Genomic DNA, 71,788 nt, shown 5'->3' with positions numbered 1-71,788 from the left:
CGCTCCGCGCCGCCCCGCACCCCGGCGCCCTCCGGGCCCAGGCCCCGTCCCCGTCCCCGCCCCGTCCCCGCCCCGCCGGGCGCAGCCCCCGCCCCCCGCCGCGGCCCTGCCCGGAGCCGCCGCGCCGATGCCACGTGGGAGGCGGCGGAGCCGCCGTCGGCGCCGGGCCGGAACCGCGGCCCCCCTGCCGCTGGGCACGGCGCTCGCCGGCCGCCGCGAGGAGGGGAGGTCGCGGAGCCCCCGGGACCGCGGCGGGGTGGCCGAGACCCGATGGGTGCTCGGCGCCGTGGCGCCCGGCTCGCGGCTCGGCCTCCCGGGCCTAGAGGCGCTGGCGGCGGCGGCGGGGCCTAGGGGCGGCTCCCCGCCCTGGGCGGCGCCCGCGCTGCTCCCGGTGCCGCCGGCGGCGCAGCCGGCCCCGCGGCGGGAGGGCAGCGACCTGCCCGCCTGCGCGCCCGCCGCCGCCCTGGCCCTGCTGCGCCTGCAGCCGGGCGCCGACGGCGCGGCGCGGGCGGCCGGGGCCGGGGCCGGGGCCGCGCCGCGGCTGCGGACCGTCTACGTGAACCCGCGCTGGCTGGAGCGGCAGGCGGCGCTCGGGGCGGCCGCGGCGGCCGCCAGCCCCTGCGCCGAGGCGGCGGCGAGCGGCGCGGCCGGGGGCCCGGCGGCGGCGGCGGCGGCGGCGGGGCAGGGCGAGGCGGCCCCGGCCCCGGCCCCGGCCGCGGCCCCGGCTCCGGCCCCGGCGGCGGAGGCGGCGGCCACCCCCTACGTGGGGCTGCGGCGGCCCCTGGGCTACCAGCTGGCCAAGGCCACCAAGGAGCGCATCTGGCGGGGGGAGTTCATTGACCTGTTTTCCTTGCTCCACACAGAGCTGGCCCCCGAGCACGGCCCGCGGCCGGGGGACACGCTGGACCAGTGGGTCTCCGCCTTTCTGGTGTACGCCAGCGTGGTGTGCGAGAAGCACCCGGCGCGCTGCGGGGCCATGTTCAAGTACCTGGACACCATCCGCAAGCTGCACGCCACCTACGGGGGCACCTCGTGGATGAGCTACGACGAGGACTTTCGGCGGCGGGCGGCCAAGGACCCCAACCTGCCGTGGGGCGACGTCGACCTGGACCTCTGGATGAAGTGGATGGCGCCCCTCAAGTCGCTCGTCAGCAGGCACCAGCGTGCCGAGAGCGAGCCGCAGGCCGCGCCGCCACCTCCACCGCCGCCACCATCCTCGTCGTCGGCCCAGAGCCCCAAGCAGGAGGAGAAAAGCCAGGTGTGACAGGCCGGCGGCTGCGGCGGTGCGATCCCCTGGCCCCAGTGGTGCCCCTGCGGAGGGGAAGGGGCGAGGAAAGTGGATGGTCAATTGGGATGTCTTCAGGCTCCCACATCACGGCTTTCATCCTGAGCTCGTGCCCACCGTAGGGCTGAGCATCGGTTTGCGAGGCTTGGGCCATACCTGCTTGGGCCGCACAAGGTGCCCGGCCAGCTGCTGTGGGAGGTGTGCTGGGGAATTGCCGGATTGCTGGGGAAAAAATGCTCCCTGAGCAAACAGTTGCTTGTGTAATGTTTATTGCCCCAACCATCAGGAGTTAGGAACCCAGGTAATTCCCTCCTGAGGATGCAATATATCCCTGAGGATATATTGTGTTTCCCTAAAGTCATCAGAAGAAGGGCATTTCTTTTACTTTGCGTTGTCTTTAAAAGAATTAACTTTCTCAGCAGTACCAGGCAGGACACAGAGTATGGAACCTGCTGTGGCTGTAGGAACATTGGATACTTGCAGGCTGTGCGGGAGGCCAGGAAGATTGACGTAAATAATGGCAAACTTCAATTCGAATGGCCGCGGCTTGCAAGCTTACTGTGATTTGGAGATTTCATTTATTTTGGGCCTCAGTAGATTTAATCCACGAGTTCTGGCCTGTTTGCAGGATGCATATGATTAGGGGAGGCAGGGGAGATTTTGTGTACATTAAGGATTTGCTTTTATTAAAGACATCAAGTGTCACTGAGTTGGCATAACCCCGAACATACACAGGCAAATCTACTATTTCCTCTGCTTGAGCTGTGACAGCAAGCTCCAGTGGTACAAAGAGAGCCGCCTGTCTGTATTTGGGGTTGTACTGTTTTTTTGTTTGTTTGTTTTTTGGTTTTTGTTTTGTTTTTAATACTGGTGGCTGTAATCTGTCAAATCCCCAGAGCAGAAAACGCTGGACACTAAATGTTGAGTTTCATGCCAGCTGAATGATGGTTAAAGGGTTCTGTTACATTGTCCGTGTTTATTTCTAAAAAAAAAAAAAAAAAAGTTGGTCCATAGGAAGAATTTTTCAGTTCCTGAAGGGGGTTTTGCTAGCTCATCAGACATTGCACTTCTCAGTTACCTTCAGCAGAGAGGAGTGGCTAAACTGTTGGACTCTTAGTCTGATCTGGAAAGGGAGGACCTTTTTCAGGGGATCTCCAAGTATTCAGTGCATCACGAAGCCCTGATTTCTCTATCAGAATCTCTGGGTCAACCTGCAGAAAAAGAATCGAAACAAAGACAGCGTAACAAGTACTGTAGTAGGTCCCAGTGCCAGCCGTGTGGCCTTGGTGCTTTCTGTGGTTGATGTTTTAGATTTACGTAACTTGTTCTGATATCTCTGTTTAGATTTCTCCATTCTTGAGAACAGCAGCTCAGTTTTTATTTTACTACAGATCTTATGTGAGCACCAGACGGAAAATATCTCATATATTTCATCTCATCCGAGACGGATCTTCGGCCTGTAACGTTAACCAGACTTGTAACTTTCATGATAACTGTTGTGTCAGTGCAGAGCTTTGGACTGCTGGCTGCTTAGACACCAAAGGTCTCGATCCCCTTTGATTGTGTGGAAATTTTCCAGCCGATTTTAATACTGACATTGACTTTTCCTCTCATCTGAAGAACCAATCAGAAGCTGCGGAAAGAAAAATTAAACGTGTTTATTTTAGCTAAATAGTTTATAAGATGCCCAAATTTAGCTTAATGATTTGTTTGAACATAAAAACTGCAGCGCTAATAACAGCGTGATGAGAAGTAAAAGCTGTGTAACCATTAAGCGTGGATTCAACTACCTGTCTATTATTAGAGCACTTCTTAATTAGTAGCACATACTAATTTATAACTGTTTAAAAAAGAAGAATATCCTTAACTGAAACGATCATCGGAGCAGCTGTTAAATGTAGATGAGGCTTAGGATAAAGCATGAGCTTATCATTGGCAAGGCAGCAGCAGGGAAATGTTGACCTGAGGGTTTCCCCCTCACCCCAGCTCAGCTCCTGACAAGCTCTACCTACCTTGTTTAAAACCGCTTCAGAGAAGTAAAAGGTTGTGGCTTTGCATTTGGGAAAAAGAGAATTCAAATGGGAGAGAATAGGCCTTGATAGACAACAGGCTTTGACCAGAACCTGAGTTTTTTCACCTTCATACTATTGCAAGGAAGAAGTTTTACAGAGACCTTTTCTCCCAGTTTGTTTGTCTGAGTTGATTTTTGTTTTCGTAATTTCAAAGGACAGCTTTGGGCAGCCTGACTTGATTTCATTTCCCCTTTCAGTAGAACGCGTCGTAAATTTCAGTTTGTTGCAGTGCCTGTATCTCACCAGTTCTGCACAGAAGGTTAAGGAGTAAAAACAAAGTCAAAGACAGCAAAGGGATGTGTTTGAAGCTGACCCTCCTTTCTGGGGAGACAGTAGAGAGGTATAAGCTTGCTTTAGCTTAAGGAAGTGAGAAACCCTAGCTTTAGTTAGAATGCAGTAATTGGCATAGCTGAGATTTCGTTCCTGCAAATTTATGTGAGTTAATCTTGGACAATTCTCAGTTTATTTATTTTTTTTTATTTCAGACTCCATGAAAACAGAAGGCCAGTTGGAATGGCAGTCAGACTAAGTGGGTGAGTTTATATATAAAACTGACTAACTTTGGATTTTAAATATTTACAGATTTGTTAAATACAGAATTTCTTATTGGTGCCAACAGCCTGACTCCGTTGGTGTTTAAGTGGAGCTCTGGTATTCTAGTGCATTCTTTTACCTCTGCTTCTGTTGCGTTGCAAGCTGTGCTAGAGAAGACGTAGGAAATTCATTTTACCCAATCAGCAATTGTAACAATGGACTACAAACCTGCAGAGCAAGCCAGTTTGCTGGAAAACAGGAATTCCTGCAGCGCAGCACTTGTCACAGACTATCCAAAGAGGGCAAAGATTCAGGAAGGTGAATAAATTGAACATTGGTTGAATGAGGTCAGGAACAGTCTCCCGGAGGAGAACCCTGCCCTAAAATACTACATTGAAAATATAAGCCAATTTAATGCGCAGATTAACCCTTCTCATTTGAGCAAACCTGTGTGCAATCCTGGATCTTTGCAGATCACAACTGGACACTTCAAAAAGAAAAAAAAAGTAAAATAATCTGTGTACTATATTTGCTTAAAAAATGAATCATAACTTGTCTTGTTACAGCTGTTAATTTTACCATTTCATTGAGAATATCTGCAACATAAATGTATATTTGACTTGAAACAGTATCCTACATTTGGTATAACTCAGGTTGTTGACAAAATAATTCTGTGAGGCTTGATATTGCCTCTTCATTCGTCTCTGAGAAATGGATTAACCGTTGCTGTCATTGCCAGAAGTAATTTATAGCCCAATTGTGCATTACAAAATTCTTGATCAGATAGAACAATTGACCTAAATTATTATTCTATTTTTATCCTCATAGAATGCTTAGGATCCTGAGCATCAGACTTCACTTTTGTGGTCTGGTGTTCATGAAAATCATATTCACTGGTTCATGGTTAAATTATTTTACATCTCAGTATTTTGTTTTCTTTTCCTTTCCCCTTGCATACTAGGGAGTATGATCAAGGTAATACTATGATCCAGTAAGGCGCATGATGGTAAGGGTATGCCTTTAGTTGTTTCAGGAAAAAAAAAACAAACTGCCATTATCTGCTCTCCTTTACCTTTCCTTGATAGTTTCAATAATATGCATAACATGAAGTGTTTGTAAATTGATTTAAAACAAATGTTTGTGACTTCACCTAAATAAATTTTTATATTTAAATACTGTTCTTAATCTTAGTCTTTTTTTCCCCCCTTGCTCTTATATCATCACTTCCCCTTTTTGTAATCACGGTTTCCATCACCTGACCTTTTACAGAATTTTTGGTTTTCCACTTAAGAAAGCACAACAGAATCTTAACTATTGACAAGAAACAAATTGGCCTTTGAAGTTGGCTTGCAATGTTTTCTTTTATGAAGACTTGATAATGTTCTAACTGTAGTTGTCATAGTTTATTTGCCAGTTGTTGAGGCAACGGTAGGAATCAGGCCTTAGTCTATCCGAAAACATGACAGCTGCTGTATTGAAATACCAGTATTTTAGTGGCCTCCAAAATGGGAATCTGGTCCACTGAACACTGAAATTAGTGTTCTATACAGTAGAATATAAAACAATCTTACAGATATAATTACAGTCTGTAAAACTCTTTAATTTTTGAGAAGGTGCTTTAGCTCAGTCACCAGATCACTTGCGTCATTTCACCCTTGTGCTGTTTTCCCAGGAAATCTGAGTTCTGTTACTCACTAGTCTGTGCTGCGTCTCTTCACCATTGTTGCTACACGCTAATTGCTGCAGGCATCTTCTCCTGAGGAAGCTCCGTAATAGTGGCAGGATCTGGAGGGGAAGTGGGGGCGGAAGGGCACTGGGTGGCAGGAGAAGCAAGGAAGGATGAGCAGACGTTGGTCCCTTCTGTCCCAGTGATGAGTTGCACAAGCGTGCGTCTTAACCTTCTGACTCAGAGCAGCAAAGCAGCGACAGTAGTGTTTTTCTTGTCCTGCTTGGGAGCAGCATACCCAGCTGGAGTCTGAAGCACTTCCTAGCGCTTGTTGCTGAGTCCTTCTGCCAAGAATTTGTTGGTTTTGTTTGTTACTCTCTCCAGTCTTCCTACAGTCTGGTGCCCTTCCTGGCACTCTGTCACCTCCCAGTTTCCTGGTTGCTACTGATGCTGGACCGGACCACCCTGTCTTCTGTGCGCTGGAGACAATTGCCAGGGCTCTGCCTAGCTCTCCAGTGTTAGTGGCTGCTTTAAAATTGCTGTCTGCTTTTAAGGATACTTGCCTTGCAAAGTATTAGCAGTGGTGTTTTTCAAACCTGTGGGATCTCCCTGCAACACCCCCCACTTTTAGTCCGTCATAAACTTGGCCTTCATCACCGTCTTTGAGCCCCCCAGTGATTTCACTGCATGTGATTGCTCTGGTGTTGATTTTTGCACATGTGCTACCTTGCTCATTGCTGTGCTGTAAGCTTCTGCATGAAAATTCCTTCTCCATTAGTTTCTCATTAGAAGTGTTTGGCTTCAACAGGTTTCTTCGGTTCCCAGCAACACATTACTGCATGGATGCGCGTATGGCATTGGCACTGGGTGAATCCTGCCCTTACAGCTCCTGAGGTTGTCGTGTCCTTGCTGAGTCAGCGTGCTGGCTGTGCTGAAAGGGTGGCGCAGGACCACGTATCTTCCGTTCATCATTGATTCATGAGTAGATTTCTTCTGGTGATAACAAGCGAAGCTTGCTGTCATTTGCGTGGTACGGCAGACAGCATGGAGATGCTGAAGTCTGCTGTCTGAAAGCAGATGTTGAAGATAACCATTTAACTGAGTGACGAGTGAAGATACAGCACGCAGCAGGTGAGAGGCTTGGAGGAGAAATGAATCATGATTTTATCACCCATACACTGTGATCTGCAGCAGAAATCACGAACACACATTTTTTGATGCTGTTTTTGTAAGTCCCGTTACTTAGATAGGATGGGAAGATGTTCTTTCTTCAGTGTTTCTGTATTTCTTACGCTTTGCTCAAAATAAATTATAAAATCACAGAATGGCTTGGGTTGGACCTTCAAGATCATCTAACTCCAACCCCCCTGTCATGGGCAAGGATGCTTCCCATGAGATCAGGTTGGCCAAGGCCCCATCCAGTCTAGTCTTGAACACCTCCAGGGACGGGGCATCCACAGCTTCTCTCAAGCACCTCAAGCATTTGTACAAAATTGCTGCAAAAATGGAAGACTGATGGAATTTCTGGGTGGGAATACTTCTAAAATGTGTGGGAACTGATTTGTTTGGGAGGACCAACATGTTATAAAAAAGTAGTTTTCTGTTAGTTGACTAGAATTCTGGCATGTACATCTGGGGGTAATTTCAGATAAGTTCATTTGTAAGATTTCCAGCAAGACAGGGATACATTTTTTCACAGGTGTGCTTTTTACAGGCTGGGTTGATACACGGTCTTGTTACAAAGGGCAAATTAAAAGCAATGCATAATGATTTGGCAGCCCCAGATGTGTTGCAACTTGGGAGGGGATGAGGCAACACTGCCTAAACCTGGGCAAAGTGACACAGCAGGGAAGAGTGAAGCTTCAGCAAAGCTAGAGTCAGATGAGTGGTGTTTCAAACTTCCACCTGTGTGCAGCAGTTAGGTTTGAGATACTTGGAGAAATGAGCCTGTTATTACTCTTCTGTCCATTGCTGGTGTAATGATGGATCTTAAAAGTGAGGTGATAGAACGTTTTGCTTGTGAGGTAGCCCATCGCATCTGCAGTTGAGCAAAATTATTACTTCTGAGCTCTGATGAGATCCTGACAGTTTTTCAATGTGACTTTCAATTTAAGCCTCAACTGTTGCTTTCCCATCTCGCTCTTTCTCCCATTATCCCATCAGCTGTGGTTTTCACCAGATTTTTTAAAGGAGAACACAGCAGAAGTGTTCTTATTAGCCTTAGGAGCAGGCAGTGTCTGCATGCACAGAGCCTTTCACACTCATGTACGTCATTTTGCCAAGTTACTGTGGTCTAGCATGGAGTTTTGTAATCATGTAAATTAGCTTGCATGTGTCTGGATGGAGTGCACGTGGGAGACTTGCAGGCTGCCTGCAAGGTTCATGTGTTTTTGAGAAGCCGGCGCAGCTGGCCACAGCTTTCTCTGTCAACTCTCACAGTAAAATCAAAACCAAAAGCCCAGAGACCAGTAACCAGTGAGAAGAGGGATGTGAGACTGTACTAACAGCCGGAGTGTTTGTGGAAGTGTTGCCTAGTGAAGTTATCAAACTTTCTTGGGGCCATCTGCTTGGTAGGGACTGCAACAATTGACCGTGTCTATGGGAGAGCTTTTGGCAGTTCTTCTTACAGACTGTCTCTGAAAACTTGCTGAGAAATTTTACAATGCTAGATCTTACTTTTTCCTCTCTCATTTTGGCCCTCAGGTTTGACTCTTATGCTGTTCCAAGGTTCAGTGTGCGTTAGTCCAGTCTGGTAGAGCACATAAATTTTTATGCATTTAATCTAGGTCAGGCACTCTTACTATTTGTTCACGTTTTTATAACTGGGAATTCTCGTCCAAACCAGTTGGCATCTTTGTATTATGACAGTTTACTGGGCAATCAGCTAAATGGCATATGAGATTTAAAAAGTAGAAATGCGTGCAATATCTTTATAATATTCATAAACTTGAAATATTTCCAGATTTTACCTTTTTTGGTGGTGGTTGTTCTTTCTTTACTTTAGAGAACATTTTCTTCTTCCCAGCGTCTCAGTGCAGTGTTTCTGTGTTAGTATTTCCAGGGCAGCAGGGAATGTTTACATCCAAACAAAATCATTTTTCTTTGATTTTTTTTTAATTGTGAACATTTGTAGCCAATAAAATCCGTTCCATTTAACTCTGTCAGTATTTAGATTAATTCTGTAGATTCTGTGCAGAGTCTAACACTCAGATTGCATTCAGCGTCAGTTTTCTGAATCTTGTAATGCTCATGTTGGACCTGCACCTTCATCAGTGGATGCCAGAAAAGTCACTCACCACTTAAAATGACAGTTTTAATGATCTAAAGTCAGGAATGGCTGCTTAAAAACAGAAATATGGTTTACATTTGCTTTAGGTACTACAAGCGCCTTCTGCATTAGTTATGTTGTTCATAGCGTCCATAAATAATGCAGTGTTTGGGATAGACTGATAAGTTTATTTGCATATGAAGGCTTAACCCGTTATTGTGTGTGGCTTGCTCTTCAAAGGTAATCACAGATAGTTAAAGGGCTGGTGTGCTGGTTGTAAGTGATGGGGCTGTCATCAGTAAGCTGCAAGACAACCTGTGTTTTCCTCTATAGATGGGGCAAGACAGCTCCTTGAAATGTGTAATGCAGACCAAGAGCTCTAACCTGCCCTGCCGAGACAGTCCGCCCTCTCCTTTGGTGTTCTGGCCTTTATTTCCGCTGTAGCTCCCCTTCTCCTCTGTGTTTTTTTTTTTTTTTTTTTTTTTTTCCCACTCCATGACAGTCCAATGTTACTCATGCTGATGCTTGGAAGGAAGGAATACCGCTAGTACATGCAGATGGTTCCCTACCACATACAGCTCTTCCACGCAGTGCTAAGCAAAAAGTTTTTCGCCCTTAAAGCTGGGGAATGAGGTTTGTACAACTACTTACCAGAGGTTCTGGGGTTAGAAATGTTTGCAGTCCTGAGTTATTGACAATGAAATAAAAATCAGTTCAAGGTTGGAAAATCTGTGGGGGTTTTGCTCAGGGAGTACGGGTGTGTATCTTGCTGCACTTGGTGTGCCTATGCAGATAATGAGAAAGAGATTTGAAGCAATGGGCTTCTCAAAGTGCTCTGGATTGAGAGAAACATTTCATTTTCTTCTTGTGTCATTTTTCTTGTCCTCTCTCCCTCACCAGCAGTCTCCCAGGCCAGATGAGTGGCTCTGTTATCAGCTACTGGTGGATACAGTCTATTAAATTGGATTGTTAAAAGGAATGAGGAACTTTTTACATCTCCAAGAACAGAGATTTTCCAGAAGAAGCGCAATGCATTTGGTGGTATTGAAGGGCAAAAATGTGACTTCAGGGGCCCAATCTGTTCTCTGCTTCCCCATTTAGGATAAGCAGATTCAGCCACACCACTTAATTATGTTATAGGCCAGTGGAAAAGCTGTGTGTAGAGTACCTCGAGGAGGTTCAGTACCAGAAGGTAAATATGCCTTGCAGGCCAATACATGAGCAGAAAAAGGAGCCCTGGCCTGCAAGTGGAGGTGAGCAGGCTGCTGGTGATGCCGACCCACGGAGCACGAGGGCACCTCAAGGAACTGGTTACGGAGCTCAAGCAGGGAGCTTGGAAGATCACTCTTTGTGTTGCCTCTTAGCATACATTGGAAAAAAAAGAGACACAGAAAGCGCTTGGCTTGTATGACTGGAATGTGCAACAAATAACAATAACATATAAGCTACGGTTCCAAATGGTTTTGGGAGAGGAGAGTGGGTGGGTAACTGGTATGTATCATTTCTGAAAACATGCATTTTTTATTTTAAACATTTTGATTGCATGCAAATGAATAGGAATTGAATTGAATCTTTAACTGTAAGCAAGGTAGAGAATGATACGTTTAGCAGTGCGTTAAACATACTTAAAATGTGGCTTTATTTTAAGTATGTGGCATACTTAAAATGTGGCTTTAACAAGCATTTAAAAACATGTATTCTTTTATCAGTGCTGAAAACATTGAAAACAAACTTTTAGCATGTTACAATACTGTTGCACTGTTGAGAGCAAGGCAAGTTGGTTGTGGCCCTGTATTGCACAGAAGTATATGCAATCTCAGTTGTTCTCCTTCAGAAGGGAGAGGATTGGATAAGAGCATCCTTTACCCACTTCTCATATGAGAGGCGTGCTAATATGGAGTTGTTCCCGAAGTTAAGAAGCTGTGAATGAGACCTTGGGCCACGTGGTGCCCCACTGGAGCCCCAGTGGAACTGTTGGGCTTAGAGATGCATGGTATCTTTTTGCTTCTCTTAATCTCTCCAGCCCATAGGAGTGAGCAAATTCCACAGAGCATGGAAACCAAGAAACTCATCTCTTCTGTTCCCCTCTCCCTTCCCCCCACCCCCACCTCAGTATTCCTGCAGCTCCAGTCTTGAGACCTTGTTCTGTGAAGCTGCTGGGAGAGGGACTCATTGGATCCAACCAAGAGTAAGGTGTGGAGTATTGGTAGAGATGTCTCCTCACTGTTGTAAGGGAAGTGCAGTGAATGCTACTAAGCTTACCCCAGGAAATGTTGCTTATAGTTTGGTTTCTATTTCACATCAATGGAGGCCCAGACAAGATAAACGTGTGTATTGCTATGGCTTGTGTTGCCTTGCAGTTTATGACAACACACCCTGTTTGTCAGCACAAACTGGAATGGGATGATGTGGCGGTGGTAGGAGGAGAAAACTATTTGACAAAATGTGTCCTGGTGAGATGTTTGACTCAGTGGCTTAACCTTGCAAACTACAGGGTAGTAAAAAGTATTTTACCTCTTCTTCAGAATGCAGAAGGAACTTTTTGAGTTCGGGGTGTTACCTTGAGCACATGTGCCTGTTCGATGTAGTGAGCCTTTTAAAAATAGTGTTGCAAATGCTGGGCCTGGTCAAGCAAGACCTTGAAAGCGCTAGAGTGTTAATTCTCAACATCTTCGACCATTAGTGTGTTCTGCTCAAAACTATTGGTAATGCAATGAACTTCTGTATTGCTATTTAAATGCCCGTGGAAATCCACCATGAGTTTCCAGCGTTTGCATTAATTTAATGAACCTATTTAAAGGACCTCTTTTTCTGTTTATTCTTTTCCTGTGTGAGAAATGCTGTTGTTAAAAGGAGAGTGATTTCAGATACCAACGTGAAGACTAGAGCTATATAGGGGATTTCATAGACTTCAGTTTACCTGATCCTCCCTTTGTAGCTGTACAGTGTGAAAATAGGCCGGACCAGAGTCAAAGACCCAGAAGTACCTGGTGGGCCAGTGAAGAAGGGCAAGCCATTTTAGACAGCTGGGGACAGGAGACCTGTCTTAATGTTTAGTTAGATGACCTTCACTGTGATGTAAGGATTCGGGGGAAGCAGAAAACAAGCATACCAATATATGCACACACCACGCACTAGTAGGCCACACAGCCCTGTAGAGAAGAGATGAGGTCTGGGGATGGCTGTAGATTTCCTGCTTTTCCTTCTTGGCACTTTGTAGTGCCTGCTGTTGAGGATTTCGGAGGAGGGAGGCATCTGTTCACCGCTCCCCGTGGGTGCCTGGGCAGAGCAGTTCAGTGTTGTGCTGGCACAGCTGTGGGCAGGCAACCATGGCTGGAGGCCGGCGGGACCATATGGGACCATGGCTGCAGGGAGCCCGCCTGAGCTGGCCGTGCTCCGGGAGCTGGTGGCAGAAGCAGGAATTTTGTTGATGTCTAGAAAAGTTCAGTTTTACAGATTATGACTGCAGAACGTCAGGTTGCCTGAGAAAACACAGTCAATGTTAAACTGCAGGAAATCGGCCTACTCTTTGCTCAGAAGCCTTTTTCAAACAGTGAGGACACGGCAGAGGCTGTCGGCCTTTGCTGCATGTTGTGCTGAAGGCGGTCAACACCGAGGCGCAGCTCAGAGATGATAAAGATGCTTTACACAGGGCAAATTGTCAAGTGTGCCATGTAAATAGCTCTTCACTGTATTTCCTGCTGCGGTTTCTACTCCAGTCTTTGTCCAGGAATTTCGTCTGTGGTTGGGTTGGGTTGGGATTGTTTTGGAGCAGAAGTTCCCAGGAGGCAGGCAGTGGCGGTGCTCTGAGTAGAAACTGTTTAGAGCCCTCTGAGACATACTCATGGTCTCCCTTCCGTGTGTGCTACTTCGCTTTTATTTATGCTTGATTTTATCTACTGTTGTTCTGTTATAATCTGCTGTTCATCTCGAAAACCCTTTGCTAGCTAGCGTGTATGAGAAGCTCAACCTCTGTATCCTCTAGCTTGTTTTGTTCCTGTTAGGTCTCTTGTCCTCCGAGACAGTGTGCTGTTCTTTACAGTATGAGCTTCTGCTTCTCATGTTCCTAAAACAAAGCTTAGCCACGTGACCTTGGCCTCAACATTCTGCCAAAAAATACGTCTAAACCCATTTTGTTTAAAGTGATGCTGCTCCTCCAGCGACTAGGTAATAATTATCCCAAGCTTTCTCAACAGATGGGCCCCGTATGTTCAGCATCACACCTGTGTATATTTATTTACTTTAAAAAGTATTTCCAGTGGAGTGTTTTCATTGTTGAAGATTTTAACAAACTTCAGTGTGAGAAAGGTTGTTTGGTTGCTTGGTTTTTGTTGTTGCTGTTTGTTTGAAAGCAGCAATTTCCATAGGACAGAAGGGTGCAGAAAACATATCTAAATTATTTTAAGATACTCCATTTAAATACGTGAAAGGAGAATAGATTAATCTAGAAATCTTGGAATTCGCACAGAAATTTTTCATTTTACTTCAAGGCCTTGGAAGTACATCATGACTGCCTTGCCATAATTACGTGCGGCCTTTTAATGTATAAAGGTGTGTGCGCTAACAAAAAATGAGTCTTGGCTTTTCCATTAACAGCGATAGCCTACAATGCAAGTGGGATGTTTCAGAACATTATTATGTCAGAAACTTTAAATTATTCCTCACTCCATTTACAAGATAGCCAAACTGATATGAACCAATCTGTAGCACCGTCTTTAGTTTCTATTTTGGTGGTCCGGCTTGGAGCCAGACCTTTTTTGTTAACTTGGAGTTTTTCTGGCACAATTTAAAAATGGCTCTTCTATTATTCCTAACATTTTGCAAAATCTCCCCTCCGAATAGGCTTTTCTAAATTAACCAGTGCTTGTGCAATTATTTTCTACTTCTTACAAAACCACAGCTGAAAGAAGCAATTTAAAAGCTTGATTGCCACTTTAAACTTGGAATTTCATCTGTCTTCAACATGAAGAAATTCTCATTTCAAGATTGTTTGCAGCCATTTCTCTGGCCAATATTAATGGGATCTTTTGGGTGTGCACAGACTGTAGGATCTAGTGCTTAGGGATTTAGAAATGAGGGGCTCTCATACAAGTGATTCCAGATGGTTGGATTCTTTTGTCGGACAATGTCCTGACTCTTCTCAGGATAGAAATTGCACCAAACGTCTCACAATTGTAACATGCTGCCTCTCAAGAGGCATTTGGAGTAGCTAGGCTGTATTGTGCCTTGGTAATGTTGCACTGAAATTATCCGATCCAGACTTGGAGAATAATCCTGAGCCTTCCCAATGCCAGTATGAAGAAAAAACACCTGAAAAAATCCCAGCAAGTGCAGCCAAGAAGCCAAGCAAAGAAAGCTGACCCCATGGCACATGCCAGACCATAGCACGGGGATGGAGAGCGCTGTGCAGCTTCACTCTCAGTACAGGGGAAGGGAGATGTGCAGTGCAGAGGCAGCAGAGCTAATCCTGGGATTAGGCACTGTAGAGCCCTGGCAGCATCCTGGCCATGTAGGTCTGGCAAGTCCAAGTCCTGTAGGACTTGCAGCATCAATTTGCTACAAACTGCCCCTAGCAAGACAGCAGCACGCAGCAGGAGAGCAGCTGCTTGTCTGTCCCTTTTGGACAAGGCAGATGTGCACCTCTAGCATGAGCTAGAGCCAGGACTTGACTCATACAGTAGCCTGCGCATGCAGTCACACCAGTCCTAATGGCAGCAGTAGTCAGACCTGCATGTGGCTAAGTTTAATGTGCTTGACTACCTTTATTCTTCTTTTCCCCCGATATATAAAGCTAATTTTATGTAAGTACATTTTAAAAATAAATAAATATAAAGCTAATTTCACTTTCAAACCTTAAATGTATGATAATGGTCTAAGCATAAATAAATGAATAAATGTCCATGTGTGTCTGTTTCATTCGAAACCACATTTGCAGCTATGCAGTCCAGAAATGTCTCCTGGAGTCCCCAGGCTTTTCCTGTTACTCAAGCAAAGAGGGAATCTGTCTGAAAGACGGCTGCCACACGTGCTGTGCTGCTGGTAGCTGCAGAGGTGCTGCACGGACAAACTGCAGCAGCAGCCCCAATCTGAACTTTGTGGGGGCAGCTGATATCTCGACAGCTTCAGCCCTGCAAACTCAAGACATCTCTTATTGGACCAACCTAGGTACATAGAGTGATGACAGAAAAATAGACCACAAGCAGTTTGTAAGAAATAGTGTTTTCCAATTGCTCTCTTGGAGCGCATCGTTCTGTATCCCAAGAATATTTCCCACTGTCAGAAAAATATATCATGTTTTTAAACAGAATGCATCTTCACATGCACAGAGTTGGTATCCACTAAGCTTCACTATAAACTTTTCTTTCCTAGGCAATAAAAGTTCTCATTATCCTCCTGAGGCACTAACAGTCTTTTCATTTATTGCTTTTAGATCTCCCAGCAGACTACAGAGCAGATAACAAATGAGTACTTCGATTTTTAGAAACTTTTAGTAGATGGTATGTTTTCATAACGCAGAAATTATTACACATCTTGTCCTTCTGGCTGGAGAAATGAGCACTAACATATTGCAGTTTTACGGGGGTGAATTCATTCCGAGAACAACCATGTGTCCTGGGAAAAAGATGGGAAGAGATAAACAAAATAAATAAACATTTGGAATGGAAATGGTGAGTTAGTAGCTGTCTGAAGTGGAAAGCAGAATCCAAGTGTATTTCTTTGCATGCATGTGTTGTAGTTTGATATCTTAAATCGAGAGAAAGAACACACAATCTGCCCATTCTTTCTAATAACTGCCTGCATGCCCAACTCCATTAAATATTGTTAGCAAGTCCTAGCCAACCAATGGATTGAAATGGTTAATTCTATATATTGTTAATTCTAATCCTTTTTATTCCCGTTAAATTTAGATACTGATTTTGCTCTTAAATTGAAACCTTACAAATGTGCCAGCTCTGCTGTTTGGTTTCAACCATATGCACCCATCAATAACTGGTAAGATACCAATTAATGCTGTAAAAATGAGGTGGAGGCGTTCTGCATTCAGAGCATTAGGGTTGGATCCATCCCCCTTTGCGATGCTCACAGGTCAGACGAGGATTTCACCGGTGAGGGAGGGTGCCTGGCTGACATGAGTTAGCAGAGCTGGCCCTACGCCTGGCCTCCTGCCATCGTCGAGAAGTGCCTGCTGAAGGCGAGAGCTCGCGGTTAGCACACCGCTGAAATATGCCTCTTGGCACCAGGGTCCCTACGGTGATCCAGCGTGACTTGGAGCAGCCTTTGGGCCAGCCTCGGAGCAGCACGTTGGCACGAAGCCGCTCTGTCGTTCTCTGGGATGTGCCGAGCAAATCCCTGGCTGAAAAGTGCAAATAAGGCCTGGGGCACACTCACAGGCTGTGACAGTCAGTAGCTGTGTGAGCGCCTGCTCTGCCCCATGCAAGGAGATGTGCCCTGGGGAAGGGTGGACGTTTGCAGCGTGCAGGGTAGCTGCTCGGGCTGAGTCTCAAACTGATTTTTCATCTCTTTGTAGCAAACCAAAAGTTGAAAAGAGAAAAACACTCTCGGTCTGTTTGAGCTGAATTTCTGTTCTTCTCATTTTTTTTTTCAGATTAAACAAAACATTATTAGGCAGAGTTGGAGGGGGTTAATAGACCCCGCACTGTTTCTATGTGTTAAGGGAGACACGACATTAGAGAAGGCACCTTTCCAGGACACCATATGCTCCTTGTCAATACAGGCCTACAGTACAGAATTGGTTGTTTAATCTGAAGCATTCATCTTCTGAAGTTTCTCGTGAGCTTTCTATCCTTTACATGTAGTTCCTACCCTGTTTGTTTCTTTCCTCCTCTGCTGTTTATTGTTGCTTTAGTTTTTAAAAATTCCTCTTGCTGTGAGTCAGCTCAGCTCAGTCTAAACACAACACCCCATGAATGTTTCTCCCTTGCCTTACGGCTGCAGCCCACAGCATGCACTCAGTGTCCTACAAGTGCTGCCTCGCCCCATGCACCAGAGCCTCTCTGCACCTGAGCTCCCCATTTCAGCATCCTCTGCTTCTCTCCCTGTGCCCAAGGCTCTGTACGTTCCCACTCTGGACTTTCTCTTTTCTCCCCGTACCTTTGAATGTTTGTGGGTTTGCCCTCTTTCTCTGTTGTCCCTCGTGCTCAGCCCCACTGTGCTGTGCTCCCCATGTCCCCATCCTGGACCCGACCCCACACTCCTCCCTCCCACCCACTTCTGCTCTACTCCAGCACCACTCTCCCAGCTCACCCTCAAACTAAGAGGCTCCTTCCTGCTGCTGCTGCTGCCGTTCTTCCTTTTTACTCACCGGCACGCCTAACTAAGCAGCTTGGGACCCAGTTAAAAACAGTTTGGATGGGTGGAGGTTTTTTTTTTTTTTTTCCTCATAAATAAATAAATAGGATCTGTCATGAATTCCATGGCCCGAGCCAGCAAAGAAAAGGTGGAAATACTCTTGGCCTACTGGAAATATCAAAGGTAAGATGATACACTGTGGGACTAAGGAGGGCAGATGAAGCAAATCCTGGCCTGCATCTAAAGAAGCATGGCCGGCAGGCCAACAGAGGTGATTGTTCCCATCTGCTCTGCTCTCGTGAGACCCCACTTGGAGTGCTGCATTCAGCTCTGGGGCCCCCAGCACAAGAAAGACATGGATCTGTTAGAGTGGGTCCAGGGGAGGGCCACAAGGATGATCAGGGGTCTGGAGCACCTCTCCTATGGGGACAGGCTGAGGGAGTTGGGGTTGTTCAGCCTGGAGAAGAGAAGGCTCCAGGGAGACCTTACAGTGACTTTCCAATACCTAAAGGGGGCCTACAGGAAAGCTGGGGAGGGACTCTTGGTCAGGGAAGGTAGTGATAGGACAAGTGATAATGGCTTTAAACTAAAAGAGGGGAGATTTAGATTAGATATTCAGAAGAAATTCTTCATTCAGAAGGTGGTGAGGCCCTGGCACAGGCTGCCCAGAGAAGCTGTGGATGCCCCATCCCTGGAGGTGTTCAAGGCCAGGCTGGATGGGGCCTTGGGCAACCTGGTCTGGTGGGAGGTGTCCCTGCCCATGGCAGGGGGGTTGGAACTGGATGGTCTTTAAGGCCCCTTCCAACCCAAACCATTCTGTGATTCTATGATTCTAAAAAATGACACTCAGTTTTGCAGACAGCTTTTGTTAATCAGCACTACCATCATTCAGTAATCTCCTTTTACAGTGAGTCCCATATGGCTGTAATACTACCTAATCTGGCTTAACTTTATCCTTCCACTTTCCAGCCCTCAGGCCTATGGCTTCATGGCCCCTGTGATCAAGAAACCAAACCGCAGCTGTCCCTTGAACCTGTTGCTTTTGCTCCGTGGTCATAACCTCTCTCGGGCAAGTTGTAATCCCCTTTTAGTTTCACATGCCTGGAAGTCAATTAGCTGCAGTGTCTTTCCGCAGGAGATGTGCGCTATTTTGCTGTTGCTCTCAAGTCCACTTCCAACCACTGCTGGCCCCCCTAAAAATGCATGTTCACCAAGCACAGTGTAATAAAACCACTGTCTAAGAGTGACTTGAAGAAATGCTGAACTCCAAGTAGCTCTGTGCTACTGTGGCATGGCCTATAAAGAGGAAAAATGAATGTTGGCATTGACCTGGCTGATCCAGCTAGTCCTCCTGTCACCTCAGTACTATGGTTCCTGCTTAGTTATTAATTTATGTTCTAGCCCGTAGGAATTCCCAGTGTGTACTGTGCCTCATTAAAGGAGCAGAGATAGGACTGAAAAAGCAAAAACCAGCTCGTTCCACCTCCACTCCCATTTACCATTTAGTGATGCGGAGCTCTGGGCCTGCATTGAGTCACAGAGAGGGAGCACCCATACACAGTGCTGCAGGCACCTGCTTGGTGCTTTCCCAACATCAACCATGCCCACAGCAACCTCCAACCTTTTTTGTGACTCCAACACATCTTGCGTTGCAGGTCTGCTGCCAGCAGCATGCGTGCAGGCAGGAGAGCGATTATCTGGAAAGGTGAGGCAATGCTGTTTCACCTGCGACACGAAACCTCCCAGCCTCCAGCGCCATCTTGATAAGGCAAGTGCCCACCTTCTGTAAGATAACTTAGAGAAATGTACCTCAAGAACCAAAGTAGGCTTCTGACAAAGTCTGAGACAGCTTCGTGAGAAGTCTTTGTCTTTCCCTTCAGTCGCATGCTTTATTGTGGAAACGAGTTTGGGAACAGGATCGTTGACAAGAGAATTACGTGTGCATTCAGGTTTGCTACCAGGAAGAAAAAACAGCAGCAGGCTGAGCTAAAATGTCACTGTAATCCAGCCAGGTGAAAAGCAAAACCAGATCAAAACACTCCTTTGTTTTGGGAGGCTGGGATCGTCTTCCAGCCAGAGGCTAATCTCGTACCAGGTACCACATCACACCACACCACACTGCACGTTCCTTCCCTGCTCTTCCCACAGTAATGCACAAACAAAAGAATAACCACTCATAAGAATTCTTGCTAAAAAATACCATAGATACATCAGTTTAAAACTTAGTTACAATATGGCATTGTTAAACACAAAATGATGATTTTTTTTCTTAAAAGCTAATGTACTGCACTTTACTTGTGGGAAAGTCACTTTTACAATGTTTTCCAGAACGAGATGAAGCTAAAGCAGTTTTCTTCAGAAATGAAGTTTTCTTTTAAAATCAGTTACGCTACCCCATCTCTTCCAACCTGGGGAAAGCAAAGCAAATGAGAGACAAAACTGGTCCAAAGCCCACTGGCTGCAGGGGGAGTTTTGCTGATTTTTAGATTAGGTACTCCTGTAAAAGCAATATTAGGCATGGTAATAAATACAGAGTCCATACTACTGGATCACCTGGAAGTACAGATCTGATGCTGCTAGATGTGAATACCTCTGCATTATGCTGACTCAGAGTGCTAAATATGTTGTGTATGTTGTTTTTATGCCAGCTGCAGGAGGATAAACAATACCTCAGCCAAAATAACGTGTTACGATGCTTTATATAATACCTTATCTATAGGTTATGTAATAACAATTCAGACAAACTATGCAAGTCTCTAGGAGAAGACATACCTCCCACTTACATATTTTGAACCAGTATCAACCAGCAGAGTGAGTTTCTCTAGCACTTTGTAATCTGTGCCTGTTAGACATGGTATGAGACACCCTAAATTGTCTTGTCAAACCACAGCCTAAGCATGTAATAAAACAAGCTATTTCGCACAAATTTTCAATCTTACAAGCACAGGCACATAGCATAAGTCTCTTCTGAAAACATACATGTGGCCAGGGGAACCCCTTGTGTACTCAGAATTAGTAATTAGCTGAGAAGTTGCACAAAAGGGGCATTAATCCGTTACTCACACATTTCTGTTTGTCCATAAACCTGGGAATGTTTAGCTAATATCCCAAAAATCATCCCAGGTCAGAAGGAAATCCTTCCACCCTCGGATGGAAATACAAAGCAAGATGGGCCTTTCTGTACGTTGAGATCCAAGCACTGGTGCTGTTACATGTTTGCATAATCTGGGTAGCACAGTTTCTCAAGAGGTTCATGCACCGAGAGGTCCAGAGGTTCTCAGCAGTACCAGAGTTGCACTTAGTACCTGAAAATATGAAAAGGGCACGTTCTGAAAGAGTGTTCTGTTGTTAAAATATGAAGTGCTATTCATCCCCTTGCTTGGCTCTTCAGTAGAAGTCAAGTACCAGGAAGAATATTTGCAAATGCCTCCATGAAAAGGGATCAAGGACGCCTTTGCAAATCATTTGCACCAGAAATCACCTAGTTGAAAAATGCTGTCCTCTTCTCAACAACATCATCTGTAAATGGTTCTGTAAAGGGTTCCTGGGAATATTATTGCATGCTTAAATGACACCTGAAGCTACACAGATCTGTGTTGGGCTGAGGCTGAATACTTTCAAAATATTTCTGGCTGTATTCAGCCCTGTTGATTGAGAGGGGTAATTAGTGTGTTACAAAAAGTTTGATTAACTTCCATACTTGTTTGATATCAGAACAAAAGGAAATCGGTGGCAGTGATTTAAGCCTCGCAGATAATCAGATATTTAAATGTTCTTGAACAGAAAAGAAATCCCGAGGAAGAGAATATGTCCCAAACCCAGACCCTCTTCAGCTTACTTCTGGGCAGGTGAATGGGCTTCAGAACTCCCTGGAAAGTTTGTTTCGCAGGAAATGGTTGATAAACTTTCCCGTAACCAATCATAGCCTCTTTTAAATTGCAAATAGCATGAATTTTATTCTTCTCTTGTTCACACTTAGATTCTTTCACTTAAATGTTATCACTGGAATGTGGGAGATGGGAGATATAATCAGATGAAGCATTTTTCTTACCTCCGACCATGTTTAGCATTAGAATGATGTGATGTGATTGTGAAGGAAGGATTAGATTTGTTTATACACTGAAATATCATTGGAGTCTGATAGTATTTCTGTTCATTTCTCAGCCTTTAAGTAACCCATATCTTTTCCCATCTGTTAGTTTTTCTGGGGCTTCATCAGTAAAATGTCCTTCAGTCTTCATTTTTAAGTTTATGCTTTATAAAAAAAACATAGTATTCTTATAAATCATGCCCTCTCTATGTTATGCTCTATAGGTGTAAGTCAGTTTTCTCATATCTCCTTTTCAAAAGGTATTTTAACAATTTCTCAGGACCTTTTTCTAGTCCTTGGTATTCTCAGATATGCACAAGATGTAAATTTATGCTGCTTTCAATAGCCAAGGCTATTCTGCTTAACAGCTTAGTATACATGATCAGAAGAAGTTTGGACTTTACACAAGTAGTCTGATATAAACATTTGGCTTCAATAAATAAATTAAGTAGAAATATGAAAACAGCAGTGTCATGTAAAGTGATTTAGTTTACACAGGAACCTAAGTGAAAAATGTCATCCTTTGGATGCCAAATACTGTATAAATATGGGATAGGAATGAGCCACTTACTCCAACTAGCATCTTTATAATCCCAGCATTCTGTCTGTCCAATGCTAGTATCGAAAAGACCAATCTTCGAGGCAATTGGAAACGATCCACTTCATAGGTTATTCAGCCTTTTCCAGCTCTCCTCCTATGTTCCTCACAATCTGAGAAGACCCCAAGATCCATCTCAGTCCCTATTGCCCACCAAAGAGATTCCAGCCAACTCTAGCTCTCCTGAATTTGCAGGTTTTGTCACCAACTGCCAGGGCAGCCTGTGTTCGATGCCTGATGAAGAAGAGTCCTGCAAGCCCCCCATGGCCTCTAGGTATTGACATGTCAGGCATCACAAGAACAGACTTGGACAAGGAGTCAGGACCTGTACTCCTCTGGGCACTAGAAGGCCTCTGGTTTGCCAGACACCTTTAGTCATTCTTGACTGACACGTCTGGAAAACAAGCACAGCATATCTTATACACTTGGCATTTGATGTCTCGTCTATTCCTCTTTTTGTCTTTCTAGCAAGCTGTCAAATTCAGTTACCATCAAAGATTTTCACATTTTTCCCAGTCCTGGGTACACTGTCTACAATGAGTTCCACCCTGGCCTTAGGTTCCCCACAGTGGCTACTGATCCACTATACTTCTCCTTTTCCCCCTTAGTAAAACATCTGTTAAACATAGCTTTATAGAAGGGACAAGCTCTTTGTGACTGGCTAAATTAAGACTTTAATTTGTCCCTTAATCCCTGGTAAAACTGCATCTTACCCAAGTCCAGGGGTAACTAAACCAGTGTATCTTAACACTGTTAGAGCACAGGGTACCCATGAGTACCTGAACTTCTGGACAGGCAAAAGTAACCTATGCAGGGCCATGGTAGATGCCAGGGACTGATACCTTGAATACCTTCAATTCAGTTTTATAAACACAGCACACTGTGTATGGATTAAAGAAGGACTGATAATTACTTGCCAGAGAGATCAAATGGGCCCTTTCCAGTTTAACTTGACTACAGCAAATTGTTTTTGGAACAATTAAGAAAACTAATACAGACTCGTACACCTAACCAATAAAAAATTACTGCTTATTCTGTGTCTGCATTTTTTGTTAAATTTCTGCCATGTGAGGTGGGTGATGAATTGCTGAAGGTGCCAGACACAGCCAGTGGGCAGTGGCCAATGGGGCAGGTGAGGAAGGTGTAGATTTGCCTGCCTGTGACCGGACTACACCAAAGTGGGATGGACTGAATCACACAGGCAGGCTGATGAGGCTGATGGGACAGCACAAGATGTGGCATGCAACACTAAATTTCCTCTTGGCAAAGCACCCAAGATCTAGCATCCACAAAACAAACAGACAAAATGAGCAAAAGACCTATCAAGCTGTTTTCTGTGCCTGTTAGTGTGGCTGTTTGTTCTGACCCCCAGGTGACTGCCTGTGCCTGAAGGCAGCAGAACACCAAGAACCTCCCACATCACCTTCACTGCCCCGTCCCCTACAGTCTGGCATCATCCCTGTTTCTGTTCTCCTGCCCTGAAAACCAGTGGGAGGCCCTGAGGCTCCCAGGAGGAACCATGAAGTATTCAGGGATGATGTTCATCTCTTGGTTTTGGATGTGATAAAGCAGGTGCCTACAGTGCTGTTACACTGGTGGCCCTACAGCTTCCATTATCTTCCTCAGTTTCTGTTTAGGTCTGCCGCAAGCCCCAAGCCCCCTTATTCCTACAGCAGCCATCGTGATGCAGCGTCAGACACACAAGCTGGGTGTTACAGCTTCAAGCACCCAGCCACAGTCCCTTTCACAAATGCTTCTTCCCAGAACCCATAATGGTCCTGTGCTTCTGCCCGAACTGAAGCAGATTGAGCCAAGAGGCCCAGGGTGGTGAAGAGGCCTGGGCCCACCTTGACCCAGGTGAGGAAGGTCCCACAGTGGACTGCCAAGCACTCCAGGCCCACAATGGCATTTTGGGCACTTAAGTTGGGCATTTAAGTATCTGCACCATTTTAAAGTCAAGTGGAAAAGCCTTGCCTACAGATAAAAGATATAATGTAAAGCACTGTTGCCTCAAAACTTCATGGGCCTGATAGTGGCAGCTTATGCTGACCCGTTCACTTCCCTGCAACAACAAGGGGCTCAAGATCAATATGAATTTAATGACTGTAAATCGCTTGTCTCTCTCAAGATCTAAATGTTATTAAAAACACAGGTAGTAACAATAGGCTTTACAGGAAAATCATTCAGTGCTTCCTCTTTCTCCATATGAGGTGAAAATCCATTTTCCCCCTCTGTATCTGTTTTGTCTTATAGCCAAGATTTTTATTCTTTCCCATGGTTGAAGCAGGATCCCCCGCTGCCTTTCGTTTAACTAGTTTAAATGGAACTGCATCAAAGTGTTCCTGTAAATCTAGATTAACCAGGGCATATGCATTTCCCAGATTGCCTCTAAATTCCCCTAAATTATGCACACAAATATAAGGACAAGAAGAACAGCTAAGAAGCTTTCTCTTTCTGAAAGATGAATTGGTCTTAATCTTAAAGATTTAGGCACAGTTTAAACCCGACATTTAAATAGATACTAATATTTCACCACATGTTAATATGCTTTGCTGAATAGGAACTGAGTTTAGTTTGTGCTTCATTTCCAACAAAATAGGGAATTTCATACATGGGCTTATGTGCTTTGCTGACTTTTTGGGCCTCCAGCAAAACAACCAAAGAACATAGATGAGCCCACCAGCAGGGAAGCTTTTCTGCTTTCTTGTTTTGAGGTGTATTACATCTGACAGCTGTATTTGCAAATGGTAAACAAATTGCACTGTGCATTCTTTAGATGAACCATTCTTCCCTGGGAAAGGCTGGTTAGTCAAGGGCATGCTAGTAACAAAAGGCAGAAGAGACAAGAAGGAACAAAGATACACTCATTTAGCACAAAATAAATATGCTGAGAAAGGAATAACTCAAGGCTTGACAGAATATGAAAAGACATTTTTAATTCACTATGTAATAATGATAGCAGCCTGAGTAATAGAAAAGATGAAATTGTTGGTGGTGGTTGTTTATTTGTAATTAAGTGTATACAGTCCCCTGATTTTTATTAACAAAGCATGGTGGGAACATTTATATTATTAAAATAATAACAAAGTTTAGACCTGGAATTGCACAAAATAAAAAGAAAACAAACAAAAAAATACAAATAATTGGGAAATTAATTTTTTGTTGTACTGAATTTAAATATTAAGTCGTTAGGCAGATTTGATTAGGAAAAACAAAACAAAACACAGAACTATCAGAGTAAGAGGTCTTACTCCTACTTCACTGAACAGCACTCCCTTAAGATGGGATAGTCTGGGGCTGTGGTATTTTCTCTACCTTAGAAATCTGAATTGACCTCTCTCCAAAGCTGAGAAAATGCTGCAGCCACCAGCTGCTAGACTTGGTTAGAATAAGGGTTTTTCCTCTTGACACTTTTCATTCCCCGTGAATAATTAAACAGTGACCAGGGCAGGTGTAGATCCAGGTCCTACCTCCTGAGAGAATGCCCCAGCCACCAGCCTGCAAAGTCACTCCTGATCACTTCAGTGTTTCCACGGTAGTATTATTATACACAGTCAAACAACATTCACAGAAGCCTGAAGGACGCCAGAAGCCTATAGCACTGGATGTGGGAAATGGGAGAAAGTCTCTGACAATGAGGGTGTGGGAAAAATAAAAGCTTTATTTTTTCACTCCTACTTTCAGATTGGTTTGCCTAGCCTTCCTTATAACTTAATTAGGATGGACTGAGTGGGCAGAAGGGATGGGGAACATGTGCACTCTGTTTCTGAACTGGTTTCCAAACCACTCACAGCTTGGAAGTAAAAGAAGGGCTGAAGGGTGGAGTTTCTCACTGCACAGAGATCTACATGGATCTGCAAATTCTTTCCCACACCATCTGTTGCTCACCACTTGTAGTCCTTGACTCATAAACTCACCTCTAACCTCTACCTCATGCCAAATATCCCGCATTTTGTAATCATAACCAGGGCTACAGATTGTCTGCCCACAGCAATTTGTCTCAGCTTAATCCACCAATTTGGGAAGAGCAGAATATAATGTGGGAAGACATATAACTGCTCCCAGAACTCCACCCCTTCCTACACTTATTTTTCCAAAACCCATTAGTCAGATCCTCACTCTGAGGACAGCAAAGGCCGTTCCTGGTTATTTCCCATGAAGCCAGGACTGCCACCCCAAACTACCAGGCTCCTTTGCAAATATGCATCATGTGGGAAACAGAGTGGAGGGCTTTATTGTTTGAGAGAGATTTTTTTTTTTTTGAACACTTGGAAAAATTACATTCTGTTCCAAAGTAACTACATGCCAAGTTTCAAACTAAAGTTATTTTGGGGTCATCCAAGCAAGCAGGAAAAGAAAACACACGTCCTCAAAATGCTTTGATTACAGAAATTTTTGTTCAGGGTTTAAATAACTCAGGAGATGCCTAGAAGACTTTTGTGAATAATAAGAGTCACTTAAAAGCATATGGGTCAAATAAAACATGAAAAATAACAAACTACGGGAAAAATTATTAACACATGGAAGTGTGAATTTAAAACATTAACACCAGTGTTACCTACGCTGTTATTTCTTTAATGAAAAGAATAGAAGTAGATTAAGTTAAGAAATAACATTTTCAGCATGGATTTTTCCATGTCAATTTCTTTAGAAATAATTCAAAAATACTCTTTTCATGTAAGATGAAAAACTTTTAAGAATGCTTCAGGGAATATATTCTCTATTAGTCTAGATATTTTAATTTGTGCTTTCCAAAGGTTACCTTGCTAGCTTTTTTTTTGCGTTGATATACCATAAATTGCATAGTCAAGATCTTGTTGCACTAGAGACAGCTAAACCGTTAAAGAATGCTGAATCATTTTCAGTGGCACTCTGTTTCTTGATATTTGGCACTTTGCTTTATCTGACTCATTCAATGTACGGGTACAGAAGCAAAGGAAGGAACAGAAGGTGTTGCCTGCATGACCTTACGGAATAAAAAGGCATGTTGTATCTTGTTATCTGAAGTATTTTTAAAAAAGATTTTTTGAAACTCACTCTCTCCCTTTCTACTTTGAAATCAGATAACCACGAAGAACAGAGCTTAGAAAAAGAATGGATTTATGAAAGGAAGGATTTTACTATATCAGCATATAAACTAGAGATACGTAGTTTGTTTGGCAGTGTAAGGACATGCCTGTCTTTGCAAAACAAAATTTCATAGTTCAAGAGGAAAAGTGCAGTTTGCCTAGCGTACTTCACTCTTTGAACAAGTGCACAGGGTCAAATTTTAGTATCGGACACTTTAATGAATTGCCAATTTATACTCTTACAGCTACATGAGGAAAAATCTTGACCCTGTGCATGGGCTCCCCCTTGCCCCTTTCTGAGTCATGCAAAAAATATCCAAAGAATATTTCCAAGAACTTGTGCTCCAAGAAAGGAAGCAGGAGGTGTGGGGAGCTGAAGTATAAGAGAGGAGGCTAGAAACTGTGTCATGGGCAGGGTGGAAGTATCTTACATCGAATTTGTGTTGTTGGAAGTCTTTCATGAGCACTACTAGAAAGCCTCAGAGCAATGCTCTCAAGCTTCTTATTTGGAAAGGATATCAGGCCACTTCTTTATAAAGCAAAATGTCATTTCATCTCTCCCTTCCCCACAAAACTGGGAGGTGAGTGGGAAAAAGACCTGAGGAAAAACAAATGATTGTGGGTGACAAAAAAAAATGCAATGGAATCGGGCAAAGTGTCAAAAATGTTAAATAGGAAATGGGGGAATAGGGAAAAGAAGGCTTGCTGGGGTTGCAGAAATCACAGGAAAGAGGAAAACAAGAGCCATTTGTGCATCCCAAGGTCCCCTCCAAAAGTCAAGGACTTCACCTTAGTCTCTGCAGCTGGTTGAACTCAAGACTTTTCTGCAGACCACATCAAGGGACTGCCTCTCTGCAAGCATCAATACCCACAGAGTGAATTAAAAAAAAAATCAAATGACAAACAATCATTCTTTTGTGTTGTTGGTGCTGGAGAATGGAAAAGGCTGAGTCCTAAGGCAGTTCCTTCACACCCCAGACAACCCACTCCAACAGCTTGGGATGCTCCCTGGTCCATGGCCCTGCTGAGCTCCATATATCCAGAAAGTACTGCTTTGGACTTCAGTTTCGGCAAGCTGCTCAACTCTGTTTGCTACAAAATGCTTATCCACCTAGCTCTCCTGCAGTGACCTGAGTTGTTCCCTTCCCACTCGAACTGCATGTGCCCTGTTACACACTGCTTTGCTCAGCACTTCTCTGGACACCGAGGCAACCATAGGAGCTGTATTTTCTTTTTCCGTTCCAAGCTCCTGACTTCAGGGCAGCAGCTTTCTGCATTATTTATGATGCCTCAGTGTGAAGGCCAGGAATAATGCAGGCTTACATTCCGAGAAAGCATCTTTTTCTCTCTCTTTCTCTCTCTTTTTTTTTTTTTTCCCATGCAAAACATGCACAATACTACTGCCCACAAAGATTGCATTTTATACTGCAGACAATTCATTTCCATGGTATGTGGTATGTATAAATACCTTATTTCTCTTTCTTCCCCTGTAATATTTGCTCTCCATAGCCATGCAAAATAATGACAGACCCCTACAGGAAAACAGCAAAATTTTGTATACATTCCATTTATTTATCCTATCTGGGCAGGGTTGCACAAGTGTAAAGCCTCAGTGAACAGCCATTTAGTTACTTCTGATTATGAATATTTCACACTTTTTTTTCTTCTTTTTTTTTTTTTTTTTTTCCCCAATTCCTTCTGTAGCCTCATTGACCCCACTCTGCTACTGTGGTCAAGCCTGTCCCAGAAAAAGTGTGCTCATAGTCTCCTAAGAGTCTTGGGCCATCAGAGTGCAAATCTGAAAACTGAAGGCCCAAGGACTGTACAGCCTGCTGCCTTGATGCCTGCAGGCTTCATGCCTCTATGCCTTCACCACTTCACACTCCACAAATGCTGCACTGCCTGTTTAAACCAAAAGGATGCTAAAGTGGCTGGAGTTGTGGATTGGTGTAAGGCAGGCAAATTGGTCTTGGGATAGTCTGCTCTTGCTTACAAAACCCCTGCACCTGACTGTAAGCTGCCCTAATTTTTCTCTGCTTAAGACTATACTTAAATAGTTCAAACATTTGCTTTGCTAGTGTCTTTATTTTCATAGAATCACAGAATCATTAAGGTTGGAAGAGACCTCCAAGGTCATCTGGTCCAACCATCCCCCTACCACCAATGTCACCCACTGAACCATGTCCCTAAGCACCAGGTGCAACCATTCCTTAAATACCCCCAGGGACCGTGACTCCACCATCTCCTGGGCAACCTGTTCCAGAGCCTGACTGCTCTTTCTGAGAAGAAATGTCTCCTCATTTCCAAACTGAACCTCCCCTGGCACAACTTGAGGCCATTCCCTCTAGTCCTATCACTAGTTATCTGTGAGAAGAGGCCGACCCCCAGCCCCCCACACCTTCCTTTCAGGGAGTTGTAGAGAGCAATAAGGTCTTCCCTGAGCCTCCTCTTCTCCAGACTAAACAACCCCAGTTCCCTCAGCCGCTCCTCACAGGACTTGTGTTCCAGGCCACTGGCAACACCAAACAACACCAGAATCTTGCCAGAGAGCCAGGTTTGTAATGCAGGAAGCTGACTGAAAAGCTTTGAGGTAGTGCGTTTGTTACAGTTGCTTTTCTGTGCTTTGTCAAATGTGCATCATTATTTGCATGTGTTTAGAACCTGTTCTGAACACAGTGATTTAGTTCCCTGCTGACTTTTAAGTATTATCACCATTTTACAAGACAGAAACCAAGGCAAAAGCATTGATGTCAAGTTAATTGGGATGTCCACCTGGAGTTATTTAAGTCTTGATTTTTTTACCGACTATTTGTTACTGTATGTTGTTTGTATTTCAGCATGGGCTCCTACTCAGTTTTGGTAAAGCTATAAGGTCTCAACACCTTCTTCAGATCAGCCTCCTTGTTGCACACACAGTTGTGCCAGGACAGCTGACAGAAGTAAGGGAAAAAAGAGCCAAAACCAGAAACTTCTTAAGCTGCTTTATGGAACCCTGGTCTGAGACCTTCTAAAATTCCTTCTAAAGTCTCCACTGATCCCATGTAGTATAATGTTTTTTACCCAAAGGTCTCTAAAGCCACGTCTACAACACTAGAAAAAGCATGGCCTGGAAAGGAGCTTAAGCACTGGGCTGCTAATTGCCCATTATGCTTAATTGTAAGCATGTGTTGTGGAAAGGTTTTGGCTCATGTCAGCTAGCGCTGTCCCAGACAGTATCCAGATCAGGAGATGGCATATGCCGTGGCCCAGTCCAGCAGGCAGTGTGAACCAGGGAAAAGCCACAGAAGCCTCCCTCCCCTCCCGCTCCCTTGCCCTATCTGATTTTGCCACCCCCACACTCCTAGGGCACATCATGAATATTCTCAGCTTCGTACTAAAAAAACATGACTCTGTTACGCATTTATTGCAAGAACTTAAAAGAAACCGCCAAGACAATAGCAAAAACAAAATAATAATTACTTCTTTGGACCACAGGAGGGAAATGGTTGCATTGTAACGTGGATGTGGCCTGGTTCTGGCACCTGGCCGGAGGACAGTCCTTGCCTGGCTTTATTCAGTGTTACAAACACAGCCCGTTTGGCTTCACAAGGATGGCAGAAGGCACATTTGTGATGCTAAGCCCACCATCCTGCTGAAATCCTTGCTCTAACATGAGGGCATCAGAACTGACAAAGACTGGTTTTGTTCAGTTTCCCTTCAGCAGAACAAATGTGAGCTCTGTCCCTAGAAGCAAGCAATAGTTTTGGCTGAAAACTCTCTTTGAAACAGATACCAAATGAGAACATTAGGAGGAATATCCTTCACAGGTAATGATAACCACCCCATCTGTAGCTTACAGAAGCAAAGCCCTTTGCCAGTGATGCCTGTAGCTTCACAGTAAATTAGGTGGGGTTTTTGTGTGTGTGCGTGTGTTTAAGGTCTCTCAATTTAATTACGTTGAAGCAGGAAGTACACTTCATTTAACTGATGTTAGGATTTCTCTCTAGAGCTGTTTCATGGGAAGAAACTTTCCTTCTTTTTCTCTATTTAGGCTGAAGGTTTATAAAGCCAACATAAACAGCTGAAATGAGACTAACTACCAGGGCTTAACTTCAGGAGATTTGAAAGGAACAGGGTTTGCCTTGATAAAATGAAGCACTTAGTTCACAGAGATCCTGAATACTTGTGTTCCCTTTATTAAACATTTACCACTGGAGCTTTTCTGAGGATTATATCAAAGAATCTGGGATAGCATTATGTTGGTGTTCAAGTTAATTTTTATTAACTTCAAGGAGAGCACAACTGGGCTATTATTTCATCAAGGTGCTGATAACATATCCTCTGTGCATCACAATCCTGAAAGATTTCTATGCAAAAATACTTTTGAAGGGTATAGGTTGGTCTGTTTCTTATGAACTGTGCTTTAATTCTAACTGACTCCTCTGCATATTCCATTGAATGCCCTGTAATATTAATGGGAAAACTTATATGATGCTAATACTAAAACCAGTGGCTATAATTACATGCGAAAGACTGAGTGGGCAAAAAGGAAGAATGTCACTCTGCCAAAAATAATGTATCCTCTTCCCTTGGTCAACCCCAAAACAAATAATTTTGCTTTCAAACAAACAAACTCTGCCGATGTCCACTGTTAAACGAAGGTATAGGAAAAATATTACACAATCTTAAGGGATTTCAGTCTAAGCAATGTGATGAGAGACTCACGTAGCCAAAACACTCTTAGAACACTTAAAAATTTCTGCTTGCAGTTTCCTGGCCTGAAAGAACAAAGGAGGAACTTTAAAGAAAAACTCATTGCAGGGCTAAAAATAATTCAGTGCTTAAGCGTAATGGGGCTGATGTTTCACCAGCATTTATAAGAAACATACTAACACTGTGGATGCTGGAGTTCATGCCAACACTGCTGGGTACACCACTCACCTCCACTGCCCTGAACTGCGTATGGGTCAAGTAGTGAACCAACTAGGTTGACCCAGGTAACTACGCACCTGCCAACCTAACATCAATCCCAGGCAAAATAATGAAGGTCAGGGAGGATTAAAACAATAGTAACTATTACAGCTATGTATATATATCATATCAAACTAATTGCATATGTCTTTAGAATATTACAAGATCAACAATAAAAAATATCCATACATGACAGACTTCTACTAAATGTCTTGCCTCGTCTTGATCCAAGCATTTACCCAATATATAGGAAAATGCAGTTTGCTCACATTAGGAGAAGCTGTTGATGAAACTGGTTCCCCTTGGAGGCAAAGCTGTTTGTTTATTACACACAACATCTCAAACACAGCAGAAGGCTGTGTTTTTGATCACTGCTTTAGGCATCCTTTTCAGCAAGAATTTTGCTGGAAAGGCTTCCCCTAGAGTTCTTCTTTCAAGATGTAATTGTATTCATAGGGCTTACTCATGTCTTCTGTAGTACTCTTTCCTCTAGACAAGAAGAAAACATTGATGAAATAGGTAGTGAATCACTGAGCCAATATGTATCTTGCAAATATGCGTATTTTGCTTGGTGGTCTGCTAGTGTTTGAGAGTCAGTCATATTGTTTCTTAGAGATACAGCTATATCCCACAGTTTAATGTGATTTAGACCAACCTACAATTACTGCATAATTTACTATTAACTATAAGCAAAGTGTGTGTGTCTCTACTGTTGCTTCTGGAAATTCATTTTTGCAGTTTGTGTTCTAAGTATACAAAACCCTCAGTATACTGTTTAAATAGTCAACTTGAACAGCAGGGTCTCTGAAAATTCTTTAGTGGAAACCCAAATGGGCTTGTTTGAATATTTTAATCTTTTAATACTGTCTGACCACAAATCAATCTCTGTGATTCTAAGGACACAAACATAGATAGGTATTTAAGATGTATTCTAAGACAGTTCTAAGACAGTCTTTTTTTTTTTTTTCTTCCCCACTGCAGATGTGGAAAACAAGCAGATATCAGTAAAACCAGATGACTAATAAGAGAAAACAATGAATAAAATAAGGTTGTACATACTGCCACGGTGAAAAGAAATTAGAAACGTATGATCATTAGTATAGCTAAAAAACAACAGCTGCCATCCTGTGCGTGATGATCGTTGATTTTAGTACGCAATGTAGGTGAGTTCATAAAGAAATGGGAAATGGTGTTTAAGATCCTTGTGTCCTGCAGGCCCCCTGAGGCACTGCCACCCTCTCTGGAAGCACCCAGCCCTGGAGCCAGTCAGCTCCACTCTGTCCCCTGGGCACTGCCCTCGACCCCCCTGCCTCCCCAAAGCGCTGTGCAGAAAGGGACAGGGTAGGAAAATCCCCCCAATACTGTTCCCAGCGAGACCCGGTCCCTTCTTTCCTGTGGGGCAAGAGATCGACCCCAGCCGGGGCAGCCACAGGTCTCCCCCCGTCCGGCCTACATCTCCCAGCATGCCGTGCGCCCGCCGCCATCTTGTGCGGTGGCGGCGCGGGTGGTAGCCCGCTGCCTGCTCGCGGAGTGAACAGCGGCGGTGGCGTTGTTGAAATAAAATCCGGGTGAGCGCGGGGCTGTCTGCGGCGTGCCTGCCGAGCCTGCAGTGAGCCAGGAGCCGAAATACTTCATCAACAAACCCTTCGTGATCTGCGGAGCGCTCTTTGGCAGGGGTGTCTAGAGGGAAGGCGAGGGTTTCCTCTCCCAGGCTGCGCTGTGTCTCAGGGGAGCTGTAAAGGCGTATTTCTTCCCTGCCGGAGATGCAGTGTCCTGGGAATCCACCAAAATATGCAGCGGGTCAGCTCATCCCGTGGCTCAGAGACCTTAAACAAGGACTGCTCCACTGGATGTTCCCAGCTCTCATCCAGCGTCCCTCTCCTTGGCATTTTGGACGTTGACCCCAAAGAGACTGAACCTGATAAAGCCACGCAGCCTTTGGCTTCTATTTTTCCTTTTTTTTTTTTTTTTTTTTTTTTTTCAGGGGACTTGCTGGCTACAAGCATGTCGTTCTATTTCAAGCTTTGCTAAATCTGATACATCTTTCATTAGGCTTTTGCTTATATGTTATACATGACAAACTCATCACAGATCTTGCACATGCAATATGTATATGCATGTGCACAAAGCCTATTTTCCAGGTTATTACCACGTTTTTTTTTTTTTTTTCACTGCTCACTCCACTGCTGTGGAGAACTTGGTACCTTTGAAAACTGACGTTTTGTTTGTATTTAATGTTCTGGTAGCTCTAGGCATTTCCTGCCTAACACCATCACAGAGCCAATATTAAATGTGCCTGCCTTTCTGCTCTCGGAGCTCCCTCTGGATGGATTTTTGTTAAGTGCACCCCATGTCCAGGTTTTTAAAAATCCTGCAGTAGTGCTGGTGAGAGATCTGGCAAAGTGGGAGATCTGCTGGCACGGGTGATGCACGGTCAGGTGGCTAAGGGAGATAAGGGCAGATGCCATCTATCTCTGAGGAAACCTTAATAAGAAGAAATGTGAGTCAAAAGGAAAAGTTGCCTGGGTGGAAGCCATGAAATTGGGCTAGGGCAAATAAGGAGAGGCTATGAGGAGATGAATGAGAAGCAGACTCTGGAAACAGAGATCAGTGGGGAGGCAGGGAAAGGGCTGAACCTAGGAGACAGCAAGGAAATGCATAAGGCTGTTTTGGCCAGAAATGATTGAAGGATTGATCCCCTTGTGTGAGTTCTGTCAACTGGCAGACCAGCTTGGAGGCCAGGACACAAGCAGAAGTTTGTTTTTCTTCTGCTGTTGTTGCTTCTTTTAAGCATGGTAGCCCCTTTAAAGCAGCTGTTCTACAGATACTCAGCACCATTTCCCTTTTTTTTTTTTTTAAAGGAAGTTTGATAACGCTTTCTGCAACTGACATTGCATCCACACATTTTCGGAGTCTGTTTCTTAACATGAGCAGCAGTGAACTCTGAACAATTTCAAGAATACTCCCTTAATTTCTTTGCACTCCTCTCACTCCACTCTGTCTATCTTAACCAACAAGTTCCTATTTTTTTCCCACTATGGAAAATATCTAAATTTTGAATCGTAAGAAATTTAGCACTGCTTCCATAAGGGAGCAGTAATCCTCACAGAATCTCATTCTCTGGATATCCTCTATCACCCTTTTCCTTTGGAAACTGCCTGGTAATACACTAACAGCTCCCTGTTGGCATTTCTGCCAGCCTCCAGCTTTGTTATCAGCCACAGGCACTGGAAGAAAAGAAGATTTAAACCTCTCTTGCACTAGCACCAGACAGTGAGTGGTTGGACTAGCACATGCTCAGTGGGACAGACCTTTCTCTGTTTAGAGTCATGCTCCTCCTGATCAGCTTTTACAGAAAAGGAGCTTCAGAAATGCTAAATGATCACAAATTAATCAGTCTTCCTACAAAGGCTGCCTTAGCTAGGTCTCCTGACTCTGCTATGGCCTCATGTAAATCAGAAATAAAGAATTAGCATCAAAACTGCAGCGGCCTGAGGGAGCATCTAGCAACATTGTGTGAGAAATTACAGTATTCTCGTGACTGAGCCCCAGACCATTCCAAGCATCAGCAGAAAGTCTGTGAGCTGGAAAAATGTGAATTGATTTTTTTTCCACTATTTGCATCCTGCTCAAGACTCCGAGAATGCGAAATTGAACATCGGAAAGATAAATCGAGTTCTGGCTAACCAAGTTCCTAGTCCCCGATCCTATTTGTTTTCTAGTTTGTTTTCTCGTAGGAAGGCTGAGGAACAGAGAGGAAAACGAGCCTCGTGGGAGGTTACGATGGATAAATTGCCATCTTGGGGGCACGGGACAGTTGTTTGCTTAAGGGCACCGGGTTCGGGGCTACGGCCACCACCTGAAGGGAAGGAGAAGAAGGGAGGGAAATGGAAGGGAGGAGAGGGGAAGGCAGAGGCGGGCCCGTCAGCGGCACCTCCCCGGCGGGCGGGGCGGGGCGCCTCTCCTTTACGCCATGATGAACAAATGACCTCGCGGGGAATGAAATTTAAGTTCCACCGGGGGGAGAGAGTTCTCTGCTTCGAGCCCGACCCCACCAAGGCCAAAGTGCTCTATGATGCCAAGGTGACCCGCCGCGCGGCGCCCTCCCTCCCTCCTGCCCCCGCCCCCGCCGCGGGGAGGCGGGGCCGTTGGCGGCCGTTAACGCTCCCCTGCCGCCGCGCTGCGCGCCCCCGTCGCCCGCCTTCCGGGTGCGCGCCCGCTCGGGGGCCGGGGGAGGAGCGGGAGGGAAGGGAAGGGAAGGGAGGGGGTTGACCAGGCGGCCCTGCCGCCACCGGCGCTGGGTGCGGGAGGGGAGCGGCTGCTGGCCGCGGGAAGGGAGGAGCGGAGCCCGGCCCGCTGGCACAGGGAGGCGCCACCCGGCCCCGCGGGCGGTGGGTGGGCGCTGCTGCCTTGGTCGCGGCCGGGCCGCAGGCGACGCTTTTCTGCGGCCGCTTCCTCCTCCCGCCTGCGCACTTGGGCCTACTGTGCCCAGTAACAATACTAGTTGTAGAGCTTGATGTAAGCGTTGTGTGGTTTCGGGGTACCGGTGGGACGCGAACTCGCTTTTACAAGCCGAAGTGATCTGTACGGAACCTGTAAACACAGTTCTGTTTGCTTGTTTGGTTTGGGTTTTCTCGCATCTGAGGGACAAAAACATAGATTTCAACTGTATTCCTGTCCAAATTCATACTTTTGCTTCATTTTTTTTTTAGTGGCATACATCAGGGTTTTTTTTTTGTTTGTTTGTTTTTTAAACATGTTTGATCAGGATCTCCACCTTCTTGTAATATTTTGATCAGCCCTTTTGTTTGCACATGTAGGCCTATGTTTTGGCTGTCCCTAGAGGTAACCTGTGTGCAAAAAAATCATTAGTGCCTCTTTACTTTTAAATGCACAGAGCTCCAGCCAAGCTGCCCTCGGCTCCATCTGGCTCAACGGTTCTTAAGTTACGGGCTTTCAGGTTAAACGTTCCCATGGCCCAACTGCTGGCTGTGCCTGAAGATATGGTACACCCACTGAGTGCTTTGTTTTTACTGGTCCTGATTGTCATTAATGATCCATTGTGAAATACCTTTTTCTTTTGAGGTGCAGGCTCTTTCAGACTGGCTGTTTCTGCATTTTTTTTTTAAAGTTGAATCTCTGCTCCCTGGGAAGAAGGAGAGGAAGAGTAGTGCATCTGTGTATCTTTCCACTGGGAAAAAGATAAAGAAAGAGCTCTTGCCCAAACTGTTGGTCAGAAAATGCCATTAGCAAGGATCGTGGTTTTTGATTCCACTTACCCTCATCATGATTTGGTCAAAATAAACTTCAATGTGCATGTGCTAAAGAGGACAATGTTACAGGGGTGAAAGAAGAAGAAACAAAGGCTCAGATGTTTACAAGACATTTTAATATTTGTTGGCCGGATCACATGTTCAAGAGAACAGTGTTTGAGATTTACATATAGCACTATGTTTTCTCCTGCTTTGAGGACCTGAAGAGAGAGCACTCAGCAGAAAATGTTATTTGCCCACATGTGATATATCTGCACGTTCCTATTGTGATACTGCATTGTTTTGCATCTGTGTTTTGAAAGTATTGGCTTTTGAGGACACGATAAAGATGGCAGTCCTTTGTTTGAGAAGCGCTCAAGAAAAAAGCTTCTTTTCTCACCTTGAGTATAATCCATATCTTCTGCTCATATAAATATGCAATGGCAAAAGTCTAGGTGTATTTTAATTTATGTTAATTAAATTTATGTTAATTAATGTTTCTTTTTTTCTTTTCTGTGTGCATAAATTCCCTAAATGCTAGAAAGTTCACTTTTTGTCAAGCCTTTTAATACATGCTATTCGCTGTTTGTTTCAGATTGTTGATATTATTGTCGGAAAAGATGAGAAAGGCAGAAAGATTCCAGAATATCTGATCCATTTTAATGGTTGGAATAGAAGGTAAGAACCTGTATGCACAATTTTAATTCTCCCATTTCTTCCATTTTATTTTGCAAAGAAAGATGTTACCCAGAATATCAAAGGACATTATGTATGTTTGGTTTGTGAATGCCTTTAATATGCTTTCTCATGTTTCATTGCCTTTTATATATAGATATCAATGGATCAGTTTGATGGTCTTGAGTTTAAATTTTACGGGATATCTGTCTTTGGCATATACCTGTGGCACCTAGGTTTTTCATTTAAAAAAAGATTTTGTGTATTGTTAGATCTAGGCCTAGACTGTTTGCTTATCAAGGTCAGTACATGAGTGCAGTGTCTGACTGTGATTTATAGAGTGTGTTGGTGCTACAAATGCTGTCGTGTTATGTCAAGGTTTGAGAGCTTTTAGATAGCAATGTGAGAGTTGAAGCTGTGTGAATACAGAAGCATGCAACTCAAAGTTGATCTGAATGTTATTGAAATACTACCTTTTAGGTTTAGTGTATAGTAATTCAGCAGTAATAATGAATGGAATATATTTTGAGCCATTGATGTTTTTCTTTTTACCAATCTTTAGCTGGGATAGATGGGCAGCTGAAGATCATGTTCTTCGTGATACAGACGAAAATCGCAGATTACAACGTAAATTGGCACGGAAGGCTGTGGCTCGCATGTAAGAAATCTTTTTGGTCTCAAGATAAATAAGAGATTCATATTCAAACAGCTACATTCAGGTGTCTACAAGTGATTTTGGTCTCTAAGTTCACACTGTCGGTGGTAAATATCTACTTAATACAGTCAGTACATTCATAATTAGGTAGTTACATGTTATTAGTAAACAACACTCTAAATGACTAACACATTTAGTAACTGTATGTTACTCTTAAGTGTTGCTGTGAAATGCCTGTGTACAGGCTTAATTTACATCTTCCAAAAGAAATGTACTTGAACAATAATTTAGGAAAGCCTGAGGTATTTTTCAGCCAAAGGCAATAATCTAATATTGGTTGGACATGGCTTGAGGATCTGCCTGGGGACACAAATATGAGGTAATGTACAGACATTAAGGTATCCACTCTAAAATAAGCATTATCCAAATTATTTCAATGTTAATTAATGAAAATAACCCAAACATACATTTCCTGTGCATTTATATGTAATGTCATTAGGTAGGATAAACAAATTAAATGAAATTAGCCAAGTTTAAGTGAACCATTTTATCCTCTATAGGAGAAGAAAAGGAAGAAAGAAGAGACGTTGCAGGTTGCCTGGTGTTGACTCTGTATTAAAAAGCCTTCCTGCTGAGGAAAATGACGAGAGTAGCGAAAACTGTGAGCTTGTTTTCGTTCTTTAGTAACTGGTGTGATGCCTTTAACTTTGTGCTATGGGTACAGTGAGTGCTGTAACTTGCTAGTAGGGTGACATGAGTGTCATGCCCTGATTGGAACTATACCAAAACAGTTGTGTGAAGAGTGAGCGTAATGTTTAATGTTAAGTTTCTCTTAATCCATCTCCTTTTTTTTTTTTTGTTTTCCAGAGGCTTTTCCTCATGTCACCTCAACAAAAGTATTCCAATTGGTGATATCAGAGTTCAGTGCTGCTTTGTTTATTGTAGTAGTACTAGGTGCAAGAAGCCCACAGTTTTCTTGTTTGGTGTTAGCAAACGAGATGCTTTCCTTTCTAATGTTTCTACATATTTGGGGGGGGGAGATTTTTTTCCCTCCCAGTCTGACTGACCTATTTCACTCTTAAACCACCTCTTTTGATTTCATGGCACTTCTCTGTGTAGCTTGAAAGCTAGCAGGGCCTTTTGCACTTAACAGATGTACATAGTGGTAACAGTTGCTGCACATACCCAAAGCTGCCAATTGAATAGTTAATGCATTAACCCCTTGTTCAGTACTAAAGTACAATAAAAATAGAAATTATCTGTGAGTGTACATCAATAGAAGGGATACAAGAATACTTCCTTTAAACCTACCATCTTCCATATTCAAAAAGTTGATGCTGTGCTGTAAATACTACTTGTGTGTTTAATAAGAATGAATAATTCTAGTCGAATTAAATATAACAAGTTGTTATTTTTTTTAATTTAGGCCTGAAATTGTTTGGCCTGAACCTCTGTGCAATGTGATAGCGTGAGATAAATATCTGAAATCTCTTTTACGCAGCTATAAGTAGTTCTTCTGATGACAGTGATGAAGGAACAGATGAAGAAATAAAAAGTGAAGACAGTGACATAGAAGATAGGACAGAAATGGTATATTCATGGCTTCCTTAAGTTAATAGAATTTAAAAATCAGTATATAAAACACTGGAAAAGTTTAAATAGATTAAATATAGGCCACAGTTGGTTATTTAGCCGGAATTAAAATGCATATTTTTCTCACTCCTAGTGCCTACTGTAGTTGAGTTTTTGAAAGTTAAAGAAAATACCAAAATTCTACAAGAATAAGACATTGATCAAACAATACACGTGTGCTTCTTTTCCTCTCTTTTGACGTGTAAGGCTTATGTGAAGAAAACTTAGCAAACTAGATTACCCATGTTTATAGGTGCTGTAAAATCTTACCTTACTCAGGTTGGACATAGCAGTAGGATCTTTCTGGTTTTTGTATTTTACTGTGAAATGGGCCTGTCAACTCTGGTCTTAAATGTAGAAGGCTGACTTCAAGAAAAAACATCTTTCTCTACTCTACATTAGCAAAAAGAAGTACAGGGTAAATAGTTGTTCTGAACGTCTGTAGAATCAAACTAGTACAATGGAGGTGATCTGAAGTAGCAAAACCTAACAAGTTCCTGTTTGTTCTTTTGTATTAAATGCTTAAATGAATGCTAAATTAAAAACAAATTTTAAAAACTGAATTTCTAGATGACATGAAAACTATATTGTTAAATTGCTTACAGTAAAACTAGCATACACTTAAAATAGTTACTGTACATACAAAAGTAATGTTTTTATATCGTACTGTACATACAAAAATAATATTTTAATAAAAATGCTTTTATTTTTGCATAACAAAACCTCATTTTTGTATTGTATCCTGGTTAATTAATATTAATAAGCACAAACAATATATCATTTCTTTCACTGGTCTGTTGTAGAAAGAAGAACAAGACACTCATACAAAAAGGGACATGGAAGAAAGAGCAATAAACATTGAAATTCCTGAAGTCTTGAAAAAGAAGCTTGAGGAAGACTGTTACTATATTAATAGAAGAAAACGGGTATGAAATAAAAGCTATGAAATGAATATGCATGGGGTGGGTCAAAAATACTTCTTGCATATAACAACCCCTCTTCTGAGCTTTATTGCAAAGGTTACTTTAGACGACATAAGGAAGAATAAAAAGTTTTGAGGAGCAGACTTCTCTATAGCTAAAACAGTGAGTTGTCATTGTATTTAAGGTTGTAACATTGCAATACCTAGTTGTGTTTTGGAGTGCGAGTTGCTCTTTAAAGCTGAAAATAAAGTAGAGTACGCTTGTTTACCTTGTTTTCTCCAAATATTTATAATGGATTGATCAAAAATGTAGTTTACAGGTTGAAAATGATAACTCCTGAAGTTTATGCAATAGAGTCTTACTAAACTCATTAGCTCCTGTTTTAGATTGTTGCACTTACTAATTATTTCTATAAGACATCAATTTGTTTCTTTTTCAGCTGGTGAAGCTTCCTTGCCAGACAAATATAATAACCATCCTGGAGTCATATGTGAAACATTTTGCTATTAATGCTGCTTTTTCAGCCAATGAAAGGTCTCGGCATCATCAGATGACTCCGCATGCTAATATGAATATTCATTATGTGCCACCAGAGAAGAAGTAAGTAATCTTTAGCCCAGTGCTGTTGTCACAAGAAGAACAAACTTGCATTCCATGGTCTGTCTGAAGGCTGTTCATTTTTGTAAGTTTATACTGTGATGTATGTCCCTTCATTGGGATTAAAATATTTGATGAATATCTAAAGGACAGTAGTGCTGACAATTTGTTTATCAGTGAAGGAGTCCTTACGCGAAAGCATCACTATCCCCTTTTGTCATGTAAGTTTTTGTAAATACGGTGACCTGTTTTGGAAGAATGTGTTGCTGTTGTCTGTTCTAAGAATTTTTTGAGCACTGGGAGAATATCTGATAGGAGAATTCCTGTTGAAATATAACTGAACAGGTTCAAATTTTATAAACATTTTACACAAACATTGATAGTAGAGAACTCCAAATGGAGGTGATTTATTTTGATGACATGTGATCTTGAATCCTAGAGTCAAAGTGCAAGGAAACAATATGTGTAGTAGTACCAATCCTGTTTATTAAAATTGATTACATCTTAGTATGTTTTCTCAGCTGAGCTGTATAGTCTCCTACCAAGCTACAAATGCAACGATAACCTTGCTTTTTTTTTTTCGTGCTAAAGGTTCTCAATGTTAGATGCTGCTGCTCTTTTATGCAAGTCTATACTGTATTTTTTGTATTTTTTTTATACAGGCTATACTATATTTTCCATTTTATTTAATTTCCAAAAATAGAACATAAGTCAAGATTTATTTCAGCGCTGCATAATTATGCTGTTCCTTGCAATATTTTAGCTGATGTGTTTCATTTTATTTGGTGTCATTCATTACTTAACAGATTATATTAGAAAGAAGGAAAGTGTAATTAATCTCCCCAATGAGAAGTGAGATGAGACATGAGAAACATGACCAAAAGGTTGTGTGTATGTTATGATTTTTAAAGGTGTATGTTTTTGCAACTTCCTCAAAGAAGATGCTTTAATAGGGAAAATGATTGTAATTTCAGTGATCCATTAAGTAGGAGAGATTGAGCTGACAACTTTATTGTGTTGCCCTTTCTGCATAGAAGGTAACTGACCTTTTAAAATGTGATGGAATTTCTGCACATGGTGCTGCCCTGACCCAATATAGTGTCCACTTTTGCCTTTAAAAACAAAAATCTTAAAGAGGGTGTAATGGGGGGTATAGACTTTATAATGTGGATTGCTTTGATAACATTATTTGATGCTGCCATACACATATATGTACTTGAGACCTGAGAAGTGATTGCCTTCATGGAGGTTAGAGGTGTTGCAGGTGGACTGCACCCATTTCTAGTTTCTTGTACCACTGTGTCTGCCCAGCACCTAACACCGTGAGTGTTTTACACAAGCCTAAAGCAGAAATTCCTAGTAGCCTCTAAATGTAATGCTTCAGTTACCATGAGCAGGCCACTGGAAGCTGATCTCCAATGTATATGTATCAATTTTGTTTACTCACTGCAGATGTCCTAAGCACAGCCTTAACTGCATCTTAGCTACTATAGGTCGAATTCTGTATATGGCTTTTGGTTAGTATTTAGTAGATTGAATGCCTGACTGTTTTTCTGACAGGTGACTCTTCTATTGGAGCACAGTAAACTTGGAAAAAAATACTGCTTATGTGGAAAACATCTGACTGACTTTACTGTAAAGTGGATTTTATTAATCCAGTAAATTGTAATAGAACAACTGTATAATTTTGAGTTCATTAAGCAGACTGTCTGAAGTTTGCACTTGTATGAATGAAGTTACAAACAGGAATCACTGTCTTTTCAAGTATGCTTTTAAAGGATTATTACATAGCGAAGAAATGAGCATATCACAGTTAAAATGTTAGTGATCTGTATTTAAGGGGAATTTCCTAAAAAACTACACTGAAAATTTTGGTGTGCAAATGAAATTGAAACTTGAAATTCATAATCTTTCTTTCCCTGTAGTGTTGAGCTGTGTAAAGAGATGGTTGATGGGCTGAGAATAACCTTTGACTTCACACTTCCATTAATTTTGCTCTATCCTTACGAGCAAGCTCAATTTAAGAAGGTGACTTCATCAAAATTCTTTCTTCCCATCAAAGAAAACTCAACAAATACTAACAGGTAGGTTGGGTATAAAGAGTCTAATACTGCTTATCAGAGGAAAATGCAATAATAAGTGGTTATACGTTTAGAATACTGTGGGTTCTCATATGCTTTGACTTAAAAAATTGTTTTGGTAAAACATTCGACTTCTGTGTGAATTGTTTGCCTGAATTCAGAATACGATTTCTGAATTTCAATCTGATTAACTCCAAAGAAGTATTTCTACTGACTGATGTGGAGCTATTCTGCAACTTTGTGAAATAAAATTGCATCAAAATGTAAGTTTATGCTCACTAACCTTTAAGTTTGCAAATGAATATTCTTTGGGAAAACAACGCTTGAAAGAAGGTTGCATTACTTTGCTTGTTCTTGGGGGAATACTAATTTGAATAAGTATTTAAGAGGATTTGTGAAACTTGCTGTTTTAATGAAAGAGCGTCTAACCTCCTCAGTTCTGAAAAGTTGCCTTTATTTCCTAGAAATCAGGAGGAGCTTTCCCCAAGTCCTCCTCTGCTGAACCCACCAACACCTCAGTCAACAGACAGCCAGCCTCCAGCAGGGGAGCCAGCCACACCAAAAAGGCGAAAAGCTGAACCTGAAATTCTGCAGTCCCTGAGACGTTCTACACGCCATACCTCTAACTGTGACAGGTTGTCAGAAAGTAGTGCTTCCCCACAGCCAAAGCGGCGGCATCTTGACACCCCAGCTTCTATGCCAAAGCTCTTCTTGCACCTGGAAAAAAGTAGGTTTTGCTTTTAAAGCTGTTACTCTAAACAAGATTTTAAGTCCTGTCCTTTTTCTTAACGTTGTGTGGACTGGGAACTGAATGATCGAAGTGGGAATTCATTACTTATTGTATCAATTATTTATCTCTGAAGTTGTATACCAGAGGGAGAAATACAATACTTTGCCGTATTTCCCAGCGGAATTCAAGGAGCTACTTGAGTCTACTCACGGGATATCTGTGAGCCTACTTTAGGATAGCATTTGCTGAATTACAGTGTTTTAAGACTTTAAATGTTTTATCAGCAGGCCTTAGTTGCCTTTTAATGTCTTATAGTTCCACAAAACAGATTATTTAATAAATTTATTTCTGTTTTTTTGCTTCCCTTTTGAAGAGACCCCTGTCCATAGTGGATCATCTTCACCTATAACTTTGACTCCTAGCAAAGAGGGGAGTGCGGTTTTTACTGGCTTTGAAGGTAGAAGAAACAATGAATTGAATGAGGTAAGAACTTCATGCTACTGTCCTTCTTTCAATGATTAAAGATATTGTGGCCCTCAGAGTAGGCCTACACGAGAAAAGGTGTTCAGGTTATTTATTTCACCTATTATTTTGAAATTCTGTATAGACTGAATTAATTATGATGCTATACTGATTTCATAACCAGTATTTTCATTTTTTTATGTTTAGGTTTTGTCCTGGAAACTGATGCCAGAGAATTATCCACCAAGTGATCAACCACCACCTCCATCATATATCTATGGATCTCAACATTTGCTACGGATGTTTGGTAAACTGCTCTGGAATCAAAATGGCTTATTTGTTTTCTGTGGCAGTATCTATGTGATTTTCTGTTCGCTTTATCACAGTTTTATTTTTGGAGAAATGTACATTTTAATCTCTTTAAAATTCTTAAAAGGCTGTTCATAAATTCAGTTATCTTTTACTTGATTTACAGAAACAAAACGTGTAAATAAGCATTGCTTCCATTACCTGTCAAACATTATTAAAGCAGACAGCATTCACTTTCTGAGCTTGTTTGTTACAGTGAAGTTTCCGGAAAATCACTGAGCATCTTTTAAAGAGTAGTGGAGGCTGCAGTGAAAAGATATTCTTGCTTTCTTCTTTTCTTTATAGTAGATAAAATGTGTAAACATTATTTTTCTTTTTTACAGTAAAGCTACCAGAAATACTGGGGAAGATGTGCTTTCCTGACAAAAACCTAAAGGCTTTAGTAAAACACTTCGAAATGTTTCTGAGGTAATGTGACACAATCTACCACAGTAGTGATTGCATTGTTACATAGATCTAAGTGTTCTGGAATAAGAGGGATTTTTAGAAGATGTTCTTGCGGTTACAGAAATGAATATGATAAAATTAAACTTTTACTTCTGGAATTCAAATTGAAGGGAATCCAAACTCTGCTTAAAGCTTTACTAAACTTTGGTAGAGAACTGAAGTATAAAAGCTTGTGTGATAGAAAGTATAGAGTGACAAGTCTGATTTTGCTGAGAATGCTAAGAAACACGTTTTAGGAAGAAACACAAACCCTGCATTGCTCTTGAGAGCATTATTTGAGAGTTTTGATGTTTCATCAGTGTTAGCAGGGAGGAAACCTTGTGTTTTAAAACCTGTTACACATGATGGTAGTGTGGTGGTGGTTGGTGGTTTCCCCCCCCCCCCCCCCAAAAAAGTCTGCCCTAGTCCAGCTTTTAAACCAAAAGGTTCCTCTGTTACACGGTGTAGTGGCTTGTAGGGGTACTTAAACTCTTCTGACCACAGTAACTCTACAGCTGGAGATAATACAGTCATACCTGCATCATGATCCACTTTGTCAGTACTCGAGTTAGTATCTCTGCCCTGTAGTTGTAGTTTATATGTCTAATGCGGCACTGCATACTGCATCAACACAGGAAAAAAAAAATTGCCAAGGAAAACTTGTAGGAAAGCGTTGTAAACGTTAAACACAAAATGGTTCCAACAAACATGGAACTTGTAACTTAACATTGGTCAGATACCTCAAAACAGCTACGTAATGAAAAGTAATCTGTCATTAGCATATCAAAAGTTTTATTAGATCAAGGAGAGCGGATTGTCCATACAAAAACTTTAAAGTGCTTTTATTTTAATTGTTTATTGAAAATTAAAGATATCTCAAATGTCAAAGTTTCTACAATACAGAAATTTTCTCTTGAATTACTTCATTTTAAAGTTTTACTGATCCCTTTGTATATTTCTATTCTGTCAGATCCTTCCTAGTATTCAAAATGTTTTTATACTAAGTGGGACAGCATTAGCACTTACTGTTGGAAGGCTGGTACTAGGTATTTTTGCTTGAAGTGAATATGATTTAGGATGTTTAACTTGCTGTGGATCAAATCAGTTTTTCAGACATCTTCCTGTTCTGATTCTACTGTATCAGAGCAGGTCTTAACTCTTTAATGTGTTAAATGCTTTTTCTTTATACCCGTTATACAGATAAGCTGAGGTGGAATGGGGATGAGGGAGGAAACATAACTCTGCGTCCAAGTGGGGGAGTGATTAAACTAAAATTTCTGGTAGTAGTGTCATGGAATCACTGAATCGTAGGGGTTGGTGTCCATGTGTTTCACTCTTCCATGTGACCATCTTGTTGAAATGTCTAGTTACCTATAATTAGGAAAAAAAAAGTTGTTTCCAGACCAGTACATTTAGGTCAGATAAGACTGCTTTTGAAGCAAATCTCCCAGTAGTTCCTGCTTACTGTACCTTTATGCTGCATTGCAGAGTGGTCTCAGTACACAAGCTGGATTCCTGTTTGGAAAACATTTAACTGAAATTGTGCTCTAGTACTATGGGGCATTCATTGCTTAAGACCAGGCTACAACTAAACCAAAATGACCCCACTACAGCTCCTCCCCAAGCAAGCATAGTCTGGATATTGCTTATCTGGTATAACAAAATATTTGAGATTATGCATGTTTTCATAGTGCTTTCTAGGCCAATGTAACGGATGTTTTGCTAATGGTCTTCTTGTTTGTTTTCTATAATTATGATTTCTGTAGCTTTGTCAGAAATTGTCAAGTTGAGAACCTTCCTGAAAGAAATTCCAAATTACAGTAGGGAGCTGTAGGAAACATTCAATCTTACATAGGTCTGTCACAAATACTCTTAAGCACAATACAGTAATGAGAGTTAGTTTCTGTATATTCATATAAATTGCATAGAAGCCAATGCAAATTATTTTTTTTTACATGTTTTCGTGATGCTTTAGGATGTATTTCATTTGGGTATTTATTTTTATGTCCCATATCTGTCTGAAAGTGCTCAAATAACTAAATTTTCTGGAAACTCATTCAGACTTGACTTTTATTGCAGAAGTATTTCTGCTTTATCTGTTTCTCATCACAAGTGAAAACTTGAGGCTGAGGTGGTATGTTGTAAAATTTTTTCCTCAAATTTCACATTCTGTCTTTTTTCCTTTTTGGGAATGAAAGGATGAATTGATGTTTAATAAGAATATTTTGTATCAATTCTGTTCTGGCTTACTTTTTGAAACCTAAATATTTTGTATCAATTCTGTTCTGGCTTACTTTTTGAAACCTAAGAACTATTTTACACAGTCTGTATGCATTAGATAGTTTACTTCAGACTACCTAATTTTTTACTGTGAATTGCTCTGGAGTGACAAGCTGAAGCACTCTACTTTTATTTATTTTTCTAATAGCAGAAAAGGGATTGAAGCTGTCTGTTAAAATTAATAAAACTGTTCCTGAACCATCTTTGAATTCTAGGTAGAGTACTCTGACGAAAGTAGTTTATTCACTTCTAAAACTTTAGTATGATACACAACTGATTTAGTTTTGGCATAGCTACTGATTTAATTTTGAATTTTGAATTATGATTGTATGGCTGAAATTTACAGTTTCATTTAACATTTACGCTATTAATCTCTTGCAGGCTTAGAAACTGAGACTTGTTTAATACACCATTTTGTCTGGAAGCTTGTTTTATTGAGTTTACTCAGTACTTGATAAATGTATTAAATTCACTTTGAAATGCTACATGGGTAATATTTTCCAGTTGTGCCTCAGATTGCTGCTAGACAAGATTGATCTCAGTTTTCCAGACAGCTTTTTTTTTAAAGGAATGTATTAAATACATCTTTGAGTTTCATATTAAATAGAAGCTGTACCCTTTGTGCAGCATTTTACAAGCATACATAATCAAAATTTCTGCATGGAGAACATGAACATTTATTTCTCAATTGTGGAATTTGCAGAATTTGCAGAAGTAAAGAAAACTAGCTTTTCAAATTAAGTGAAAACCTCTTAGTCTTCATGTCAAATTGTGTAGTCCTGAAATAATTCATAGTGTCTGCAGAAGAACGCTAGTCTGAAATAGAGTTTAGCAACTGACTTGCCAGTTGGTTTCAGTAAATTTCACTTCCACTTTCAATTTAGACTTCAGGACCAAACAGTGGAAGCTAGCACAATAACTGGTGCCTACTAACTGGTAATTTTCCTAGCAAAGGGTACCTGATTAAATCTTCCTGCGAGTTCATAATTTTTGAGATAAAAGTATTGCCTTTTAACCAACTCCATAATTTCAGCCATGTTTTTAATAGAACATTGTATGTACTGTATTATGTATGACCTCTCCTTATTTTGAAGTGCCTAGCCTGCCTCCAGGAGCTGCTTAAGTGATGAGTAACCATAGGCAAGAATACGCCACTTCTTGCTTTCCTCTTTCCATTGATTTGAATACAGCCTTGACTTGGAAAACTGTCATCTCAGGACTATCGACCGACTGTGTGTGCTTAAGAGCTAGGAGAATATAACCTGTCTGTTCTTTTTAGAACAGCAAGACCAATTTTCTTTGAGGTAATTTCAGGCAATGTAGTTCATGGTTCAGAAAGGCATAGATATTTCTGGTTTCCTGAAATAAAGAACAGTGAGTAAATGAACAATTACATTCTTAAAATGCTTTTAAATTTTCTAATACAGTTGTCAAGGTGAGTCTAATATGTGTTTTTTAGATGATAGAAAAGTACATCCTTAATAGTTAAATACTTTGGTTTTGTTGAAACCCACTGATCTTTCAAACTCAGTGTATCCTGTAAGTTGTCTCTTTCATTTCAGCTTTCATTTTTATTTCTGATATTTTACAGCTTTTACCTATTGTGCAAATCTGTTCCATAGATAGAAAAGTACCTTCAGTATTGAGTATTTTATGAGGAGGGAGCCAAATCAGACAGTGACCAAATTATAGAGGACTGCAGTGATAAAATGTGTTAGAAAGATTGCAAGTTGTTCGAAGTAACCTTAGGAAGTAGATCTCTGGTTTTGATATCTCAACATTTTTTTGAGTATAGTCATCTTATACTTAATTGCAGTGGTGAATTATGACCACTAGTCTGTGCTAACGTGCAATTAATTAAAGGTTATTTGCGACTTACTGAGAATGGAGGAAAAAAAAAAGGAATATTGTATGTGGGTGGGTGACAGGAGTCCAGTCAACAAAACAAGCCTGATGGTTTCTTGAAACACTGGATATCAGAATTAACATCCAAAACTTGCCTGAGCAGCCTTCCAGATGGAGACATGCCTAGCAATTGGAGGGGGGTAGGGAGGCAGGTGGTAGCATACACCTTTGAAACTAAGCCTTTTAGACTTAAAATCCTGCCTTTCAGTAGTAGTCACGGAGAGGAGATAGTTTTGTAATCTGAAAATGACGTTTCTTTTGAAAAGGTGACTCAGTTTTAGGACCCATCGTGCTCTTTCAGCAAATTCATTTGGATAGATCATTACAATTGCCTTTCAGTTGTCTTTCAAAACAGTATCTAGCTCAGACTGCTTATTGGAGGTTCTGCTTACCTTCTAAAAGCCAGAGCTGTGGAAAAGTGTGCAAGATGTTACCTTCTTGAAAATACTTAGTTTCTGCTCTGTGCTGTGTGTCATGTGTGTTTATATCATACCTTTATAGCTGAGGTTGTCCTTTAAGGTTTTCCTTTCTTGAGGATGTTCATACTTTTCAGGCAGTCCCTTAGTTTGTGTGGTGACAGCTGACATCCAGAACAGTCATTTTCTTCATGCAGAAACTTAAAGTAGTAAGCTGTATTGAGACTGCCAAGAGAAGGACATTTTTGCTACCAGGTGATGCTCTTAAAGCTCATATTAATTCAGTGACCTTGCTGAGAAACGTTCCTGACATACATGCCAAGTGGCTATTTAATGTGGACGATGCTAGTTCTATACCTCTTTCTGGTGGATCTGTCTGCATAACTCACAGCCCGGATGGCAGTACGTTTGTGAGGCTATTGCTTTAGAGTCACCTGAGGTAAGCTTGCTACGTGTAGGCTGCTGCATTTGAAGACCAGAACATAAGGTTGACTGTGTGCCTCTGTTTTTCTTACCTCCATCTCCTCAAGTCCTTTCTGAAGTGTTGTTTCTCTAGAAATCTGTGGTAGAGAGGGAAATAGCAGCATTATGCCACGTTTCCTCTATGTTCCGAGCATGAGGTTTAACTGTGAATGTGTTTTTTGTGGATGCTTGTCAAGAGAAAAGCATGTGGTCTTAGATACGAGGAGGCTTGTGTGCACTGTGTGTCTCAAAACCATCACTAGTAAGCAGTTTCACTGCTCAGGTGTAAGCATACAAGCTCTTCAAAAAGTATATAAATGTAAAAGGCAATAATGATGCAACAGGTGACTGATTTTTTTTGTCAGATTTGTAAGGGGACAAATAATTTCTGAATAGCTAAATAGCAGTGTGTTTCCAGATCTGTACCAGAACATTGCTTGCTAAGTTGGTATAGCTCCCTCTGTTTTGAAATCTTGGCTCGTAGCTTGCAGGTGCCAGTGTAATTGATCTTTGTGCTGCTTCAGCTTTTCTAAGGGCAAGACATTAATGAAATATCCAGTAGTTAAGAGTTTTGAGACTCCTAATATTTCTGTGCCAGCTTTCTGCACTATGATGCAGCGTGAATAGAAAGCAGCTTCAGAAGGGCTTTTTTTTGACTGCTTTTTTGTACAGGTAGACAAGGGATAGGGACAGAAGCTGACCTTGTGTTCTCTTGCCTGTTTTGTACCACTTCTCTACAGAAAGTAATTTGTATCTGCTAGCTCTGGTGTATTTTGCGTTTCACAGCTATTATATTAAGAACAGTGAGGTATACATCGTTAGACTGCATGCATTCTGGCTGCTTTTTTTTTCCTTGAGTTGGAGTTACGCCACAAGCATCTCAGCTAAAACCTCTCACCTTTATCTTGCACCAAGCTGCTGTTCATGACTGATCTTAAGCAAATATCAGGAAATCTTTAAGAGAGAACAAACCTGTTTCCCATTACCTACACTTAAAGTAATCCCTCATAAAATCTAGCACTTTGGTACTATGTTTTAGAGAACATTGCACAGTGACACTAAAATTTGATCAGCCTCTGTAGTTTGCAGTCACTGTTTCTCTCTCAAAGTCAGAACGTGTGTTAATGAAGAATTAAGCAACAAATGGAATTGAATTATTATCTTAGTCTTGTGCAGTCTCAGTATGTTAAAAGTTAGACTCAAGTCTCTTAAGTTTCAAGCCTTATCACACTCCCTTCATTCCAACCCCCCAAAAAATGTAGGAAATAATTTGTAGCTAATTACAATCAGAGATCATGGCAGTTAATCACTCAAGTATTTTATGAACTTCTAAATTACTCTAATTTCAGTACTCTTTTTGTAGTAATCACAGAATGGCTGGGGTTGGAAGGGACCTCACAGATCACCTAGTTCCAGTCCCCTGGCTAGGGATGCCACCCACTAGATCAGGTTGCCCAAGGCCCCATCCAACCTGGCCTTGAACACTTCCAGGGATGGGGCATCCACAGCTTCTCTGGGCAACCTGTGCCAGCACCTCACCCCCCTCTGAGTGAAGAATTTCCTCCTAATCTCTAATCTAAATCTCTGCTCTTTTAGTTGAAAGCCATTCCCTCCTGTCCTGTCAATATCTGATTGAGCAAAGAGTTTCCATCTTTTTTATAAGTCCCCTTCAAATACTGAAAGGTTGCAGTGAGGTCACCCTGAAGCTTTCTCTTCTGTAGGCTGAACACCCCCAGCTCTCTCAGCTTGTCTTCATAGGAGAGGTGCTCCAGCCCCTTGATCATCTTTTTGGCCCTCCTCTGGATCCGCTCTAACAGCTCCACATCCTTCTTGTGCTGTGGGCCCCAGACCTGGACACAGCACTCCAAGTGGGGCCTCACAAGGGCAGAGCAGAGGGGGACAATCCCCTCCCTTGCCCTGCTGGCCATTCTTCTTTTACTGCAGCTCAGGATGCAGTTGGCCTGCTGGTCTACAAGCGCACTGCCAGCTCATGTCAAGCTTTTCATCCACAAGAACTCCCAAGTCTTTCTCTGCAGGTCTGGTCTCTGTGAGTTCTTCACCCAGTCTGTACTCCTGTTTGGGATTGCCTTGGCCCAGGTGTAGCACCTTGCGCTTGGACTTGCAACCTTCTAGCCAATTCCTTATCCACTGAATAGTCCACCCATCAAATCCATCTCTCTCCAATTTGGAGACCAGGATGTCACGTGGGACCACGTTAAAGGTCCAGGTAGATGATGTCAATTGGTCTTCCTTTGTTAACTGATGCAGTCACTTCATCAATAGAAAGCCACCAGCTTGGTTGTTTTCCTAGAGTAAGGAATGTGTGTTTGTGTGGTGCAAATGAACAATGTGCTTCTGTGATTAGAAGGAGGATCTGATTGTGTGAATTGTTCTTGTGTGTTTATGGATCACTTTCTAACGAGCACCTCTGCATCTCATGAAAGAATCATTTTACTAAGTATTAGAGCAATTTATGGCATGGTAAGCCCGGAAAAGGTGGTGGTGAATGCTTTTAATGACTTGGGCTAGAATATCACTTAGTACAGTTCAGTGTGTTAGTCAAATATTGGTGGCTCTGATATAGATTTGTCTTTTTTTTTTTTTTAAATTCCAGGGAAGTGTAAAGTCATTTTTTTTTCTGGCCTACTCTCTTGCCAAAGTTTAACAATTTTGGATTCAGCACTTAGTTTGTTTGCTGCGTTGGTTGACTGTCTCTTGTTCCTTCAGGGGAAAAATATTTCACTGCTGTTTTTTCGTCTATTTAATACCTTTAATTCTGTGAATAGGAAGTTAGAATAATGCAGCTGTAACAATGCTGTAATATTAAAGTATTTTTTTTTTTTGGTTTAGCAGAATATCTCCTGTAGTTTTTTCAAAATGATCTCCCCAAACTGAATTATGTAATCCTTTTTGCTTTGTGCTATTAAAATAAAGGTCAAAGCTGCTATTGGAAACAATGAGAAACTAGCACAGTATGAATACTTATAAATGCTGAAGTATTTATCACACAATCTTCATTCATGCAATCCTATGTGTGTAACTTTAACTTAGCTCTTACTCATTTATTATGATAGTTTATGTGGTGTCAGTTTGTGGCAGAGGCAGTTGGATCCTTGCTTTAAGTACAAGAGAGATCTTTCTCCCTCTTTGGCAGTACCTACACCAGCTGAATATTGCCAGAAATCAGGTTCTTGGTTAGATGCTGTTATGGGTCGTGTAATGGAGTCTTTTCTGATTAATTCTTTGGGTGATGGTTAAAAAACAAAAACAGACTGCCATTTGATCTTCTGGAAGTGAACTGCTGGACAATCAATATACTTGCATGTCTTTAAGCCTGAAATGTTTCACATCAGAAACCAGCCTAGGTCCCTCTACGGAGTTAATTACGGAACTTTTAGGAAGCAAACAAGTATGGGGGGTGTTGACAGAGTGCTTTCTTAACAAATGGTGGCACATCAAATAATTGACTTGTTCTAAAAAGCTTGTGTTTCTCATTGTTTTTCCTAGAATTAGTAGGATATCATCAGGTGTCCTTCTACTTTTTACAATTGTTTGGTGGCCATGTCTAAGTAGAAGGACTGGGGTGTGTGTGTGTTGGAGTCTATCTTTTTTTCCTGTGTTTTTTTTTGTGCTTTTTGTATGAGTTCTCAGCAATTAATTTATTCCTGCTTTAAATTTTGCTTGCCTTTTTATAGAGAGTCTTGTCAGTGTTCTTTGATGCTGTGGTTTTCTTAAGATCAAAAGACATGCCTAGTTTAGACGGTCTAACTGCAAATGAGGTTGGAGAAACACTGGTTTTAATTGTACTCACCTGTACAGTTGTTTTTTAATTTGGACTTATGTCCAGAGCTGGTTATGCAAAGCTAGGATTTTTAGCTTCCGATAGGTAAGTCACCTCCCTAGCCAGTGGTTCTTGAAAGAAACCAGATTCTGGAGATCACATTGTTCCCTGTTTCCTTTGCTTCCTACACTAACTCAGAGAACATGTAGCTAACATTTTGCTATTTTTACTGATGCTGATCTTTAATATCCAGGTATTTTTGAAGGTCTCTTTTTCCTGAAGTCAAGTTTGATCCTGTACTTCAGGGTTTCAGAGCTGTTCTGGCCTTTCACCCCCATTTGTATAACACAGCTCTGTATACAGAGTAGGATGGTTATAGTCATTTTAGCTGTTCTGCTGCTGTTAGTAGCAACAGTGTTTTTCATTTTCTATACTTAACCAGAGAAGGAGTTGTATCTTAGAAGAACAGAACATGTTAAAATATTATGTGTGTTGCTGTGGGAATAATGTTTGAAGGGCAGGTTGGAGAAATTTGAAATGAGGGAACTGGATTTACAAAAGGTACTATTTGTCTGAGAGATGCATTTAAATCAGACACACTAGAAGGATGGAGACCCTAAATGCACAAACACGTGGAAGAACAAATCCTAGTTCTACTTGCCTTAAAAGGTATGGTTTGACTTAATGGTTAATGGCCATTTGCATAAGATACTGATGTGGTGATAACTGAAATTCCTGTTTTTTTTAAAGTAACTGAGAATAGTATGTTGAACAGGTGACTGACAGAACTGTTGCAGAAGCATCTTCCCATTTTTTTGTCTCGCAGTTCTTAAAAGCTATGCTCAGAAAAGAATACAAGGTGTGGATTTCTTTTATGGAGCTTGAGCAAAATTTCTTCATTCACTTGGATTTGAGAATGATTTGTTTCTCACTCTGCAAAACTTGTAAATAAATAAGAATAGGACAACCCTTTTGTATGACAGATTTCAAACTAATAATTTGTAATTTGCAATTTACGGTTTTGCTGAGCTTAAAAATTGATTTGAAAATTGCTTCTCTTAAATGTTTCATGTTCTGTTTTTGTGTGTGTGCTTTCTTAGGTTTTTAGCAGAATACCATGATGATTTCTTCCCAGAATCTGCTTATGTAGCTGCATGTGAAGCCTACTACAGTACTAAAAATCCCCGGGCAATCTACTGAAGCTATTAATAAAGATTAAATCCTACTATATGTAGCCCATGACAGTGCTGTTCTGCCACGTGGCTACAAGATGAAGATGAAAAAAGAATTGAAACAACTTTCAGAGGTGAAGTAATAGGGGGATATCTTCTCTGATGGTTGGATTACTTAAAACAAATGAGGAACTTCTTTTCAGATGTGTATAGACTATCTTCTGAATTGCTTAGAGGATTGAATATAAACCCAACTCCCAATGAACCAATGAATGAAGAAGCCCACTCTGACTTCTAATGCATATGACTGCATAGAACTACTAAAAAGGAAGGGAGGGAAAAGCAGATGCATTAGCAACAGGACATTTTCATGAAGATAAAACATCATGCTGTTTCATTTTAGCTCGACCCTCCCCAGCCTGAGTAGTAAGACTTGGCTACACAGTTACGTGAAGAGAATGCACAACTGCTATCTTACGGATTTTTATCTTACAAATTGCACTTCGTTTTGTGAAACTGTCACAATAGAAAAGATTGCTTAAGTTAAAGGATTTTTTTTATGCTGTTTGGCTTGTGTGACATCTGTCTCAAGAATGACTTTGCTTGAATGAAAGATGTGTTGCTTACTTTGCATTTTGCAAAGATGTCTCTAGTTCTTGCCATGGTAAGGCTGTCAGAGTTCCAAGGAGAGCCATGCCAGTGCTTCAACATTTACCTGGCTATAAATGATTCCAGAGCCATTATGAAAGAACAGATTTTCTACAAGTAAGTGGAGAAGTCAATAAAGTGATGGCAGTTTAACTGGCAAACACTTCTTTTCTTAATAAAGTATACAGTGGCTGCTGTTTAAATGTGTGGTTTTGACTGTCTAAAATGTCTTGTTTGGGCTTGATTAATACTTTAGAGATTATGCGTAGAATGAGGTGGGAGTATCGACAACAGGGAGGGAAGCCCTTTCTGTATCACTGACTTTTCTTCTACAGACTTTGAAACTGTCTAAGGAGGCATTCTTTAACACTTTAGTTCTGGAAATAAGAATTAACCCAGAACTGATTTCCTAGCATTCTGACAACACATTCAGTAGAACTTAATTGAAATATCCTTGTCTCGAATGTTATCAAAACCTTGTCCACAACATAGGACTCTGGGCTTCAGCATTTTCTTCTTTGTCAAGACAGACACTGGGCAGAAAACTGGACTCTAGGCTCACAGACCACTGCGTTAATCACTGTTATCCTTCCTTGTTCAGAAAACTTGTTTTAGAACACTTTTTATAATGTATAAGACAAAATATACCTTCTCGATTTGCAGACACCAGTAGTTGTGAGGAATCATCTTTGAAATGTAAATGGCAAATGTAGTCTAAGAGGTCAGAGCAAATCTGAAACCTGCTGTTGACATTCAATTTCACTTGCTTTTCAAGGTGTACATTAAAGCTTTTGAACTGAGAAGCTAGGGATTACTTCAGTTTTAGCAATTTAGGCTCTGCACTTTAGAAAAGCTTATGTAAAGAGTCTGTTGAACTTAATGGTTGCTAAACACACGTTTGGCATGGATGCAAGCAGATATGGCAATTGTTATTTCTAAAGACTAAAATAAATAAATACTACTAAAGTAGTACTCTTTTTAATTGCATTTTTGTAATACCAAAAAAAATGTAGGCTTTAGTCTTCCTCAAATTTCAGAAGTTTTGAATCTAGCAGATTCAAATCCGCTTCCTGAAAATGTTTCATTCTAGGCTTTGACCTCAGTCTTTTATGAAGACGATTCAACAAAATACCAGTGACAATCCAATAAGACATCCATCTTGGAATACTGCCTGAAACTGCATCCTTAATCTGTTCTGTTGCAGGAATGTCAGTGTGTACAATATGGCAAATGTATTTTTGTTCCACTGTTGGTATCTGAGTACAAGGCAAGTTACGAAGAGTTTAAATGTAATTGTGTGACTATGTTTAACTTTTAGAATGACTGCTTCTGCATGCAGTGGTTATTAGTACTGTTATTATGAACTCATTGGTATAGGCCATGATGGTTATCGAAAGACTTGAGGGGGGCAGAAAATCCTGAAGGTCTAGTTAGTGTATTCTTGATGCGAACAAACTTTATGGTAAAATTCTCTTGGAGCTGCTACTGGATACATTTCTACAAACTGTTTTGCTCTCATAACAACAGTTTTTTTTTTTTTTTCAAAAGCAGCACCCATTTGCAGTTCTTGCCACTTTCAATTATCCTGACCTTCCAGGACAGTATCTCTGAATTTAAAAACAAGTTTAGGTTTATATATTCACTTACAGTAATATAAATCTTTGACAGCCCCCTTCTTTACTGTTACTGTTCTTTCACTAATTTCTTGTTTTTATACCTGTTCTTAAACTGGAGGCTGTGCAAGACACTTCCAAAAATTTGAACCGGATTGGGAAAGGAGTTCTTGTTAGTCTTCAAATATGTAGAAACTTGCAAGTATACCCATAAATACTCATAAAATTCATGTTGAAGTATCCAAAGTCTTATGTGGCTAGGAGAAGCTTCATAGTATAGCTGTACTGCTGGTGTTCTTCTGTACCTCTTTGAATGTCCTTGATTGATCAGATTTTTTTTATGTGATTCATATCTATCTGAACAGATGAAAGAGGTTTTTGCACTTAGCTGTTTGCCATTCACTGTTCGCTGCTCGTAGAGCTACTCTTATCAATGCTTTCTAACCCGATTCGGTCAAAATGGCTTAAGTGTGCTGAAGAAACGTGAGAACCTGACTGAAGCAGGCTTGAGAGTGTTCACATGAAAGTCTGCCAGCAGACTTCAGCGGCAGTCTCCTGCAGAGGAGGAGCTGAGCCGAGAAAGCAGGTTGACAAACAGCAATGGTTTACACTGGCATAGCTGTTTTGCATAACTCACGTGCCCTGGTTCCAGATGGGATATTTTGTTTGTGTAACTCAAGGAAGTTACACCAGTGTAATTACAGGGCATAATTCCGCTGGTAAATCTCTTCTTTGAAGACAAGTCCTTGCACTTGCCTTCAAGAATAGGCTGCATCAACTTGAAGTATGGTGTAGGGTTGTGAATACAGCTAGCTGACTGTTCCTGGGGGAAGAATAGAATAATAACAGCCTAGGAACAAAAGCAGGTAATGCAGTTGATGTGGCACCTAGAAGTACATTGCTGGTGTAAGTACCTGAGGTGCTTGGTCTGCACAAATACTACTAATTCCAGTACTTCTTCTGATTTCGTTGGCATCAAGGTATCTGGGTAACTTGATGCTGGGTCACAGAAGTATGAAACTGAATATATAAAGTCTTTTCAGATTGCCAAAGAAACTTAACAGAATATAACTTTAATTTTTTGTGCTTATTCCTAATTTTAGATTTTATTTTCATCCGATTGGGCTTCAAAAAACACGTTCTTTCACGTGCGCAGTCTAGAGTTGCTGCATTGCCTTTCATCTTGGTAGTACAGTGAGGGTTTTTCAAACTCTCTTGAACAGATAGCTCTGTTCCAAAGCTCAGGCTTTTGCCTAGTGTCCTATTCTACCAAGGCCCTTGTGACCAAGTGCTATTTTGAAGTATGCTTTATGTCCGGTTCTGGAAGAAAGCTCATGCAGATGTTAGGGTTTCAGTCTGTATATGGGGTGGGCCAACGGCATGGGTGTGGTCAGCTGTTCTGTCTGAAATAGAATCATAGAAACAGAAGGTTGGAAAGGACCTACAAGATCATCTAGTCCAACCGTCCTCCTATCACCAATACTACCCACTAAGCTACTAAATCATATCTCATAACACCTTGTCCAGGTGCTTCTTGAACACCGCCAGGGATGGTGACTCCGCCACCTCCCTGGGTAGGCCATTCCACGGCCTGACCACTCTTTGAGAGAAAAAGTTTTCCCTGATATCTAATCTAACTCTCCCCAGGCACAACTTGTGGCCATGTCCTCAAGTCTTAAATGTTCAGTGTGAACTTGTCATGCAGTGCTGCAGGACGACCTTGCTCTTTGTTATGTTGAGGAGAGCATCTGCAGTCACAAGAGGAAATAGAAAGGTGACTGGAAATAAAAAGCCATTACTGTTATTTCATGTCTGAATCATAAGTGTTATCAACGTATTTGGGAAATACACCAGGGAGCTGGTTATTGGAGTTAAAATATATACAGATATGTAAAATATTAAGTTCTGAAAAATTATCTGTTGTTTCTCTGGAGTCATGAATGTCCTCTGAAGTCATAAATGTGTTCTCAAAAGCATGTGTACAGGAGTGGAAACACCAGCTTTTCAAGGTGGGGGAAAGGCAGCAATGTGTATTTATCGTTAGCTTAGTCTCAAGTCAAACCTTTATTGTGGTAGTTAGCTGCACAAAACTTGGGCAGCTGCCTGGATCTTAACTTCTGGCCTCATGTGTTTGATCACTTTTAACTCCTTGACCTATTAGCAGAGCTAAATGGCAAGCTTTCACTTGAGTACATAAATCCTACTTTCTAAATTCGAGGAGAAAATGCCAGATAGGCACGATGTAAGTATACTTAGCTCAAATGCATCAGGAAGTATATTTTTTGTGCTGTGTTCCTGTGTACTGTAGAATCTCCTTTGTGGTTGCAATTAATTGTGTTGACAAGCTGAGTTAATTACTTATTTTTCTATGTAAATGCATCTCAGTGTAATGAGCTTCCTTGGAACAATGGTTCTTGATAGTATGTCACTTTCTTGATGTGTTTGACCATAATCAGCACAGTCTAGATCTGTTTACAGTCATTTTTTCCCACTTGTTTATGACACAATGAATTTGGAGGGATTGTCAACTTCTTGTATGGCTCTACCATTTTTCTGTGTGAAATTAGTGAATACAGGTACTAAAACAGACAGAGACGTATACTATAGAAACATTACCAGTGCAGTTTCTACTTCAATTTTGGTGCTTTAAAAAATAATAAAAAAATGGAATATTGCCTTGGGAAAATGCTATTAGCAATGACTGAGTGGCAGATGTAGATGCTTACTAAGATCTAACTCAATGCATCCTCTCTATTGCATGCATTATGTATTTCGCCTTTCTAATTCATATAGCAGCTGACTTTTTTGCATTAAGGCTAAGGATTATTGCAAGCTGAATAAAATCAGTGGAGTATAAACATGTATCCAAAGATGAAAAGGAGAAATCTGTTTTCAAAAAACAAAAAAGTGCATGTTGTTCCTCCTGGATGTCAGTTGGTTGATCACATCATGTGAAGTGGATAACATCATTAAAAAGGAAATGAACAAATTCATGAGATGCAAATTAATAAATCTTGCCATGAATACAGGCCTTTAAAAGTATCTGCTGAGGAGTGGGGTAAGTTCTCTGCCATTTTGGTGCTAGAAATGACTGATTTTGATTTAAGAATAACTTTTTCTAATGCAAGATACTGGATCTGGGGAAAGCAACCCGGGAATTAAGGCTCTGAGTTGTACAATATGTGGATATTTCATTGTGATGCTGGAGGACAAAGTTTATGAAACATCTGTATAGCAACAAATGTAGAGATGAATGGGTTCTGTTTCTGGCAAAGTGAGCAGCAGGCACTTCCATCAAAGCAGTGGTGTACTTGTGCCTCTAATATCTGTGAATGTTGAGTAGATGTTTATTAAAAGTTTTGTAGTGTTTAATTATAATTATTAATAATTGCAAATCTAGTATTTTAATTTATTAATCCTTAAACTCCTTGAAATAAAGAGATCTCCCAAGTGCTTTTTGACTTTACGCCTTTCTTCTTTCCTTATGCTTTTCTAATACTGTAGAAAATAATTAAACCATGCTTATGAGACTCATGGAGAGGACGGGAATGGTTCTGACTCAGGCTAAGCAAGGTGCAAATAGTTTTCTTAACTATCTAGATGTTTCTGATTCTTTTTAAGATATAATCATCAAATATGTCTTATATATAATTTGGATTTTGTTGGTAGGTTCAAAAGTAAAGCCAAAATTAGAGAGGTAAATTGTATGGTGTGAATATACAGTTAAGCTGTAGGATAATTTAAATATAATTGAAAGTAGTTCTAGTGTATGAATGTTTTCTACTTTAAATATGGCTCTCTGATTTGTCTCGGTCAGTTGATGGCAAGTAGAGTAAATTAGGGCCTTTCTCCAAAGTGTAAAATTGATTAAATGTCAGCATGAGTAATCAAAACATCAAATTTTGCCATCAATTTTAAACACATGAAACATTACCATCCTGTGTTATGAAGGGAAGAGACATTCTGCTTTTTTGTTCTTTTTACAGGAGCTTCTTAGAAATGCACCGTTTGACAAATCTGCTGCCACGTGGCTGACCTGGCAAAGGTGTCAGCCTAGGGGGAAGAACCAAGGTAACCTGTAGCTCTTGGCGTCTTCAGCCTGAGCAGAACGTGCTCACGGTGTTCAGCTGCTGGGTTGGGGGCGTCAGTAAACATGCTGTGGGAGACGCTTCAAATGGAATGGAACGAACCTTTGCAAGTTGCATCTTGTATTTTAATGGTAGGGATAAAGAGAATGGAAGCATAGCTGATATTTAGCGAGACTTTTCACTCTTACAGCCTTCTGTTTTGTAGGCTGCTGACTTAAGAGATCCAAAGTAGTTCAGTTGTGTTTAGGTTTCACATGCATGACTGAGTAGGAGGTAGATTTTACTAATCGTTTTTAGTCAGAATAATGAGGATTTTTTCTGTTGCTGTGACTCGTGCAGTGATATAACTTCTTTGGCTTCAGATTTATGTGTTTTTCTAAAAAAAAATCTATTAGAAACACTATGAGTAGTAGCTAATTGGACATTTCGTAAAGATTTTGCTTACTGGCAGATGGATGATATGACACGTGTAATGTATATGTGGTATTGCCAACTGTAGGCATTAAAATCATGAGTCAGAACGTTAAAAGTCTTGAGAGTGATTAAGAAAATGTGAAGACTAACTCCTGTTCTTTGAGCCCCTAGGGTAACGTGAGTCAAGCTTGCAACAAGAATTGCTCGAGACCTTAGAAAGGAAAGCTGAGTTTTTTGGCTAATCACATCTTTTAGAGTTAGAGTTCTAGGGAGGAAAAAAAAAAGGCACAAAACCTTGCAAGACTGGCAATAAAATGATGATTTGGCAATGCTCTAATAGAGCAGGATGCCATTAATCTGAAAATAATCAGAGGCTGAATTTATTTGCGAACATCTGTGAGAGCATAACACAAGCCTGAGATAGCAAGGTTTTCTGGGTAGGGCGGTTATATCTGCTAATCTAACAGTCTGTCTTTGCCAAAGGCATAAATCTAAATTTGTAGATACAATTTTTTTTACTTGTTTGGAATGACTATTAATAAAGTGAGAGATAAATTGCTTACCATAGTAACAGAACTGCCCCGTGCATGATGATGAAGCTGATGGAGTCGTGCATCGGAAGAAAACAGGAAGCAAGATGTGAATTCCACAGCTTCTATGCTGTACGTGCAAGAATAATAGCTTGTTTGTGTTGTTAGACCTGCTTGTTATTGAATTATTTGTCTCTCAGTTTGCAGCACAAGAGACAACACATTGTCACTCCTCCCCTAGGCCCATATCTGTCAAAGACAGTTGGTGTCTCAAGAGCAATGTACGCTGAGGTCAGATCTGTGCAAGCTAAAGGGAGCAATCCACCAAAGCTTTCACTTTCCAGGTAGAGTATGGCAATCTGTATGGCTGTAGATGCCTAAGTTTCTTCAGAGATCTGCATTTGATAACTATTCACCCTGACAGAGATGCTTTACTCTACACTCTACAGACCACAGTGTATGAGGCCACACTCCACACGGCTTCTGACACGGTCTTACTTGCACATAAATGACTGAGAGCTGCAGACCTGGAAGGTGGAGGCCTTCTCCCCCTGGAGAATAAGGCCTTTCTCTTATTGAGTGGGAGAGTAATATTTCCACTTGCTTCTTCTGATTCTCCCCGTAGCTCTTGGGTTCCTTTTTTTTTGACACTCGTTAGTTTCAAGAAGCAAATACAGCCTTGTCACCAGTCTGCTAGGAGATACTGAAGTAAATTACGTGAGGAATACTGAGCCTACATTGTGAGCTTACTGAGTGGACTAAAGTGGTACTTTATAGTCTTCGGGAAGAAGTAGTACTTTTATGGTGTGATTGATCGTGGTATATTGGGTGTGTAAAAGAAGCTATTGAGCCTCAACTTTGCCATTGCTGCTTAGAGATTTTAGAGCAAAGAGCTTGACACTCCTACGTGTACATATGCTTGGGTGAGATGGTCCCTTCCTGTGCTATCTGTGTAAATTCGTATTAATTTGGTGCATTCCAGAACTCTTCCTTAATAATTCTGCTCTTTAGAGGATTTTAGTAAATATATTACCCTTGCTCTGACCCTAATATAAGATACTACACTAGCTACTTACTATTACAAGAGCGTTGAGAAAACCGTGACACAAGGAAAAATGGATGCTTGAGGGAAAAGATAAAAAAAATTGCACAGAACATGTAAAGAGCAACAGTTAACTGGAAGGAGAGAATAGGCAAATAACAGGTTAATGAGTGTGCAATATGTGGTTGAAAATAGATGAAAAGCAAGGACCAAAATTTACATTGTGGCTTTGCCTCTCCTGCAATGGAATCACAGCACAGCTGATGTTGGAAGGGACTTCTGGAAGTTGTCTGGTCCAACCCCCCCTACTCAAGCAGGGATTACTAATCAAGAGCAGGTTGCCTAGGATGTCACCTATGGGGACTTCAGTAGTCAATGACACCTTGGGGATGGGGAGCAGCACACAGACTGACCAGCTGAGAGGCTGCTCATGTGTATCTCTGCCTGGCATGGGGGGAAGTGCCTATGGGGCAGTGGCTAGTGGAGGCATCTTACTGAGGGGCTGCGTTTGAATTTCACAGGATGGTTGAGGTTGGAGCGGATGTATGGAGGTCGTCTTGATTTGGGAGAACATCTGCTGTATGAGGTGGCAGTATGGTCTGTATGGTGCTGTTAAAAGAAGAGCGTAGTTCCCCACCTGGGATTTAGACTCTGGAGTAGGGGATTAAAACTGAATTGCCATATGCTGCTCAATCTCTGTGTGTAATTTGGTAGTTGTTTCTCTAAATAATTAATTAGATTACGCTGTCTGTTAAGTAATCAGTCTGGGGTTCACTTGAAAAGAACTAACGTGAAGTCTATAAAACCAGAGAGGATTTTATTAGGAAAACCATGATTAAAGGTTCAAACTCTGAATGAAGACTTCTTAATTGTGTTTCCAAGTGCAGAGGGAGAAATATTTAGGGTATGGAAAGATCATAGAACACTCCTGTGGATGCCTCCTTCTTCCTTGATTTTTGTCTCGAGCAAAACAGGAAGAAAATTCACATCTTCCACTTAGGAAAATGAATTTGACAAGTCTTGTGGAGCTATGAGTGGCAGACATGAAAGCAGAAGAGCAAATCAGTCAAAATATTTTCTAAAACTTTTATCTTCCCCAGTTTGACAACACCATTTCCTTGAATGCAGGGTTATGTTAGGTATTTTTCCAGTCATTTTGTAACATTTATTGTGCTTTAGCTGTAATGTGCTAGAACAAAGTGAAGTCAGCACCTTTGTCTCTGATAAATAGCTTGGAAAATGTAAGTACAGCTGCCTGAGTGCTATAGCCATATAGGAATAGAAAGATTGGCACGCTGCCCTGAATACTGGGGTTAATACAGATCATCAGGTGGTTAGAGTGGAGCAAATCTGTGCTATCCTGTCTTGATAACAGTGGACAAGGCACAAGATCAAGAGCAGCAAGGAGTCCAGTTGATCTGGATAGTCCAGCACTTTTTGTTCTCCATGCTTCACGGTGGAAACTGTATTATAGTAATGAAGTGATGTTCGAGAGGAATAAATTGTATCTGACCAGCATCAGACCTCTTTATGTGGTATTTAAAAATACTGGAATTCTTCTTAAATTAATGCTTGAAGTTTGGCTAGAAACATAAATATATATCTATATTTTCTAGAAGTTGTTACCCCTCATTTTTGAACCTTCGTATTAAGAAAACATTTATAAGCAAACAAAAATATTGAGAGAGTTCTTTTTACATGGAAGAAGAGATAAGAAATAGGAATAGCAAAAATCCTCAACATTTGTATCTTCAAATATGCAAGAGTAAGCAAGTGTCATTATAGTGAGTCAGAAGTAAACTTTTGTTATGCTGTGGACAAATTCTACATCCCAGCATCCATACAGTATGTGCAGAACAATGGTATGTATAGAAGTATATAATATACGTTCTGCCTGTACAGTAAGTACTAACATAATTGTGTGAGCAGTTATATATGAGTTTAACTACATATGCTGCAGGCCACATGGGTCTAAGGGAAGCCAGACACAGTTGATTGCTTTCTTTGATTCATTTGTGATTTCAGTAGATAAAGGACTAAACATAGCTAGATTTCTGAAAAATAAAATAAAATTGAGGGATTTCATCAAGGAAATCTAATTTAAACATTTTTTAAACAAACAAAAAAAAACACACAAAAAAACAACAACCAACCAAAAAAAAAAACAACAAAACAAAACATGAATAATTGTGTTTTTAATACAAAACTGGGTGAACAATCAGAAACGGAAACAATTGAGTGGTAAAATATTGAAGTAGAGCTCACTAGGGTTTAATGTTGAGACTAATACTCGCTTCTCTGTAAATGACCTAAAATAATAACAGAAGAAAACTTGCATATCAGTTGAATTCACAGATGGTATCAAGAGATTACAAAGAAAGCAGGGACAACAGATAAACCACAAAATAAACCAGAACACACACACACACACACACACAGAAACATTCAAGGGCAAGATGCAACTTTGATAACTATCAGATTCTTTTGTGGATTAAGGGAATGCTAAAAATGTAAATGTATTCACACAAGTCCATAGACACTGATTTCACCAGGAGGCAAGAACAATCTTATGTAACAGTGCCTCACGTCATGTAACTGAGGGCAAACAGTTTATATCATTTTTTAACAGTAGTCTTTGGTCTCACATACCTGAGGGAGAGGCATCCATAACCATTTTGCTTCACTGCATAGAGACTTCAGTATTTTGTTTTTATTCTCTCTTGAAAATAAAGCAAAACTCTTTGCATCTGTTATTCCTGGTTTTGTCATTGCCAGTATTTTAAAAGAATAAGGTTTGGCTGGTGTTTTGTTTTGCCAATGACTTTCCCTTTACTAAAGGCTCTGACAAAATTAGTTTGCTGTAAAACTTGTTGACTTTCCATCTGCCAGTGATGTGACAGGTTGGTGTGTGACTGAATTTATCTCTGTCTGCCCACATGTGATGTATGCTTTCATGTATACAACACAACCAGCTTGTTTTGATTTGGCACACCTAAGGCAGCTTGGGAAAACTGTTGAGTTTAGCACAGGGCTACAAAACTGTTTGGGTTTGTTGTCCTTGGATAAAGGACAAGCAAATAATACTATACCAGATGAGCAGGTAGCCAAGAAATAGATGACCAGAGTTTTGGCTATCGAAGTGTTCTGCTTGATGAAGGAGAACAGTAGTTATAAAAGGATGTTATTTATTTATTTATTTATTTATTTATTTTATAAGCAGAAAAAGAGAGATACACGTAGGTTGCAGGGACAAGAAGAGATGAGGCTTCAGAAAAACACTGGAGTCTCTGCAGACAAGGAACAACTCCAAGAAAAGCGGTAGAAATATGGAGGCAGTGACTCAGATGTTACTTTATTTGCTTTTCCGTATATCCTTGTTTGCTGCTCTGACTGAGTAATGTGTATGTGTGTGTTTGTTTGTTTTAAGAGAAATCTTGTCAAAGTTTTATGTGCTTCCATGTTCACCAGTGTATCTGTAAAGACAGGTGCAGGTATCAGAAACTTGGAAAATATTTTGGTGGAAATACTGAAGAAAGGCTGCTAAGTGAAGCCGTTCATACCCTGAGGTTGTCGTCATCCTATCAAGACTTCAATTGGTAAGGGCCTAGGGCATGCATTTTATTGCAAGGTAATGTCTGGCTATGGGCAATCACCAGAGCTGCCATATGAAATCAGACAGTTAATTAGGAATGACTCATTTTTGTTGTAACTGACAAACAGTCAAAGCAATGTTGTTGAAAGAATGAAAACATCTTTACAAATAAATAATGGTCATCTGCAGAGCAGCGAAAGCAGCTTGTGGAGGGGAAGGGAAGTCTGGTGGCTTGGTCTGGAGAGCCTGTGGTTCATGTTCACCTTTCCTCTCACATTTGTTATTGGCTTAAATCCATAAAGGATTAAGGTTCCCTAAAAGGGAATGTGTAATTTAGCATCTTAAACCAACATTTTGATCCTTAAAATTTTTATTTTCATATCATAAAAGTAGACTGTGTGTGTACTTGGTGAAGCTTATTTCTGCTGCGTGCTGAACCTTATTCCTGTAAACATCTCATAAACGTTTTATTGTACATTTTGGAATGTACTTATTTCCCTAACATATTATAGAAAAAGTTTGTCCACTGGCTGGCTGTAGTCAGTATGGTTCTTCAGTATAATGGCCGATCTGCTGTTGAACTTTTAGTTTCTCCTCCTGTGACAAAGGACTTCTGGATCTGTCAGTCTGAATGATTTCACATCCCTTTTGGGCCTATGGTTGTTAATAGACTCCAAAATCACTGGTTTGATAAAATGACTCCAGGAAGATTTCTCTGTTACAGATTCATTTTTCATATTTTGTTTTTCTCTGGTGATTGTAGCAAGTCTGCCTGCTTTACATTTAATTAAAGCATCTTAACTTGGCAGGGCAACGTAGTTTTATAACGTATCGGAGTCTTCCCATAAAACAAAAAATACTTAATTCAAATGCTTACTGTGGGGAAAAAAAAATCTTATTTCCAGTCAAATGTTAGGCTTTTCTCAGATATTCAGTCCAACTTTTAAATCACTGACTTAGGGGTTAACTGAAATGCATAATTAAGCAAACTCTAGAAGGTTCCAATTATTTTACTGGAACTTTGAAATGTTCTTCATGCTTTCTAAAATGTTTTCTCAACATATTGGCTTTTTCTTCTAAAATAGCAGTTGGGGGTAGTGAGCAGTGAGCGCATAATAAATCTCAGTTAATCTATATTCTTCAGAGACATGCTGCACTGTTTTTAAATGATGCATTCATGCCAACATTATCATCTTGCCATAACTACTGTATCACGTTGCTACAGGGCTTTTTTTTTTAATTATATTTATTTATTTATTTATTTATTTTTACGGAGTTCCTGGCTATCTTTCAGTCTAAGTGCATGGCTATTTTAATTGATCTCAGTCTAAAAAAAAAAAAATAAAAAATACATCTCTCTGTATTTTTAGAGTCACAATGGCAAGCATCCTGATGTAGAAGCATATGCTCCTCTTGTTTCAGAAGAATTATCTCTTTTTCTTGCCAAAACTTCTTTCAAATTTCTCAGGTTATCAGAATGGTAGCATGAAAAGTTTGTAGAAGAAATTGTAAGATGAGAATGCAGTCAACTTCATTGTTTGGTTTCAGCAACATAAAGGCTCTCCAGCATACTTCTAGCATCTCTCTTTTGGATTAAGTGTAGTCCCAGATGTCCTGTCAAAATAGCTAGATGGTGATAATTATCACGCTTGTTAATTACCACCATTTTCTGCTCCATAAATTATTGGTCTTCCACTTTCCCTTTTTAAGCTTCATTCACTGAAACACAACCTAAAATTTCTTACCTCACGCCTGCTGAGAACTGAGAGCAAATGTGGAGTCAGCTCAGCTGAGGAGTGGTTATTCATCCCACTGCAGAAAGTCCAGCAAATGATGATGGTTTTGTCCTTTCTTCAGCTGAAAGCTGGCAGGGAGGGAAATTTTGCAAAAGGTTTCTGACTCTGTCAGTGTCTGAAAGCTCAGGGTCACAAAAGTATTTGTCTTCAGTCTAGGAATTTTGGAGAGTATCTTTGTTTTATTAGCTAGATGATCTCCAGCTGTGCTGAAGCATTCTGAGCATGGGGTATTTTGATATTTCTGGTTCTGAACTCTAAGGATGAGGTCTCCAGGAAGTGCTAGATAAGTGAAAGAGAAGTAATTTTATCTTTGAAATTGTATTTGTTTCTAAGCTAAAATCTTTTCAAGCTTCATTTTCAGTTTCAAGTGCTATGTTTGAGGGTATAATGCTTGTTTGGTATCACAAATACATTGAGTGACTCAGCTGAGTAAGCTAGAGCAATCTTGAATGCCACCACAGGAATGTTCCTAAAATAACGACATAAATACAGTTTTGTGTGCTGGATTTTTTTGATTTGGTTCATTGGTTTGATCTAAGACAAATCTGAAGATTGCAAGGGGTAAGTGGTCCAAATTTGCAAGGAATTTAAACGTGGGAGGAATCACTGTCTGTGCTTCCTTCAATGATACTCCAGCTGGGGCTCTGCAATTGCACACAAACATCATAAACATTGCCAGAAGAATGAGCAGCCTGGCACTTGTGGGCTTGATCTTTAGACATTTACTTTTGGGAACATTGCTGAATGTAGAGGTGCATCAGAAAGGGTCATCACTGTTGAAGTAACAACTTTCCAATAATTTTTTGTTTCACAAAACACTGTGGGAAAGTTTTTGCCCTAATGGCAGTTATGGAGTTCTACTTTCCAGTAACAACAAATGCAGTAGAAAGAGATAAACTCCAACAGTCTTACTTGAAAGTGATCTATCAACGCAAGATATTCAAGACCCCAAAAAATTATTTGAAAAATGAGAATTGATCGGTCTGTTCAGTGAAAAGTTGGAACGAATCAAAACTACAACTGAAAGGGAAAGAGGGGACAGCTATTCGATGCCCACTTCGCCCTTACTTTAAGTATTGTGGCAGTGGGCTTGGGAGTGACCTTTCTCTTACTGCAAAATTGCTCTCAACACCACATGAATGTGTTTAGTTTGTTTGTTTGTTTGTTTTCTCTTAAGGTGCTGCAGAGAGGCTCCTAACCAATGCTCCTGCCTTGAGATCTCTGGACTTTTGCATTTGAATGCCTCAAACATTGTTGTGGCATACTTGAGTTTATATAAAATGAAATGAAGCATTGACTCAAGTTTATCATATCTGCAAGAAAGACAGTTGTATTTGTAAGTTACGCTAATGTATGCACTCTGACATGTCTCAAGGCAACAGAAGCTCTTTGTTTTAGACATATTTACATAACTTCCTATGCCTTTTGCATCTTGTTGTCATTCCTCCTTATTTATACATTTCCTATACCTCAGAGAACACACAACTGGAAAACAAAAGGTAGAAAGTTTTTTCACCATTAAATTAAGATAATACTTCTGTTTTTTAGAAGGAGAGGGTTTTTTTTTTTCCTTTGTAGTCTGTTTGATTCTTTTTCACATTTCCAAAGTCAGTGCTTTATAGATAAATTCTCAACAACCAAGAAACACAGTTTTTATTTGGATGAACTGTTCTCGGAATAAGTGAATAGGTGACTTCTTACCATTGCCAAATACATTTGTGCATGTGGGCGTTCACTAAAAATGTTTGATTTCCTGAATCTAGTTTTAGCTGCCTGCCTGGTACCTGAATTGTGAGATGAGTAACCCCACGTTCCTACTCCTTGTTTGCACTTTAAGAATGATGCAGACTCAACCCTAGAGCTCAAGCATGTTGATGTTAGAGCTTCAGTCTGTCAGAGTGAGTACCACCTTCACAAGTCTTACATGAGCAGACTGAGGGGACAAGTGGTTAGAGAAGGTAAGGATCTTCCCACAAATGCTGACTGGGTTCCCATCACTCTTAAAGTGGGCAGGTACCCATTAGAGGGGGGGAAAAACCCAACCATATTCACAATGAAGATGGGTAAATTAAAAGATATACTAATTGCACTGAGATAACAAGGCAAACCCCCCAAAACGACAAAGGGAAATGTGCTGTGATTGGGAAGCCATTGAGTATGTAGTGCCAGAGAAATACTAGAAGAAGAAATTAATGGTGTTTAATCTAGTGGAAATAATGGCTTTTATAAAAGATGCATCTTTTATCTAAACTTTTACAGGTTTTCAATAATAACATTAAATCATAACAATAAATATGAACTCAGTTTCTAGAAAAAAAATCATGATTTCACTTCAATGGAAATCCAAAAAAAATTATTGGGGTAACATATTCTGCTTTACAAAATGACATTTAAAAAAATAATTT

At 41.0% G+C, this 71,788-nt stretch overlaps 2 protein-coding genes across 4 annotated transcripts; both read left to right on the top strand.

Moving 5' to 3' along the window:
* Positions 1-703: 703 nt before the first annotated feature.
* On the top strand, positions 704-6,882 carry LOC118245763 (uncharacterized). Its single transcript, XM_050715909.1, has 3 exons — positions 704-1,258; positions 3,843-3,890; positions 6,366-6,882. Exons 1-2 carry the CDS (start codon positions 977-979, stop codon positions 3,849-3,851), a joined length of 291 nt encoding a protein of 96 aa, XP_050571866.1. The 5' UTR covers positions 704-976; the 3' UTR covers positions 3,852-3,890; positions 6,366-6,882.
* Positions 6,883-35,787: 28,905 nt separating this feature from the next.
* MSL3 (MSL complex subunit 3) lies at positions 35,788-56,509 on the top strand. Of its 3 annotated transcripts, none has more exons than XM_035542192.2 (13): positions 35,788-35,925; positions 37,690-37,772; positions 38,332-38,427; positions 38,985-39,085; positions 39,926-40,014; positions 40,860-40,982; positions 41,419-41,579; positions 43,502-43,660; positions 44,122-44,384; positions 44,761-44,870; positions 45,057-45,156; positions 45,542-45,626; positions 55,589-56,509. In XM_035542192.2, exons 1-13 carry the CDS (start codon positions 35,827-35,829, stop codon positions 55,686-55,688), a joined length of 1,569 nt encoding a protein of 522 aa, XP_035398085.1. In that variant the 5' UTR covers positions 35,788-35,826; the 3' UTR covers positions 55,689-56,509. The 3 variants fall into 3 exon arrangements, with proteins under 3 accessions (XP_035398085.1, XP_050569817.1, XP_050569818.1); XM_050713860.1 differs by lacking the exon at positions 35,788-35,925 and adding an exon at positions 36,244-36,360; XM_050713861.1 differs by lacking the exons at positions 35,788-35,925; positions 37,690-37,772; positions 39,926-40,014.
* The last annotated feature ends 15,279 nt before the right edge of the window (positions 56,510-71,788 follow it).

This window comes from Cygnus atratus, chromosome 1, assembly GCF_013377495.2.
Source record: "Cygnus atratus isolate AKBS03 ecotype Queensland, Australia chromosome 1, CAtr_DNAZoo_HiC_assembly, whole genome shotgun sequence".
NCBI classification, from domain to species: Eukaryota; Metazoa; Chordata; class Aves; order Anseriformes; family Anatidae; genus Cygnus; species Cygnus atratus.
Note: the sequence above shows the minus strand (reverse complement) of the source record. Positions and strands in the feature narration are given on the sequence as shown.

Bases quoted from the DNA above. Each gene is read 5' to 3' on its own strand.
- LOC118245763 (XM_050715909.1), top strand. From the start codon at position 977: ATGTTCAAGTACCTGGACACCATCCGCAAGCTGCACGCCACCTACGGG.
- MSL3 (XM_035542192.2), top strand. From the start codon at position 35,827: ATGACCTCGCGGGGAATGAAATTTAAGTTCCACCGGGGGGAGAGAGTT. The intron at 40,983-41,418 runs GTATGAAATAAA...TTTCTTTTTCAG, and splicing joins ATATTAATAGAAGAAAACGG to CTGGTGAAGCTTCCTTGCCA. The intron at 44,385-44,760 runs GTAGGTTTTGCT...TCCCTTTTGAAG, and splicing joins CTTCTTGCACCTGGAAAAAA to AGACCCCTGTCCATAGTGGA.